Source organism: Neofelis nebulosa, chromosome 2 (assembly GCF_028018385.1).
Source record: "Neofelis nebulosa isolate mNeoNeb1 chromosome 2, mNeoNeb1.pri, whole genome shotgun sequence".
NCBI lineage: Eukaryota > Metazoa > Chordata > Mammalia > Carnivora > Felidae > Neofelis > Neofelis nebulosa.
Window position 1 is genome coordinate 121,363,692 of NC_080783.1, and position 71,211 is coordinate 121,434,902.

General features: G+C 50.4%; 1 protein-coding gene across 4 annotated transcripts; it reads right to left on the reverse strand.

The window, feature by feature from the left end:
- Window positions 1–14,185: 14,185 nt before the first annotated feature.
- On the reverse strand, window positions 14,186–35,820 carry TENT5C (terminal nucleotidyltransferase 5C). 4 transcript variants are annotated; one of them, XM_058716064.1, is made up of 4 exons: window positions 35,667–35,820; window positions 33,910–34,033; window positions 24,935–24,999; window positions 14,186–19,816 (listed from the first exon to the last, which is right to left on the reverse strand). In XM_058716064.1, the coding sequence occupies exon 4, from the start codon at window positions 19,789–19,791 to the stop codon at window positions 18,616–18,618; it is 1,176 nt and encodes a 391-aa protein (XP_058572047.1). In that variant the 5' UTR covers window positions 19,792–19,816; window positions 24,935–24,999; window positions 33,910–34,033; window positions 35,667–35,820; the 3' UTR covers window positions 14,186–18,615. The 4 variants fall into 4 exon arrangements, with proteins under 4 accessions (XP_058572047.1, XP_058572044.1, XP_058572046.1 ...); XM_058716061.1 differs by lacking the exon at window positions 24,935–24,999 and having other exon boundaries at window positions 35,667–35,819; XM_058716063.1 differs by lacking the exons at window positions 24,935–24,999; window positions 35,667–35,820 and adding an exon at window positions 34,985–35,176.
- Window positions 35,821–71,211: the final 35,391 nt, after the last annotated feature.

Consider the following 71,211-nt stretch of genomic DNA (forward strand, 5'->3'; position numbering starts at 1 on the left):
AGCTGAGGCCCGGGGAGCCAGGACAGAAGGGGCTGTGCTCAGAAGGGCAGCCCAGTAGGGTGGGAACATGGGAGCTTATGGGACACACCAGCACCAGCCCAGACGCTCCCCATTCGGAGAATAAACTCCCTCCAGAGAAACTTGCCCGTTGTGGCTCGCACACTAAATTCAAAGTCATAGACAGGATGTATTATATAACCAAAGGCAACTGTTCCTCTTGGCGTCACTCCAGAATTTCATTATTAAAAACAGCTAAGACCATTTACTGAGTTATTACTACATTCCAGACATTCTGCTAAGTACTTTATGTACATATCTGGGTCAATCTAAGTCAATCCTACCTGCCGCTGAAGTATTTTTACCAACCGTTGAGAAAATGAGCACACGGGGAGGTTTGGTAGCTGTCAGTATTACCCGGTTGACACAGGTGAACCCAGGTCTGGATGGCTTCATCCAATCCACGGAAGTAGCCGCAGCAATCACGCTTGCTTCTTGCATGGGGCAAGCCCACCATGACCGCCGCCTGTGCATCTCAGTAGCCTCCTCCGCCATGCCATACTTTCCCCCCAGGACATGGTTTCCAGTGTCCTGCTCTCCCCATAAACATCCGTCTCCCCAGCCTTCATTTTCTAGGGGCTACCTCCATAGCTTGGTGTGAACAAGCATAGCTCGTTTCTGTGCAGCCTCCCACGAATACAAATGCTGCCAATGCGGGGTCCTCAGTGAGCCCCAAAGGAACCCAACTTTGGGGGACCCCAGGTCAGTTCTCAGACTTGTAGCACTTTCCATAGGTGTGTCTACACTGATGGCTACAGTCCAACGCTTGATGATCTTAGTAATACCGCCAAGTTACCAAGAACTGATAAAATTACACCCGGTAATCTGTGTGTCTTAGACAAATATTTAATCTCCCTCTGTGTGTTTTCTTACCCACAAAATGGTGATAATGCTTGTATATACATCACACCATTGTGAAGATTAAATTAATACATGCAAAGCACTTAAAATTGTGCCAAACTCATTTAGTGTTATTATTATCATTATTAGTGTTGTCAGTGTATCACTCTTACTGAGGCAGGAAAGTATGCAATGACTATTTAAAAAATGTTTATTCTGAGAAGAGAGAGAGAGAGAGAGAGAGAGAGAGAGAGAGAGCAGGTGAGGGGCAGAGAGAGAGAGTGAGAATCCCAAGCAGGCTCAGTGCTGTCAGCACAGAGCCTGAACGGGACTCGATACCACAACCTAAGCCTAAATCAAGAGTCAGGTGTTTAACTTACTGAGGCACCCAGTCACCCCTGCAATGACTTTTAGAGATAATTCTGTCAACAAGGTAAAAGTTTTGAAGACTAGAGTTAGTCTTTGGATATGTAAGAGAGAAATTGGCCCAGTGACTCCCATTGCCTGAGATGAGGGACAGCCTAGAGACAGCACCATAAGGCCACGAGAGATAAGAGATAAAGGACTGGGGAGTCATTCAGTTAGCTTGATTGCTCTCAAACTGACAAAATAGATTCCCTAATTAGTAATACACCTTCTTCCAGTGTCTGAAAGAGATTGAATGACAGTTAGATGAAGCTTTTTAATCAGAAAAACTGCACTGATATTGTGACCTCTTTTTCCAATAATTTCATTGTGCCCTGCCTCCTCCCCTTTGCTACACTTTCCAAAGACAGATCTGGCCTTCCGACCTTTGGGAGAAATCAGGCATGGCCTCCCCTGCCGATTCACTGACTCTATCGTTCGAGGTCCCATTCTAGGGGCAGGGGTGGGGAGATGACATGGCCTGCTGGCTGGCTCCATCAAAGCTGGACCCAACCACAGACAGAAGAGTTGTGCATGATAGTATTTGTATCCGACCACACTGCTGTGGAATCTACTTATTCTGAACACGGCAGGAATAAAGGTTTTTTTTTAAATTAATAATTGGTTTGATTCAAAAGACATCTTTGGACTTCCACTTCCAGACAAGAGGAAATAAAAAGGACCATCTTTGCCCCCTTGGCTGAAAAATGTAAAACCGGACAACATATGTGAAAGACACTGGACATCAGGCAATGAAAGGTAGTATGATTCCTAAGAGATGGGAAACAAAGGAATCGAGCCCTCTGGCTGTCTCAGCCCACTGGCAGGAGAGTTTCCATGCTGCCAGTCAGGAAGGAGGAGGCCAAAGGGAGCTGAGTTTTGGAGATGGGGCCAGGAATCTGGGGGAATGCTAGGCAGAGCACCAGAAAGGAGAGAGCTGCGTAGGGAGGGAGCTCCAGAGACCTGCAGAGGGTCCCCCTCAGTCTTCAGCTGAGTACTGAGCAGTGCATACATGTGGGGAAACTACTCTGGGCTGGGGAAGAACCACCCAAAAGGATTGGAGGGACGAGCTCCCTTGCTCCACAGAGCCAGGAATTGTTCCTAGTCCATCAGCCAGCATGTAAAACCTTGTCATTCAGGGGGCATTGGATGGAGAACTGACGTCAATGATAGAATTGGTAGACAAGAACATTTGAAAAGTTATGATACTCTCAGAATTGCTAAAGCCCAAAGCACTGACAACACCAAATGCTATTGAAGACGTGAAGCAACGGGAACTCTCACTCATTGCTGGTGACAATGCCCTGTGGCACAGCCACTCTGGGAGACAGCCTGGCTGTTGACTACAAAACGAAGCCTACTTGCACAATGTGATCCAATAACACGTTTGTTAAAACCCACAGAATGTATACTGCAAAGAGTGAGCCTTAATGAGAACAATGGACTTCAGTTAATAATAACAATGCATCAATACTGGCTCATCAACTGTTAACAAGTGTTCCACACTAATGGAAGATGGCAATTCATAATTGGGAAATGGTGTGGGGTGGGCAAAGAAGGGAGAGGGGGTGAACAGGAACTCGGTACCTTCTGCATAATTTTTCTATAAACCTAAAACCTAAAACTGCTGTAAAAAAAAAAAAAGTCTTGTAATAAAAAAAAAAAACAGATAAAGAACAAAACTCTAGGGGTGTATGGATGGCTCAGTCAGTTAAGCGTCCGACTTCGGCTCAGGTCATGATCTCACGGTTTGTGAGTTTGGGCACTGCACTGCTCAGAGCCTGGAGCCTGCTTCAGATTGTGTCTCCCTCTCTCTCTGCCCCCCCCCCCTCAAAAATGAATAAACATTTTTTAAAAAGAACAAAACTCTATTATAACTCTATTCCAATTCTCAAAAAGACAGAGGAAAGATTGACTACATTAAGTAAAGAAGCAGAAGATACAATAAGAACTGAACTTCTAGAAATGACAACTACAATGTGAGAAATAAAAAATAACCTGGATGGGGATGGGTAGGAGAGGGGAGGTTTACGCTCTGCAGAAGGTGGGTTGGAAAGGCTCCGGATTTGGGGATATCAGCAATAGCTAAGGGGATTCTGGGACGCGATTCTGAAAGTGCAGATTAAGTGAAAGTCCACGCATCTTGCTGTGAGCCAAGCTCGTGCCTCCAGATCTCAGCATGGCTGAAAGATTCATCTTGGGAAAACTGGCCCACCCTGGAGAACATACCTCCAGATATCCACAGCGGGCATGACAGACTGAGCATCTATCTATTCCCCTTCCAGAGACAGCTAGGAGACCATAAGGAAGCCTTGTGCATCGGGTAGAGCTTCTCCTTCCGGTCTAAGTGACTCACTCATTCCAAAATGAGAATGGACAGTCGAAGGTCATCTGCCTTCTGAAAACAGCTGCAAAAGCGAAAGATGGGATAAGACACATAAACACAGAAAAGGAACTTGGAGAAAGGAGGGTACAAGGACCATGAGAAAATATCAGCAAAACTTCCTAGTGCTATTCTTAGAGTGACAGAAGACATCACATCTGTGACATAGCAGTAGGAAGCTCTTTAACTTTCTGAGGTTGGTTACACTTGAGGTGGGGCTGAGGGGGTACCAAGAGTTTGGGGTTGGCTTGGGCGAGGCAGAGAAGAAAGCTGAATTGGAAGGATGGAGTGAGAATATTCTAGGAGATAAAATGCAGTGACTGATGAAAATAAACAAATGTGCCACATGCCCATGAGTCTACGGAATGAACTCTAGAACATTCTTTGTGATGACACTCACGTTTGTAAAGGGCTCTGTAACCGTTTTGTGCCCTCATGTTCAGGCCCACACCCTCTTGCCGTGTGTTGTCTGGACCACTGCTGCAGCCTCCCTGTGGGTTTCCCCCCATTTCCCATCTCAGCTCTGTGCCTCCATCCACCACACAGTGGCCACAGAAATCTTTCTCACACTCAAACCTGGTTGTGTCACCTGCTCAGCAGCTTTCAATGGCTTTCCATTGCCTCCCCATTCCCCGAGTGTGTGAAGCTGAATGGACCCATCCTGCAAGGCCCAGCTTCAGGGCACCTCTGTCGAGGGGCTTTTCTCAGTCATTCCCTTCTGTTGAGACCCTAGTATTGTCTCCTCTGGAAATTGCCCCTTCATTTCAGGATGTGACACTTGTGTGTTTTTACACGGTGTTTCCAAGAGTCCATGAGCCCCTCACAGGCAGGGACTGCTTCTCACCCATCTGAATCCTCAATGCCCAGCACAGTACCTGGCATGTGGTAAGCACTCCTCACTCAGTCACTGGATAGAATTGACCTCTTTCTCCCTCATGAGAAGGTTGGGCTCAGAGAAAAGCCCCAGGTATACTCATTACCAGCATGAGTAAGGGTCCTACATCATGTCAGCCCTTCTCGGACTCCTTCACAGCTTTTCACAAAGGTCCTTGTGGCTTTAGGCTCAGTGAGGAACTGTGGGCTAAGGCCCCTAAAGATGGGCTAGTCCAATGTCTGCATTTTGCAGATGAGGAAACTGAGGCCTAGTGAGGGCCGGTGTCTTGCCCGAAGCTCCGTGAGCTCACACACCAGAACAGGACGTGGTCTCCTGGCCTCTAGGCCAATGTCCCGCCAGCTCTCACCCCATGTGTAAGGTGACTGGTGAGAAACTGGTGGCTGTTTTCCAGCTAAAGTGAGTGCCTCACCCCATCTTCCCTTCTCACCACTGTGGACGTGTTGGTGGAGGCCCCCAGGGACAGGGCAAATAGGAGGCAGACTTGGAAGGGGATTTGAGAATAGGCGAACTTGACCAGAGCAGGGCGTCCATCTGAGGAGAGGGGGATGTGCAGACCACCGGGAACCTGCTACCACTGTGATCTGTCCTGGGCTCGTGAATGCCACAGCCAGTAGCGTCCAGCAACGATGCAGGTGTGTGTCACCTCAACAGACGGGTCCTCGCTGGGAACTCTCTCAGCAGATATGAAAACTGAAAGAGGAGATCCTGGAAAAAGCGAAGCAGGGCATCTGTCCCTGGATTCTGTGACCCCAACCTGGGAAGGGTCAAGAGGTCAAGGAGGTGGCCTTGAGGGAGTAGTGACAGCAACTGTGGGCCCCGCCAGTGAAGGCTGAGATGCGAGGCAGCTTCTAGAAGCCAGAGCAGGGCGCTGGCCAACTGTCTAGGGGACCATCGGGAGCCAGTCCTCTGTCCACTGTTGTAGTTTAGAATTCTTTCTATATGTATTTTCCTTTTGTTCTCCCTTAACATTTAGTAAAACGTCCTTTTGAAGCATCCAGTTTGTCTCGACTGGCTTCGGGGCACCAGGGACATTTGGTGGTGTCTCTGCAGGAAAGAGTGGCTTCCTGAGCGGAAGTAGCAGTGTCCTGAGGACAGAGGCTCCCAAGGGCCCGGAAGAGCTGCTAGACCACCTACCCTTCCCACCAGAGGATTCTCCTTCCACAGTTAAACCTCCAAGACTGGGGATTTCATCACGGGAAGTGAAAATCTCTTACCACCACCCTCGGAGTGGAGTTCTTGGGCTCAGTTGTGTTCTAGAAACCACAAATCCTCTTAATTCTATTCCTATTCGGCACACGGTTCCTCTCCAGGCACATGAGTTTTCAAGATCTGAAGTAAAAATGTTATGTGTTAACAATAGTCAGCTAAAACCCCAAAAACAAAACTGTCTTTCCACACCCTGGCCTAATAGTCTAAGGAAATGACAGGTAGATTGGTCTCTCATATTGAATCTGTGTGGGCAGGCCTTTAAAAAACTCCAAACTAATTCTAAGTGTGGGCATCTAGCTTGTTGGTCTGATGTTTCTGGTTGCCTTGTTTTCTTGCTGAGAACTGTGACAGGGGACCCCATCTTCAAGGATTTTCTGTCCCTGGGGAGGTCATCTTCTGAGCCTAGGATCCTGCCGTCCCTGGTCCTGTGGTATATCTCCTCCTTAACCCTTATGCAGTGGTATCCAAACTCCAGAGCACACGGGAAAAATCTGAGAACAGTTCCCTGGCCCTTTCGCAGACCTACTGAATCAGAATCTTGGGATGGCATCCTGGGAGTCTGAATGTTTGACTAGCACCCCAGGTGACCTTAACCAGGCAAGCCGAGTACCCAAATGATGACCACTACTTTACTGAAGAATTGTCCTGGTTAAACACACACACACACACACACACACACACACACACACACAGGCTATCATTTATTAACCATCTCCTTAGTGCTAGGGTCTTTTCACTAACTTTATCTGCTGCAGTCCTTATACTAACTGTAGCAGGTTACCATCCCCATTTTTATAGTCGAGGAAACAGAGAGGTTAAGCAAGTTACCAAAGGTCACAGAGTTGGGAAATGACCATGCAAAGTCCATCTGGCTCCTCAGCCCTCACTCGGGTCTCATTCTCACTGCCAGCTCCCTCCTGAATGGAAAAGTCAGACACCCAGGAGGAACCAAGCACACAGGGAGTGCACCCAGGTTCCCAGCCTTTTCTGGGAACACAGGAGAAATTGTGACCCTGAGAGGGAGAGGCGCTTCCCCAGCTGGCTGAGAGGTACAGTGGAAGGTGGGCCGAGAGGACCATCTGGGGCCCCACTGCCGTGACGCCCACGTGGCTAGAACCTCCAGGCCCAACTTCACAGTTGGGGTGACAGCAGGTCATGCTAGCAGGTGCAATAGGCGACCACAACCAGAGACCGGGATGGGAAGGGGTGGAGGGAGCTGGCATGAGGCTGATAATCCACAGGTAACAAGACTGGCAGTCTGCAGCCCCACCTGTCTGAAAGACATGGTTGGGGGAGGGGCAGAAAAAGAGGACGAGGGTTACGCTGCAAAGCAGCCTTCGTCTACAACAAGGGCCAGCAAACTATAGCCAGTGGGTCAAATCTCTCCTGTTGCCTGTTTTCACAAAGCCAACACACGAGTGGATTGTGCACTTAAAATGGCTGGGGAAAAATTGGGGTGCCTGGGTGGCTCAGTCAGTTGAGCGTCCGACTTCGGCTCAGGTCATGATCTCGTGGTCTGTGAGTTTGAGCCCCATGTCGGGCTCTGTGCTGACAGCTCAGAGCCTGCTTCGGATTCTGTGTCTCCCTCTCTCTCTGCTCCTCCCCTGCTCGTGCTCTGTGTCTCTCTCAGAAATAAATAAACATTAAAAAAATTTTTTTAAACGGGGAAAAAATCAACCTAATAATATTGCATGCTACATCGAAAGTATATGAAATGCAAGTTTCAGTGTTTATAAAGTTACATTGGAACACGGTATTAAGTCTTGCTGTTTTTGTGATAACAGCAGAGTTAAATAGTTGTGACCGAGACTGTATAACCTGCAAAGGCTGAATTATGACCTATTTGACCCTTTACAGAAAGATTGCTGACAGTTGAGCTAGACAAACCCTCATAATGCCCTCAATAAGTAATTTCTCTAGTTGGTTTCCACGACAGTGAGATCAGAAACCTGCCCAAGCTGATCTCAAATGGCTGTGCAGCATCCCTCCACCTCTTTCCCCACAGGTCCTGGCTGCTGACTTTGCCAGAAGTCACTGAATGCTCTTCGGGTGAGGGAGGCCCATGTCTAGCAGAGAAAACTCAGCTGTGCTAGAGAATGTGAGCATGCGAAATCCCAGCTTCTGCCAGCCCTGTTTCTGCCAGTTCCCCAGAGCTGCTTGGTCCTGGGTCTGGGGGAGCAGGCCCCTGGTGCGGGACGGGGGTGGGCTAGCCCTCAGGGCTCAGGCAGTGGAGGAACATCTGAAACAGCAGCTTTGGAGAGAGAGGAAACGCCCCCTCCATGCAAAGTCCTCTTTGTTTATCATCACCATTATTAGAAATGTGCACATCCCAGCAAAACCGGCGGGTCACACATTTACAAAAGAGCCTGCCACACGGGAGCAAGAGGGTTCTGGGCCTTTTCAGCATATGTAGGTTCTAATTCCTAGTACAGGGAAGTTTTTCAGTGAAAGAACAAAATGACTTCATTGTATAGTGAGTTCACTGCAGTTCTCCAGAACAGCGTCTTTCGAAAACTCCCTGTCCAACCCCAGCCCAGCGGTGAGGGAAGTGCTTCTGGAGTTCTGGGGAACTCCGTGAGCCGGAAACACCTCGGGAGAGAGGCTAGATGGTTGTCTAGTGGGAATTATGATGATATTGCAACCCATGGGCCAATGGGCAATGGGGCGGCCTGCCAGCACAGAGCACTGTCCGGTGCCCCAGGCTCCCAGCCCAGTAGCTGGGCATGGTCCACACCGTCTTGGCTGCAGGTGTAAAAATGGTTCAGCCCGGGCTGATAGACCACTCTGTGGCTGTGTGGGCTGCGGAATGTCACTGGACCTTTCTGAGACATGGGGGTGTATGTGTCCCTTCGAAACAGCAGACCTGTATCCCGTGGATAAATGCCTAGTCGTGCAATTGCTGGGTCGTAGGGTAGTTCTATTTTTAGTTTTTTGAGGAACCTCCATACTGTTTTCCGGAGTGGCTGCACCAGCCTGCATTCCCAAGTGCTGTATTTTTTTTAATGTTTATTTATTTTGAGAGAAAGAGATAGAGATAGAGAGAGAGAGAGAGAGAGAACAAGTGGGGGAGGGGCAGAGAGAAAGGGAGAGAGGATTCCAAGTGGGCTCTGAGCTGTCAGTGCAGAGCCCCACACGAGGCTCAGGCTCATGAACCGAGAGATCATGACCTGAGCCCAAATTAAGAGTCAGACGCTTAACTGACTGAACCAACTAGGTGCCCTTTTTATGTTGGTGCTTTAAACACCACTTAGTTTCTCTTAGTTCCCCAGGCAAACTGTAAACTCCTGGAGGGCAGAGGATGTCTCGAGGAATTGATATGGTCTCTGAGCACTGCTGCTGGGCTTGGGGCTTTATGACAAGGGCCTCGTTTCAATAATTCTCAGCAATGCAAAGTCAGCATCGCCATCACCTGTGTCTCTCTATGAGGACAGCCGGACTTGTGGCGGTTTATGGGAGCACTGGGCAGCACGAGGCATGCGCTGGGTCCAGACCTCTGGGTGCAAAGCCCCTGGTCTTCTGTCCCCCAGCCCTTCTGCCTCTCTGGGGTTCCTCACCTCACTTCCCTGGCGCCCTTCTGGGTACAGAACTGGCTTCAGGCAAGAGGCTGGAAGCAAAACCCATGGGCTGTGGGGCTGACAGTGACAGTGAGCCCCTGGTTTGACATTCCCCCAAATAGGGGCTGTGTCTGGTTCAGTGGCGGCCAAAATCCGAAAGACAAAGAAAGAATCATTTTCCTTTCAGTAGTATCTGCAGTAGGATGGAAAATAAGGCTGCCGAAAAGCCGCTTCTGCTCCTGGTGCCAGAGAGAGAGGGGGGCTCTGCTCCCCTCCCGTCCCTGTGCTGATCACGTGACAGCCAAGGAAACTGATCCTTCACCAGCGGAGGGACAGGAGGCACGAGGACAATCAGATACACGGGGCCGACCTAATGGGAGGGAAGGACCACAGAGGGCCATTTTACAAGGGAGCCTGGAAGGGCAGGGGGAGAGCGAGGCAGAGCAACAAGGGGCTAGCCTGGCCCTTCTTAGCCGTCCAATGCTGCTTCGTCCAGCCTCCGGCTAACCTGAGCCAATGTCAAGATTCTTTTTTTTTTTTTTTTTTTTTTTGAAAACGTCTTTGCCCAGCTGTAGTGTTTACTTAAGGATAAGATGACCCAACTTCCACTATATTTAGCACATGAAAATCTACAGGTGTTTGACTCCAGGAACTGCTTCAGGTTTTGCTATTAGTTTTCGGAGTCCCTTCCCTGCTCGGTTTTCATTGTCCCAGAGCTCTGGGTGAGCTGGTTTCCTGATGTCTGCGCAATCCTCCCATACTCCCCGACCCTCCTGCCTCCAGTTTGCAGGTAGTTAAATACCCCTCTACTAGGTAACTTCTTGTTTAAGAGGAAAAGAGATGTTTCCATTTCAATTCTAACTTAAAAATCTTCTGCCAAGCCACAATCCAATATAGGCACCCTATTTTAGCTTAGTCAGTTGGCTTAATTTTTCTTTTCCACTAATCCATCTTTTTTGGCCCCCATTTAATATGCTGCTTGCCAAACACGGACCCTGCAGGGGAGTCATGCCCCTCAAAGGCTCCTGTTGAAAGGCACACTTGCCCCTGTCTCTTCCATGTGCTGTCCTGAAAAATACAGGTTGAAAGCAGAATAGCATGTCGTAGAAGGACTAAAAGCTTGCGCCCCGAAGTCAGACACCCCGTGGCCCGGCCCTGGCTCTGCCAGCCGTGTGACGTGTTGGTTTCCCCTGTAAACATAACTGTCGCATCTCGGGGCACAGGACTCAGCGCTCTGTGATATTCCCTAAACGTGTTAGCGAGCCTGCAGCACGTCACTTGCCAACCCGAGTCACAAAGCGAGGACTGCGGGTGACTCAACGTGTCTTCGGCCCTTGAGAGGGGAGTGGTGTCATGGTGCACACCTGCACGGCGACGCATGGCTTATGGAGTGCCAGCAGCGTTTATGGCGGTGGGAAGAATGGGGCCTTGGAGTCAGGTGTTCGTGCACAGGCTGTGCCCATCTCAGGGTAAGTAACCCCGGGCAACTCCGCAGTGTTTGGAGCTTCCACCTTCTTGTCTAAAGCGGAGATCCTGCTACCCACCCCCCAGGGTCCCCAGGTCCACAAGCTGACATTTTTGTAACGTGTACTTGCTAAATCCTAACTAAAGCCAAATGTGAGCGACTGTCACTCAGTTTCCTGTGGCTTTACTTGCCAACACACCCCCCCAGAGCAAAGGCTCCCATGCTACCCAGGTTGAGTGGACTTGGAGGCTTCAGGAGAATCAGAACCAAGTCGCTGCTGAGCTGTCACCATCTATCCCTCACACGCACCCCAGCCTCAGACTCCTCCTTCCCAGCGGGAGCGTCTGAAAGAAGGCAGGTGACTCACTTCTCCTGCCTTCCCCTAGAACCACTTCTATTTTATCTTTATTATTATTTTTAGATGTTTATTTATTTCAAGAGAGCACAAGCAGGGGGAGGGACAGAGAGAGAGAGGGAGAGAGAGAATCCCAAGCAGGCTCCATGCTGTCAGCGCAGAGCCTGACATGGGGCTCGAACTCACGAACTGTGAGATCGTGACCCCGAGCTGGAATCAAGAGTCGGACACTTAACTGACTGAGCTGCGCCCACTAGGACCACTTTTAAGAAACTTCCTACAGTAAAAAGCAGCCCGAGGGTTGACTTGCGTTGATGAAAAAGCCCTGGGGTCCATAGACCTGTGGTGCAGTCACGGCCACAACAGGTGGCAGATAGCTCTGAGCTAGGTGAGGGATTACCTGCCTAGGCATGAAACCAAGCCTCCTGTTGTGCCCGCCTTCCCTGTCTTTTTGGCAGCAATCACAGAAATGTGCTCGAGAGGGATGCCAGTCAAGCAGCCAAGAGAAGTGTGGCCCATCTGCTAGGCCAGCACATTCTTCTGGATAGTATTTACCCCCGGACCAGGGACACAGCCCCTGTGGTGGAGAAGCAAGCATGGGGCCTGGAGGCAAGAAGCCAGCGCTGGGCCCGGCTCTGCTGTATCATCAGGGCAGGAGCGTCCCCACCTCTCCCTCCGCCCTCAGCTTTGGGGCAGGGCTGGGTGATGGACCAGGCCCTCACCATGGGGCCATCTAGCTTCTGACCGGGCCCCAGACCGGGCTCCACCCCTCCCTTGCCTCTCAATTCTCCCTGGCTTCAGGTGCACAGGGAACCGAAGGCCTCGGAAAAGAAGGAAGTCGCAGGCCCGGGTAAGGGAGGAGAGGGCGTGTCGCACCAAAGCTTTGGCCTTTGCTTCTCCCAAAGGTTGTTTGGTTCTCGCAGTGCTTCCTAGCATCTTCCAACAGATAGTAATCCCAAATTACAGCCAGGTGTGTTATTAGCCCACCCAACTCACTACTAGCGGTGGAGAAAAAACTCCCCAGTAGTTGAAAAAATCCTTCCAGAATCCTGGGTGTTCGAGGTAGCAAGGGAAGCAGCACTCCAGCACCGAGCCATTAACGTTCGGAGGCCACACAAGAGAAGTTCCACTAAAGCCCCAGAAGGGAAGATCTGTGGGGGCGCGAGGGGGGTGGGCAGGTAGGAAGGACACGGCAGAGGGGAAGGTTGCGGCCGTAAGTATTGACCTTGCTCAGGAGGTCCAGAGCCTGCGATCAATAGTGTTGCAGTGTCCAGGACATGACGGCTTATTCCAGGGAACTGACCACCACCGCTTCCCACACAAGGTGCTCTGTGTGTAAATATTGATCCGGACAATGCCTTGGACTGCCGTGTTTTCTGGCACTAGAAGGAGGCATTACAACACATCCAGGTTAATATCCAGGACTCAGCCGTGTCGCTGCTAGTGGCCCAAGTCCAAGTCCTCCAGGGATGAAGACACCGGGTTCAACATTTGAGGCACCAGACCTCTGGCCAGCTGTGTGGGCGGCTGTCGGGGGGGGGGGGGGGGGGGGGGGAGAATGAAACACACAGGTGTTGACCACGTCTGCGGAGGCGGGGTGGAGCCTCACGGATGTGCTAACAGAAACAGCAGGTGGGGGAAGCCGGAGGTGTGACCGCCCAGGGGGGCCCTGGAGAGGCCCACTGCATGGCAGGGCTGCATGGGCAGAGCTGTGTGCCCAGAGCCTGGAAGAAGGGCCCCTAGTAGAGGAGGTGAGGGGCTGGGAAGGCAGGCTGGGGCCGTACAGGACTCCTCATGTTTTTAAGCCTGACATTGGCCCTTGCAGGGTAGGGTCTTAAGCGGGTTTGAACGTATGGGAGGGGCACAGGCACACCTGTTTTAGAAAGAGCCCTTGGGTGAGTGAAAAAACACAGAAGGGAGACAAGCGATAAGACATATGAAATGGCCCAGGCAAAGGCTCAAGGCACTTCTGCCACAAAGGCAGAAGTCGAGGGACATTTCAGAAGGAACACATGGCGTGGAGGAGGAGGGAAAGGATCCCGGAGTTGGCTCTTCGGCAAAGCTAAGATGGAAAAGTATTGCTCTCAATGCTTGTGATGATGTGGGGAGAAGAGACAAAGTCCCTCCAACCTTCCTGAGCAGTTCTAGATCCAGAGTGTAGCCTGTGAGAGCAGGTGGAGAGGACACACTGATGGTGTGGGCTGGCAGTGGGGTTTCAGGGGAGAAAGACCACCGAGCATGCACTCCAGACAAGTGACGGGGAAGGACCTCACACCCCTCGGACCCCAGAGAATGCTTATCCTCAGACCGAGAGGTTTGATGAGGAGGGGTGCATGACGAGAGTTGAAGACAAGGTTGGGGAAGGATGTTACACAAAGATGGATGTTTTCTGAGGACAGTTACAGAGAAGACCATGGGAGTTACACTCAGCACAGAAGAGAGGTCATGGCAGGGGCAGGGCTGGGGGTGCACGGGTTGTGAACTGGCTCAGAAGATTCAGGAAGCTGGTTACCAGGCAAGGTCTACAGTACATCCTCCAAACACCTACCACTTGGAACACCACTGTTCACTTCTGTACTTAAAAAAAAAAAACCAAAAAAAAACATGAAGAAACCATGGTGGCCATTGTATATAGTATAGCTGAAGTCATTTTGGTTCCCTTATTTGGTTTGGGGTCAAGGTAAGCTCAAGAGAACCTAGCCTTTAACACTGAATCAAACAAGATGCCAGTAAAGGCAGATTCCAGGACCGAATCACCGGATGTAAGCATTAGCGGAGAAGCTAGGGTAACGAAGCTCAGATTACTCAGGCACCTTGGAGGAGAGCCCCAGGATTAAGGGACTTATGGCCCCAAGGTGAGCACATACCTCTTCCGGAGAGAAAGCCTCATCTTTCAGAGAAGTATCTAAGGCTGAGAATGTTCATAACTGCCCCACCCCCTGCCATCACACAACACGTTTCCTGAAATCTTTAGTAGGTTCACTCACCGTGGAGGAGACACAAAGAAATGAGCACGACAAGGTTTTGGGGTTTTTTAAATATATCTTTATTTCTCAAACTCAAAGCTTTAATTCATTAACTTCTAATATAGCTTGCATTGACAAGTGATTTCACCTTCATCACATAAGAAGGTCAGTGACCATCACACCAAAGAGGAAACCTCACGCATCTTAGGCATCACTGAAGAATGAACATTTCAAAGGCTTTGCAAAAGCAGAATAACAAAAAGCTTCCAATTCAGTCTAATGAGTATCTTACTTTTCATCTATATCAATTTGGAAATTACTAGCTAAAAACTCTTAATTTTCCTGAAGCAGCTATTTTTTTTATCCATAAAAAAAAAAAAAAACAACCAGATGGCTTCAGTTTTAAAATGCCCACCTATCCATCTTATTTAATGACTTCCTCTTTAATGGATGGTCTTCTCACCTCCCTATACAAACACACATGACAGTTTTGTACCAACTCGCACCAGCCCAGGCAAACCTCCAAGCATTTTCTTTAGCTTACGCTTAAACTATTTTTGAAAAAGTGATAGGTAAACAAGATTTAGAACTCACAAAAACAAAACAAAAACAAAAAAACCCCACAAACACACACACACACACACACACACACACACACACACACAAAACATTTTCTTTCCTGGTCCTCACCTTGGGGGGGTCTCCACAGATAACCCGGCAAAGTTGCCAGGTTTAAAATACATCCTCCCTACGTACCTCCCTTGGTCCTCTGAATGGAATTGGCTGAACTGGAATAGGTTCCAAAACCAGCTGTGACATTCTGGTCTCTGCCAGATTAAGGATCCGAATCTAACCCTGGCAAATGGAAGTTCTTGACCTCAGAGAAGCCAACCGAAGGGTTCTCCCTGGTATACAGCCCCAGTCGGACACCCAGGAAATAATGGCCCCGGTGAGCGACAGGCTCTCTCCCCACACAGGGATAGCTATCAACACATTTGAGCCCAGAATCTAGCTGCGTCGTAAAACAAGGCACCAGTACCAGGAAGTGAACTAGAAAGGAGGTGTTCCTACAGTTAGGAAGCTGCTCTTCAGCGGCACCATTTCTCAAAGTCACCAAAGCAGTGCGAGTTAAAACCCTCACCTACCATGCAGGTAAGCAGCTAGTGCTCGCACGGACGTGGAAGGACAAGCAGATTCAGGGCATCAGCGATGGGACTGTTAATGTGTCACCCCAAAAAGCGGGTTCACACACAGCTCACAGTGACTCAAATCCCCAAGGGGAAAAAAAAAAATCAAACCGGGTGGGGTGGGGGCGCTTGGCCGCCAAACCACATCTGTGAGCACACAGCAGGGACCCAGCGTCTTTCCTACCCGACTCTCCCCGCCTCCAACCCCCTGCCCCACACGCTGCCAGGTGCTCCCGAGTGTGGGCCAGGATACAGCCCACATGCAGTTAGCAGGGACCCTGATTTGAAGGTGTTAGTGACGGAGAGTTTAGTTTCAGACTTAAAGTTGAGTGAGGAATCGTGTCTTCTTGCCAAAGTAAAATTTGAGGGTGAGACTGAAGCGCCAGGCCAGGAATTCAGACTGGGCCCCTCTGCCAACACAAGGGGAAACGGTACTGTTTTAATCTCGCTGCTGCTCAAACGGATTCCAAGCAGCAGGCCAGGAAAACAAGCTGCGTACTTGCAGAAAGCATCAGAGAACTGTGGAGGCCTGAAGCAAAAAGGGATTGCTTAGATTTATATTAGAATTTGTACTTGAACTTTAGTGCCCTTAGCCACTGCCAAGTTTCATGTTACTCAACACACAAAAGAGAGGAACCACTGGTCTCAGTACCTGGGTACTCAGGGTACCTGGTGCTTGTGTGAGCAGTGTGAAAGGCAGGTTTCAGCTGGACTTTCCAAACACCTGAAATTCAAGGTTACCTGGTCTATTCTGAGGCTGGCAAAGCTTGTAGAACAGGTAGAGACACCACCGGACCAGGGCGGGGTTTTAAAAGTGCAGCTTTGGTCAGTGAGGCTTTTTACCCCGATGGTTCTAGAACATGTGTCTCCTTTCAAACTTCAAGACAGCTGGGCTGACCAAAAACTTCAGGTAAGCAGACTGTACCAAAGATAGTCATCGTGCAATGGTAGTAAAGAACTGGGGCAGGGGGTGGGGGGGGCGCAAACCTGGAAATTTCTAGCAATTTCTGTGCTTCCCTCCCTCCTCAGAGGAGGACTAGTACCGGATAGCAAAAAAATAGAAGCAGAAAGAACTCCAAGGGCAAACTGGAAATTTAATTACTTGATGTGGTTCTCTGATCCTATCTTCATCTGGAGCCTCATCACCCTGATCGTCAAGCCTCCTAGTACAGCAGCACTGACTTCTGTTAGCAAGTGCTTATGTTCATGGCTCCATCACATCTCAAAGCTCTGGTTAAACATATCTGTCACTTTTGTGCAAAGATGTTGCCATCCAACCACAATGGCAGCCTTTCAATGTCACGGAGGAACATGTAGTTTTCAAAGTTGGGATTCAGTCCTCATTGCCCCCCTTTTAACCCTGAAGCATGCTGGGCCCCCCTCAGTGTAGAACTGGCCTGGACTCAAAGCCAGTGAATTCAAATGTGACTGCGATTCACAGGGAAACAGGAGCTGGTTGCAGGAGCTGGTTGCCCACAGAAGTGGCTTCTATTCACCTAGCGTAGGACAACATGGATACCAGCTAAGCCTCGGGGTTCAGTCACGACCAATCTGCTTTAAGAGGACCAAGATCTCACATTCCCAAAAAAAAAAAAAAAAAAAAACACCCTGAAAATACCATCTTCAGAAAAAGGTAAACCACTCGGTTTCTGCTAAGCCGTAAGGTAACTTCACTGCCTAAAGCAAGGAAAAAAGGAAAGCAATCACTCAGGGCTGGGGAATTCTATGGCCACGGAAGAAAGGAAAAATCAGGAGTGTGGATTTGATGAAGTCACTCTATAAACCAAGCTGGCTGGTGCTACTGAGTTCCTTTGCCCTTAGTGCCCTAGAGTGATGCTTTCTAAGAGATACCACAGAAGTTTCAAAACTCACCATCTACTGGGAGGGCAGCAGCCCAGAACGCCCCCATTCACTGAGCTTGCTTTAGACTGGAGATTAACACTGTTTTCCTTCTAAAGTGCAGACAAGAAACAAGTACGGTCAAATCTACCAGAATAAGGAAGACATTCTTCATGTACTCCATTCTTCCCAGAACACACCAGAATTAATCACGCCGCGCACACAAGGCCCGAGTGAGCGCGAAGCCTCTACCTCACGCACGCCACAGGGGCGGCAGGTTCAATTCCAAAGCAGTTTTCAGCCAAAGAACTCTGCCCACCACAGCAGGTCGTCCCACAGATCATTCAGCCCCGTTGAAATTCCTGAATTCATTTGCTGTCCAAAAAAGTCCGGGGAGGGGAATCGCTATTTTTTGAGTAAAGAACAAAAACAAACAAAAAGTAATCAGCCAAGGTACTCGAGAAAAACAGCTGGTCATACTCGGAATGTGACCAAAATGGGTTTCCAATTAAAACATGGGAAGACCCTCGCGTCAGTTACTGCAAGGACTCTGGACAATCCTTCGTCTTAGGAAGAGCAAAACTAAAGTGATAAGCTGCTGGGGGCGGGTGGGGGGCGGAGGGGGGGGAGGTGTCATTCAATAAGAATTCCTTAAAGAAAAAAAAAGAAAGAACATTCATGTTTCCTATTTACAATCAGCCCCTCCCCACCCCCACCACAATTCTGCTTTTAACATTATGTTCCACATTTTATTTTGTTTTCAAGTTACATTTCAAGCAAAGGTCTTTTTTTTTTTTTCCCCCCTCAGCAATATCTCACAAATCCTCGTGAGAGCACAACATCTAAACCATGAACCACTTTCAACCAGATCTCAATTCTCCAGCTACCGGCTTTGGTTTATCAATGAGAAGAAATCCTCAGCTCTGCTAACAGGGAATAAACATACGCAATTCAGTCCCCCGAACAGAAAAATGCAGTCACGAGACCACTCTCATGTCCACCATTATCTGCCTGGCTAAAATTGGTACAAGAAAATAGACTATCACCACAACTTTCACCTAACAGCTGAGAACCCCAAGTGAGGGCCAACAGAGCCAACTGTAGGCCTGAGTGAGAAACACCGCCCAGGAACTTTCCCAGATTCCATTAGTGCACAGAGCTCCAAATGTCCCCGCGCGGATGTTTGGGACGTGACATGTTAGTGTCTCTCTCGGAAAGATGTGGATGGGTCCTACTTCCTCTAGCGTTTTCCAAAGTGGCACTGGAATGATGGGGTCCCTTCAGGGTTGGCTCATGATATACTGTAGACCCATTCCAATGGGTGCACAAGAACAAAATAAGCAGAATCAGAGCTGAGTTCCCCTTTAAAAGCCAAACACCTACATCTAGAAGGAGGCTCCCCTACCTGAGAGCCCTTGCCCTATTGGGGTCCCCGCTGTGGAAACCCTCAGGTCTCAGGGTTAGTTACAGGGTAGCCAGGTAGGGTACGGCTGGCTGTAGGTAACTGGGGGGTGGGCAACGTAGTAGTTGTTGAAGTTGCCGTCGCTGACATACGGAGCTGGCTGGTAGTAGCAGGTGACGTTGGTGGCGTTGGGGATGATGTTTTGTTCTGCCAGCACGCGCAAGGCCAGGAGGGAGATGAGGTTCAGGGTCTGCCTCCGCTCGTGCCCCATGAGGCACACGGTGCTCTCGTTCACCACCCTGCGAAGGATCATGAGGTAGTCGTACTTGCTCCTCTCTTCCTCGGCAAAGTGGTTTTGAAGGTAGGTCTCCAGCTTCCTTTGCTGTTCGAGGATGTCCGGGAAGTCGATGAAAAACCTGGAGCACATGTAACGCTCTAGAGTTTTGATCTCCTCCTGGTCCGTGGGCCTGAAGTCCCGCACCAGGAGGTTGCTGTACTTGAGCAGCCCCCCGCCCCGGATCTCTTCGGGGTTCTTGGTGGCGATCAGTCTGTTCTGCAGGTGGTCGAAGGCTTCCTCAAAGTCCCCGTACACACTCTCCCCGATCACCGTGGGGTGGAGGTGCTCAGAGATGGGGCTAGTGGAGCAGTCGTAGAAAAAGAGCAACGAATCCAAGATGATCTGAAAAGAGTCCACGCTAAACTCGAACTGGCGCCGGATGGAGTCGACGAATTTCAGCTCCACGTTCCTCCCGTTCTTGTTGGAGAGGGAAATCAGGCTCCAGCGGTCCGTGTCCGTGCAGACCTTCACCAGTTTCTGGACGTAGGCCTCCTTCAGGGTGACCGGGCTGATCTTGAGCTTGTTCACACCCTCCGGCAGGAAGTTCAGGAGGGAGCACAGCACCACATCTCTGACCAGCTGAAACTCCGCCTCTGTGGGAAGAGCCACATGAAAGATGAGGTCCAGGTCTTTGCAACCCAGGCCGTTGTCTTTGACCAAGACGTGGCCAGCCGCAGAGCCGTTCAGCCGGACGTCCTGCACTTTGATGCCCGCCTCCTCCAGCCGGCTGCGCACGGTCTGCACGATGTCCTTCAGAGTTATCTCCAAGGTCGGAAAGTTGCCTCGTCCGTGGATGGGTACGACCTCAGTCAGGACCTCATGCAGACGGCTGACCTGATCCCAGCTGAGCACGCTGGAGGACAGGCAGTCCCTGGTATTGCTGTTCTCCTCTGCCATCTCGGGGGGTGTTCTTGCAGGGAAACTGCAAAATGAGGGGGTGAGAAGCAGAGTTAGGAGTCACTCTTACGCGGCCCAGCACCTCGAGGGACTCAGAGAAGGGGCTGGTTGATCTCTGAACGCCGTCCCGCGTGACAGCGACAACGAGCACCCACTGCTGGGTGTTGCTGATATTCTGGAGAAGTATGTGGGAGTGGTGCCTGTGCGGAGGGAGGACAGAACACACCTAAGCCTACCCTCTCCCAAATCTGAGGACCTCAGAACTCTGTCTGATGTGGGGCTGGCTGGTGTGTCTGCGAGAGGGTGGCATGTGCGAAGGCAAGTGGACAAACTCGTTAAACAAAGCAACCTAAACACAGCATGACTCAGTAGAGGGCCTACAGGATTTGCTACTCTTCCTTTTTTTTTTTTTTTAAATAGAATTACCTCTCCTGCTTTTGCATGACTGACTACATCTTGAACTGGCTGATAAATAAGCTACAACCCCCACACCTTGAACACAAGACCCCGCAGAGAAAGACCTCCTGCACTTCGTGAGGAGGTGAAGATTCCCCTCTGGGCTGCCTGCACACCAAGGAAAGGAAGTCAGATCAGTCCTGCTGGAACCATGGACACAGACACCTCGTGAGCAAGAATCCCATGTCCTTTTCACTCCCAGGAGTGGCCTGTCCTAGAGTTAAGCACCTCGGTTATCCAGAATAGGACACCAAGGAGCTGCCTGAATGACAAAATTCTTGGCGACAAAGGCTGGGGTCAACGTGGTGAAGGAACAGCTCTGCCAGCTAAGAGGCCCTCTGCGCGAGGTGGGAAAACTTCCTCGGGTCAGTGTTGATCTGACTGGATGTTGAAATCGAGTACCTCAAAGCTACCCAAAGAGAATGAAGTTAGCTCTCAGTCCTAGGAGAAAAACATCCTGCGTCACACGTCACTTGTTAGAACCACAGTTACCAAAGTAATCTCCGACTAAGTGATACGTTTCAGAAAATGAGACACAACAGATCTCTGGAAATCCTGATATGTAAAAACAAATACTGCCATATTAGAAAGTCAAGGTGCTTGGGGATCCACATGGGTCAAATGTTAGCTAGACAGACGTAAGAGCAGAAACAAAATGTCAAGGTGCTATCCTTGGACTTCAGTGACAGCACAGAGTCTTCCTGCCCCCTTCACCTTCCTGACTTGCGAAGCACATGTAAAACCCATCCCAACAACTGCTGCAGTTTTATGGTTTGGAAACCGCTGTCTTTGCGTGCACACCCACCATGCACGGTCCTGAGGTTCCAACGTGGATTTTTAGCCTCGCGCTGGTGCCAGGAATCCTCGCCTTAATCGCTCAGGTCAGTGGGATGGTTGTCACTCACCGTTGCGGGGGGGCACCACTGGATACACCGAGACCGGCTTTCCAGGAGCTGGCCACAAAGAAAGTGGGTGCAAACACAACATAGCAATATAGGGCCATATGCACTAGAAAGAAAATGGAACGTACAGGTAGAAGAAAGGAGTGTCCCTTGATTGGGGAGGACAAGAAGGCCACAGAAGAGTTCCCTGATGGGGAGGGGACCTAAGTTGACAGAAAGGCAACATGGGCTCTGGGCTGGGGATTTAGGGGCGGAAGGTGGCATGCAGCCAAGACCTAGCAAATTGTCCAGTCTAGCCATCATGCACCACTCAAGCCACAGCACAGGCTCCCTTCACTATGTAGGTTAAGGGGCCGAATCTGCTTGGCTCGCAACAGGAGGGGTGGTCACATGATCCAAGCAGGCTCTACTCTAGGAAGCCCAATCTAGGGATGAGCACTCTTGTGCTTGCCACAGGAGAATACTTGCCAGTGGGCAGGCAAAAGTTTCCCTTCAAACCTGTTTGGACAGCGTTAAAAAGCCCTCGGCTACCTAGATCATTCTACCAAAGCACTCCTAGGTTAAGGATAACAAAAATTTGTGATGAAATACTGAATGTTTATTGTGGCTAGCACTTGGCTTCAAGTCAGATTTGGGCGTCTTTTTAATGTGCTCTCTGTACGTTTGGTTCTTTGTGGCCCCTCAGTGATCAGCATCGGTGACCAGTACGCTGCGCCTAACAACATAGGGTGCTGCCCAGTTCAGTCCAAATGGCCATGGAAAGGTCTGGCGCTAGCTTTGTTTTGAGACACCGCTAAGCCACCTGTTATTCAGTGACACAGATTTCCATCGGCTGTGCTGACCTACCTATGAAAACACACTTTGCTCTACCTTGTGCATTACCTGTTATTGTGCTTCTGAATCTCGTGTTTACAATACAAGGTAGGAGAAGCCACAGTGACAGAGGAGTCACAGTACTCCTCTGAATCAGTACTTGGAAGAGAAGGAACAATTTATTGTGATACCTCTAGGAAGAACCTCAATGTTGCAGAGGAAAATAACTATAGGAATGACTTTGGACTCATACGTTTGTTTGTTTGTTTGTTTTTTCTTTCTTTAAAGGAGTTGTGGGGGAAAAAAAATTTCTAAATTAAAGGCAGGACTATTGCCACCTTTAGAACAGTGGTTCCTACACAGGAGGAACATCTAAATCCAGTGAGAATCTGATGGGAGCCACCATTCCTCCTCCAGGAAGGGACTGGAGAGGGAAGGGGATGACATATACAGGAGACTTTTCATGTATTTTTAAATCTCTAAACTTGGTTCAAAGTTAGAATCTGTTTTAGATTGAAAATTTGTAAGGTTCATATGGGAGGAGGGGCATGAATGGGCAGAAAAGTTATGAGAAACAAGAATGATGTACATATTAGCCCCATAAGATATATTATGAAGCCACAATAATTGAAACAATGTGGTATTGGTACAAAAAGACAAACTGATGGAACAGAATTTTTAAAATCTAGAAATAAAATCCAACACATAAAGGAATTTGGCATATGATACAGGAGAGAGAAAACGTAGAGAGAAATAGTAGAGAGCAAAAGTCTAGACATGTGATAGTTATCTAAATTAAAAAAATAATAAAGTGGTTCCTCGTCTTGTGCCAAACTAAGATCTGGATGGATGAATTAGACTTAAGCACAAGAGGACGAAACTTTACGGGTTCTAGGGAAACATGGAATTTGCATACACGTACATAGAGTAGGCAATCCTTTCTAAGTCACATAAAATCTCAAAGTCACAAAAGTCTGATACACACAAAAAAACACCTACATGGTAAAAGCACCACAAAGACGTCACACGAGCAGGCTAGGAAAATATTTGCATGATAAGGCAAAGTGCTCGTTTCATCAATGAAGGATGAGCTCCTACAAATCAGGAAGACTGGCACCCCAATGGAAGAAGGGGCGAAGGGCACGAACTCAGATGCCTGACACAGTCACCCTCACGTTAAGGGATGGCGTGCTAAAACTTCAGTGTATCATCCTTCCCCATCAGGTTAGCAGGGATCAAGCAGCAGATACCTTTGGGCACCCTGCCCATGAGTTTTCTCTGAAGAACAGTGTGGATGTCCTGTTTTAAGTGGACGTATTCTCCATGCCAATTCTACTTCTAGGTCCTTTTGATCTTATCCTGTGGGTATACTTGCGAGGGTGAACAAGGATGCTGGAGAATTATTTATGAAGGTACAGAGTCCTCAGCAGAAGGTTAAATGACTTAGTGCACGTATACGATAGCATACACTTAGATGGCAGTTGTCCAAAGAACGGCTCAATCTGTATGAATGTGAAATTCTAGTTGAGACTTATTCAGAGAAAACCAACGCTGTTTGTGTAAAAGCAGAAGCCCATGTGTGTACAATCATACAGACCTCTGGAAGGAAACACAAGTAGTTCAACCTGCCTCTGGACTGGGAGACGGGACAAAGAAAACTTACTTTATCCTTTTTGAATTTAGAAACCTTCCCATGTATTAATTGAGAACTGTTAAAATCTCATGAGCCATTTCCTAAAATCTTTCCCCCATGAGCCTGCTCACTCTCCTGCTGCCTGATTCCTTCCATCCCTTTCCTATCACTTCCCGCCGTCTCTATGTCCACGTGCCCCAATCAAATACACATAGAAACTTCCCCTCTGAGCCTTAAATGTTGATCTCTAGGTGTGAGCTGGGGAGGAGGGACTGGTTTTCTCCTAGAATGGCTTTTAGTCAAGTTTCTCTTTCCCTACTGTTCAAAAGAAGATGTCCATTGTTTGTCAAAAATCCTCCAGACTTCCAAAATAATGGATAAGCCATCTCACCTAGTGCCATTCCAGGTTTGAGATCCAAAGTGTTCTTCATAGTTTTGTAAGAATTGCTATTTCACATTTCAGACATAGTATAGCGACCCTGATGATGCTGTTACGTTGACTGCTGGCTACCACGGGAAGACCCCCACTACATGCAATCAACACTTCTCCAGGCCTCTAAGAGGTCGTGGTTGGCATCTTCTATGCCAGCTTCTTCTGACACACATGTGAACAGTGGAGTTAACTTTCAGGAAAAAGTAGCCCCTATAGAAGCATGTTGTGGAACTGGCGAGTGACAAATCTATGGTGTAGCTCTTAATTCTTCCAGTGTTCATGACTCAGAAACAGAGGAGCTCAAGCGAGCGAAGGCTCAAATTTGGGCTGGATTCATATTTGGTACTTAGCTCATTAGAAGAGCCCCAAATTATAAGTTATTGGTGATTATTACAAAGGAACTCTTTGTTTTCTCTCAACCATCCAAGCAATTTCAAATATCGAAAGTATATTTTTTAGTTACTCCAATGAACACTGGTATTACTAGAATAAATCCTCCAACTTTCAGGCCCTGAGGGCTTAGATAACGCACCAGAGCTTAGTGCGACAGTTTGAGTTTTAATTAACCACTTGAAATCAACCCTGATATTGTGAAACACACATTCCCAATTCATGAAAGGCCCAGGTTCAAGGTCAATTCTGTTCAGCAGAATTAGCAGAATAATGACTAGGAAAAAAAAAATCAGTTTGAAGGCTGATAAATTCAAACTAAAGTGTATGATTTTCCTTTCATTGCCTGAGAAGCAGATTTATTGTATTTTTGCACAGTAGAAACTGGGCAAGGTGGGAACCAGGATTTCTCACTGATTTGGAAATTCAGGCATCTTTTTACAAGTGAGGATGGCCAATTGCCTCCTCAGTTCAAAGTACTTAATCTGGAAAGTGGGACTCGTGATGACCACCTACCTCAGGTGCCCTGAATTCCCTTCTCTTCTCTCATCTGGCTGCAGTGGACAGGTGGAACATGAACACTGAAAGAAAGCACGTTTGCAGAAATGACAGCAAAAGGCAAGAGGAAAAGACCGACTAAGCCCAAAGAAGATTACACCAAGTTCCCTAAGGACAAGTTCATGTCTAATTTACCCATGTTTCCCATGGCCTGGGACAGAGGCCCTCAAAGGGAGGTTGATCTGAAAACTTATGATTAGGCCTTAACTGAAAAGAAAACAGGAGAGAGAGAGAGAGAGAGAGGGAGAGAGAGAGAGAGAGAGAGAGAGAGAGAGAGAGAGAGAGCTAGCTAGCTAGCTATTTCTAGTCCTGCTTTATAGCTTATCTGGATCCCAGAAACAAGAGTGATGGAGACTATGAAAGCATGGGGAGGACTCAAGAGCACAAGCAGGACAGATGGGCAGACAGGTTGGAGAAGAGCATGTGTAACACTTCTGGGTCTTATGGTCAAGGGCTTACAAATCATCACTGAGTCCTATTTATGCCTGGTGTTAGGCACAGACATCGTCCGGAGAGTTCTTGGTACATGTGGAGATGTACATCTACAAAGTTAAGGACAGTGTGTAGTTAAGTCTTGGTCTATGATACTTAACACGAAAGTTCTAGAAGGTATGGTCCCAAAGGTTTCATGGAAATGCTGAGGTGTGAACGGAGGCTCTCAGCTATGGCAGACTTCCCATCCACTTCAGAGAGAGCTGAGCAACGCCCTCTTCCTCTGACCCTGCTGGGGTGTAAGGATACGAAGGGACCTCAAACACATTTCAACATTCCTTTGATGACAACATTTCCTTTCACTGTTACTGGATGTTACCTCCAAAGCCTGGACCTTCCTAGTAATGCTTTCCAGCTCCAGGTCAGAGACCCAACCATGGGCAATGGACCAAGCCTGGTGACAGACTACCGGAGGTGTGTGTGCAGAACAAAGACACCTGCTGTCCCCAGCTCCTGGCTGAGAGGGGACCCGTGCACCCGCGGCAGGCCTCTTCCCCCTCCAATGTCCAACAGAGGACACGAAGGAAAAAGAAACTATGTCACTGCATATAAAAACCTGGAGTTTAAGCGGAAGTGAAAAAGGATGCAAGACACAACATCATATTCTGTCTCACCAATTCTTTCAGCAACCTGAGTGAATGAGAACCACAACTCTGGTCCTCTTTTCCCTTATAAGACAAAGGTGCAGATGTGCATGCAAAACCAAGGGTGCTCAGTATAACCACTTCACACCCACTCCCAGTTAACCCTCACAAGCACTCTGAGGAAGCCACCAATGTCCCTTGTGTGCAAATTAAGGAACAAGGATTAGAAAAGATTCAGTGAATGGACTCCAGATCCTCAACTCCAGAGCTAAGGTTCGAACTCCTGGAACCGGCAACGGCTCCTACCAAGCTCGCCCGGCTGCTGGCAGGGTGGGAGGTGGGGACAGGGCAGCAGGCTCATGCTACAAGCCCACGGATGCACTGGGATGACCAGTTCTTGCTCCCCTACAGCGATCGCTTCTAGAAGAGAGACCATATTTGTCCTATCCAAAAAAGGACCGTGACACCTTATGTCCACCACATACGCTGAAAAGAGCAAAGCTTGCATCAATCACCCTTTATTGCCTGCTTTAGAGCAGACTGCAGTTGAGCAAAGGACAGGAGTCGGTGTTCATCTTCAAGGACGCCAAGGTGGTTTAGAAGTGCCCTTCAGAGAGGCACCAGAGAAGGTGATTCATTGGCCACAGTGTGGGGAATCGGATTTCTCAACAAGGACACGCATCAGCTGTTTCATAATAGAAACATCTTACCAGTCCTACACACTCAGAAACCACTTACCACTTCCTCAGGAGCTCCTAGCCGGGACTAGCAGGTGCACAGCCCTCCAGGGCCTCTTCATGTAGAGAGGGCCACAGCCTGGAGACACCAAATGTGACCAGATGGCGAGCCAGGTGCCCTAACATGAACCACCAAACCCTATCTGATCCAGCTTTATCTGGATCAAATCATCTGACACGTACACCAAGGCTACAAGGGAGATACTATTATCCCTACTTTGCAGGTGAGGGGACTGGGGAACAAAGAGGTTACACAAACTGTGAACTGTCCATGGGTGCCCTGCCGGGAAGTGGCACAAAAGCCACTGAGAGGCTTCCTAGGAGGTGGATGGTTTGGGCGCACGTCTTGGGACTGGGGTAGGGCCCTGAAGATAAGCTAGTTGCTCAGGTAGTTGTAGAAAGTAGATGGCAGCAAGAAGAGGCAAGAGGGGAAAGGTACAAAGGTCTTTTTATAGGATGGTGGGAAGGAAGCTGGCTAGATGTGCTGAGGCCCCTGAGTGAGGCAGGCCAGATGGCAGGTACCGGAAGCAAAGGCAGAAACACTCAGAGCGTGAGTTACCTAACAGCTGTCAGTACAGAGACCCTCTCCCTCAAGATCACCCTGGATTCGGGGAGGCATGCAGCCTGGCTGGAGCCACCAGAATTGAAGGTAATTATGGATAGAAACGGTAATCATGGCGCTCAGGTTTGTTTCAAAGGAGCAATGGCTGTGAGGTGAAGGCCTCGTTCTGCACGTTGAGGGGGCTCCCCGATGCCAGCCAGGCCACGAGGCTGTGGCTCACAGAGGGCTCAGGGACAGCTGCAGGATGCGCTCTGCTGGCTAGAAGGTCAGCAGTGTCGATCTACTGATAAAGCCACAGAACAGGACACTCTGAAGACAAGAGGGCCATTTTCTCAGATCCCAGGAACTGACAACCCAACTGGAGCTGCAGGGAGAAGGTAGGTAAGTTCGCAAGAAGTGACGGGAACCCCTTGGGCTACCTGGGGAAGGAGAGCTGGAACAGAACTGAACACAAAACAGCCTGGAACAGACTAACGAACACACACGTGCTGAAACTGAGCCTGCACACCTGTTACTTTTCCCAACCGCACAGAGTTTGGCCCTTGAGGTTCCTATGCCCTCGAGAAAAAAGCTGGGCACTCTGCATGACCGTGGACTTGATAAACACAGCAGATCAGCGGGCAGAAAGGGAAAAAACCAGGGCCAAAGTAGATCCTTTTTTCTGAAGAGAAATCCTCCCTTAATCCTTGAATGTCTCGTGAAGGCCAGGAGTTACCAAGGCCCAGGGTGCAGCCCGAGGAAGCCCCTGTCTGCCAGCCGCCAGCCCCTCACCACCAGGGAGGGGGCCATGTTCTGACCCCTCTGCCCCAAACACAATGTTACAGACAACCAAGAGGCACACCGGTGCTTAATGTAAACATACACGAAGTAAGACTTCACATTAGTAGGCAGCCCAAAGCAGGAGAACCATATAATGCCTTGTTTATTAAAAGGACAATAAAATATATTGTGTTAGCTTTTTCTAAGAAGTTATTTTTACAGTTGCCCACTCAAAACACCCACAAACAACCGCCCTGGGCCACAGAACTGTGCCCAGAGAACACGTTTCTAAGTCGGTGACACAGCCCATCGTGCAGATGGTCTGTTCTCACTCTTAGCTTGGTCACATTCAGCCGGGAGTCTCAATCTATTTTCTCAGGGTTATCAGCACCCTCTCAGCCATTCAACACCGACGTGTACTACAGCCAAAAAATTTGGCGTGATTCCCATGGAAACAGGGGTGCTGCCTGAGCTGAAGGAAATGGGGTGTCCCGGACGGGAGCAGAAGCGGGCCACAGACCCCAGTGACCCCAGCTTTGCTCCGAGCTTTGAGTTTGGGGGTTGGGGGAGGCCCTCACAAGTTCCTCCCATCTCTGCCAGCATACGGTCCTAGTGGGTATCAGAGATCGGGCTCTGTCCACAGACACCCGCCCTCAGAAGACTCCACGCAGAAGGCACTAGCCCGTCTTTCAAAATAGGACGCGTAAGCAAGTGTGGCTGGAGAGATAACGCTGGGAGAACTCACGCTGTGGCTGCAAAACAGAGCAAGATGGAATCAAAACATGGGCCCAGACAGTTGGGACACCACAGTTGGGAGTGCTTGAAGGAATACCCCGAAGGCATCACAGATGTAAACATTCACAAGGACAGAACACAGACATCTTTACGTGGAAGCTGAGCATAGAAGTCATGATTTTTCCAAGGTGTCAGCAAATTACGCACTACGCACACCACTCGAACTGGAAATAATCCCTGTTCAGCTTGGCGCCCCACTTCCTCCTACCAATTGCCTCTTTCTAAATCAGAGAGGCTACTGGTCTGACTCATTTAAAGAGATCTCCAGAGCTGGCCCCACCATTTTAGAGATTGACTATACTGAGAAAATAGAAGGACTCCTAGGAGGCTGTTTACCATGAGAATGAGCAAGTTTACATACAGTCCACAGGGTCCAAGGGCTGCTGGCCTCTGGGGTCTATCAAGGGTTGCATCCCACCTGACTCTCCAGCTTAGAACTTTGAACAGTTATCAGGTTTTCAGAAGGAGGGCCTCAGTTTGCTGTCCCGTCACTAGCAGCATCCCTGAGCCTTATCAGGAAAGGGACAAGCTCGCGTGTAGCACTTATCATACTTTAGACACATACACACACCCCATTCACATATGTCTAAGTGTGAGCTGGCTTCCATGCCTGTGAGGATACTAATTATGCACAATCCATCCAGGTTTCGGTCTTGCACAGACCTGTCCCTGTAGCAGACACCTGACCTCCAGGTCTGAGCACAGCAGCAGCCTGAGTGTAACATCACCAGGCTCAAGGGTCCCTCTGGCCTTAAAAATGTGTGAAGAATGGAAATTTAGGTGGATGGGCAGCGTGGGGGGGTGGAGGGATGCATTAAAGTGAAGGAGAAGACCATGGGGTGTTACCTATCCCTGTACCAACTGCACCTGAGGCAGCCAAGCCACCTTGAATTTGGCATCCCTACATGTGTGGAGCTTTGCACGCCATCAATACGGCCCACTAGGATGATTAAGCTAGCATTTACCGAGTCATGTGTTGGTGTCATTTGGCAACTCATAGACACCCCTTGCTTGAAAGTTACTTCCTCTTGCATTTTCAAATTTTGGTCATTGATAAATCTTAATTGTTGATAAACGGGTGGAGTCCTGGTCCCCTGCCAGTGTCAGATTTCCTCTGAAGTTCTTTGAAATTCTATTACCTTGTAACTATTCTCTAAGAAACCACCAAAAAATGGAAGAATGAGCACTGGACTAGAAATCAAATATCCTGTGTTTTAGTCTCAGGACTGACTCCCAGGGTAAATGAGTAGCAGCAAGTTGGCCACGATGACTTCATTTCCCTTCGTTCTTCCCAGTATCTGAGGGCTTACTATGTTCCAATCGCCGTTCCAGGAGTTTACGATCAGTTCACTGGTAAGCAAGAGACAAAGACTCCTGCCCTTGTGGTGCTCACAGCCTAGCTCACACTCTTCTTCCATAACTTGCTGTTGCTACCTCTTGGCTCCCACTCATGCAGAATCTAAATTTGAGAGGGAGACACTGGACAGCTGGTGTGGACCCATGCTGCTCAATACCGTATCCATAAGCCTCATGCGGCCCTTGAACACTTGAAATGGGACAAGTCCACTTTGAGACATGCTGGGAATCTAAAATACACCCTGGATTTCAAGGACTCAGTATGAGGAAAAAGAAAAAAAAGAGTAAAATCTCATTTATATTCTTTATGTTGATTACATATAGAGATGTCACCATTTGCCATGACATCTCCATGGCATTACAAGATCACAAATAACATCGTGGCTTGGACCCATCTTAAGGACATGGGGGGGCCTCTTTAACCCATGATGGGTAAAATTATTAAAACTCTTTTCACCTATTTTAGCTTTTTGAGGACTTCTAAAAACTTAACCGTGACTGTCCTATTTCTACTGGACGGCACTAGTCTACCACCCTCATACAATGAAGAAACGGAGGCCTGAAGCAGGAAAGGCGCAGCCGGGACCCAAACTTGAGCACTGTCACATGTCAATGCAGCCTCAGAGGCCGGGGGGGGAGGGAAGACTAAAGAGCACGAGAGGCCTGGGCACCGGAGACCGCAGCAGCACTCGCTCCCAGCCTGGGGACAAGTGGCCACCAGTGCCTGGACACGTGGCAGGTGCTCACTTAGTGTCCACTTCGTGTCTCCCCCTGCATCTGCACTCTTCCCACCACAGCCACCTTACAGTTACTCCACGTGAAGGCCACAACTGGCCGAGACCACGCACGGTCAGCCGGCTGCGATGCCCACCTCCCCAACCACCACGAGCACCGGTCAGGGATGTGTTTGGGGGTGGGGTGTAGACAGCCAGGCAAGGTGGAGGATTACCCTTTCTCCCACTCTCGCAAGGGCTAAGCCAGGGGAGAGAGACATATGGCAACATGAGGGGGTGGGAGCGGTTCAAGATTCATGGAGAGTTTTCTTCTCAAAATGGGTCCTCTGAGAGTGAATAGGGAGACAGTTATGGACTTTGTGTGTTCATCCGGTAAAGCACAGAAGAGGCGAGTAATGAGATATGAGGACCCTCAGGCGGGGTAACATCAGAGCCTCTCAGAAGGGTCTAAAGCTAGCTAAAAATGTAGTTTGGTGAGACTGAGTTGTTCAAGCAGCTGAGTATGAATTCTGTGAGGCAAGGTAGGGCAGTTAGGAAGACTCATCCAAGGGAAGTGGAGAATAGACGGAAGGTCAGAAGGGTACAGGTCCTGAAAAGGAACTAAGCATCCAGAGGGATGGGCAGTTCCTGGGAGCCCTTCAGGTGGTGTTTGAGGGGCATGGGATGTGCGACTGGCCAGAGAGGATCACTACTGCTCTCACGGAGTCGCTGTCTACAGGGCCCCGAACCAGGTCAGTGACGGCAGTGGGAAACAAAAAGTTAAAAAGATAAAAGGTCAGCAGAACTAGCAGCCTAGTGAACTGGAGAGAGAAAGGCTGAGCGAGCCATGTGAGGCTGGGGTTGGGGTGGATGGGTAGGAGGGGAAGTGCCGGCAGAGAGCAGGTCCGGAGCTCAGCTTAAGGGATTTCAGCTGCTGGCCAATTGGTAGTCCCTGCCCTTCAGCTCCAAGCCCGGCCAACTGAGGCCACCATTCAGAAAAAGGCCCAGACGCCACCCGGCACTTTAGGCTGGAAGCATCCAACCCAAAAAGCTTCTGGCACCTTAACCCACCAAAAGGATATCTACCTAAAGTGCACTTCCCTCTCTGAGAGCAATGGCAGCTGAATGCTAGCAGAGCACTGTATCCAATTAACAGGAGCACTGTCTGTGCACCAGGCCCGGCTCTAGATGCTGGGGATTCAGCAGTGAGCACAGACCCCCGCCTTCCTGGGGCTCACAAGCCAGCGGCGAAGACAATCGGGCAAAAACCAAGTGCCCAGACCTTCTGAAGCCAACTCAGCTCCTCCTGCATTCTCCAGAGCACCTCCCCAGGCCTTTTCACCTATCGCTGTCTTGGCCCCTGCAGCACCTGGCATACACTGCGGCCTGGGGAGCGTTTAACTACTTACTGGCTCAATCACTGTTATCCAAGAAATAAACACTTGATGCAGTTCGGGGACCGAGACTCCGCAAGGCTCTACGACTAAAACATAGGCTACACGGAGTTACTTAAAATCAGCAAGTGTATTTTCATATTAGCTTTTTCCTGTTATTCCAAAAAGTTCTGCAAACAGTTCTAGGATAGGCTACAGGGGCCAGCTGTACAAAATCCACTGATTCTAAACAATTCCTGAGGCTTTTTCTTACATAGCTGGGTTATACAAAGATGCTTCCTCTAAACCATTTAGATTCCAAATAAGAGCTTCCTTATCATACATGCAGTAAAAGGATAAAAAGGCTTGAGACCAGAAGTCTTAGAAGCATCACAGGAGATCAGCACTACCGCTGTATCTGTTTTCTTCAAACACATGAACATTTCTTTAGACACAGAGGTGGCTGCTTCATCATAATATAGCTTATGCCAACTTGGTAGGCTACAGTCAAAACACCAAGATGGCAGAACACATTTTTCTACACTGTCTTGTGTATTTCAGTGACATTACAAAAAAGCAACGAACCTTATCTAACCAAAGTAATGTTTTATCACAAGTAACACCTTGGACTCCATATTACTTCCCTTGAACCCCTAAACACACACACACACACACCTGTTGTGAGACCAAGAAACCCAACATGACAAGTTTAACTTAACTCATCAAACTAGTCTTGGCCTTCCACAACATCTCCTGGTAACACATTAAAGGTTTACCACATCCATTCGGAGCCCTTGGCTGGTCATTCTTTGGTGACTGGCCCCCTACGCCAACATCTCCAAGATGAAGGCAAGGTACCACTTACTTGAGCAGTTTTAAAAAATCATGTCGTTTTCTAACTTTGTATCAAATGTGTCTGATTGCAGGCACTGGAAGAACAAGGGCACCCCAGTCCAAGCTAAGTTATCTTCATTGCTAGGCAGTTCTCTGGGCTTTCAGAAGTACGAGGACTTCTCTGTTCTTTGATGGGTAGTGCAAGATGTGCACAATTTGCCCTGGCCTTGAACCCTGCGGGATGGAGGCCAAGTGGGGCCTATTGGGAAAAGCAGGGGTGAGGGGTGCTGTAACTCAGGAGGGGATTTCGTGAGCTACTTGTACTCACAGTACAGCTGAGGAAACCAAGGAGGGAGAACCACGGGTGCTCAACTAAATCACACTCATTCTGACAAACAGGCAAGATCCAAGTCGTTCCCCTCAGAGGTACCCCAACTTAATCTCTGGATACAAGGTAGGTATTGTGGAAGAAACTCAACATAGAGTGCTGCTGTCGGCTCTGTGTATACCCTGTTCTGAAACTAGGGACCTTTGTTTTGGGTAACGATTGAGAGGCCTCCTGGCGGAGAAAAAAAACTTTGTTTTTTTGTTTGTTTGTTTTTAATGTTCATGCTATGTTATGGGGCTCTCCCTACAGCCTGAACGATTGTATACAATCTACCAAAACCTTCTTTCTAAAAACTCCTTATTGAGATGAGAATAAATGAACTCTAAAGATATGCGTATACCTTAAGACACAAGGTTTCAGTTATCTCAAGTAAAAGCTTGACTCCAGAGATATTAAGGTTTCCATCTTCACAAACAAGAATGTCAAAGGACAGAACCCCTGCTGGTACAGCTCAGACCGCCTCCCTGAAAGCGAAGAGAAAAGTCAGCATTCTCCAGTCCACACTGCACCCCCTTCAATGGCAGGGTCTCACGTGTGGGTCTCACTCCCTCAAAAATACCTTTGGGGATTTAAGACACAGCACAATTCTTGGTAAGCGCTCCTACCTCACCCCGCCCCCACCCGCAGCGCCCCAGGCTGCCTGGCTTGCTTCCTTGCCGGCTTCTTTGCCAAGTTACTCCCGTGGAAAGGTTAGTGTAGCCAACAATGGCCACTCTCATCACCCCACCCCCTTGGAGGGCAGCTGGGCCAAGCCAGGAGTCTACTTTAGAAGGATTTAATAATCTTTTTTTTTTTTTCCTGAGGAGGTTCAGGTTCCTAACCCACCTACCAAATAGCCCGAATATCAACCGTCACAATACAAATGATTACAACAGTCTGCATAAACGCTGACTGCAGTAAGTGCACTTTAAAGCACTCCATTGCTTGCATGCTGTAACTCCATAAAAAAAAAAAATTTTTTTAAGTTTAAAAAGGCAGCAGGTCGCCACCTAAGACAAGGGCTTTGCCAGCCGTGCGGAAACTTCCTCCAGACAAAAAAAAACCTTCCTCCAGACACAGCTGATCCCTCCTCCGGGGTCCAGCTTTATCGGTTGGTTCTAGCGAGGATGGGTGAGCCGGCGAGTCCTCCAGGGAAACTTCCCAGGCTCTTCTCCGGGAAGTTCTCCCTTCCTGCGAGGTAGCGCAGTTTTGTTTTCTCTCCCACCTGCGTTCTGTGTTTAGGCGTACAGCCTCCCAACCCACAGCGGTCGAGTTCACAACCCTCCTCTGACTCTCCTCCCACCTCTGCGATCTGGGGCAGCCTCCCGCGGCGGCCGCACCGCTGGCCAGCCGAGTCAACTCACTGTCAGGCTTTCAGTCTACACGGGTAAGCAAGTTTCATTCCTAAAAGGGGAGGGACCAGGCAGCGCACAGACCCCGTATTCCCGAGAAGTTTCCAGGAGAAGCGCAGCGCAGAAGTCACTCGCTTGGACCACTTTGCGGCTCACGGTGTCCGCAGCCTAGTGTGAGTCCACGGAAAGTTAGGGATCTCTGCCCTGGTCTCAAACCCCGGGGCTTGGCGCCGAGCCGGGGCAGCGCCCCTCCCCTCGCCGGCCGGAGACGAGCCCCTGACCGCTGCGTCTCCAACTGCGCCTCCCCAAACCGCCGCGTTCGAATTCGCGCTCGGCCGGCCGGCGGCGGCGTGCGTGCCCGCGGGAGCGCAGGCGGGGCGGGGGCGGCGGGGGCGCCGTCGGGCCGGGACTGAGCTGCAGGGCCCCATCGCCCGCTCTTCGGCCGCCCCACCCGCAGGACGCGCGGAGAAGGAACTCGCCGAAGTTTGCCAAGCCCCGGCCGAAGTCTCTGGAAAGTTGTAGCTCCCTCTCGGGGCGTCTCGACTGGTCCTCACGGGGCGGGTGGGCGGGGGAGGTGTGTTGTCGCAGGAGCCGGAGGGGCCCGGCACCTGTCTGCACCTCCCCTCCGGCTCCCGCGCCCGCACCAGGCTCTGGGAAGACTTGAGAGCTCCGCTCGGCGGGGACAGAACCCCCCCGAAGGCGGAGCGCGCGGTTCTCTGGGGCCGCCCCTTCCTCGCACCTTCAGGGGAGGGGGCCAGGGACTCACCTGGGCGGCGGAAGAGGAGACGACAGAGGGAGGTCCTTGGCGAGGGCAGCCCCCAGCAGGAGCGGCGCGGTCACTACAGCCCCCAAGCAGCGGCACCGAGTGAGCGTTCTTGCCGCCGCCCCCTCCGTTCTTATACGGCCTTGCCACGCCCCCGCGGGCTACCCCCGCCCCCACCCCCGCCCCTAAGCCTGCCCTCCCGGGGGAGCGAGGGGCGGGGAGGGGCGGAGCCGAGCCCACGGGGTCCTTCCGCCTAGGTGCTGACGGCGAGGGCAGGGCGAAAGCTGCCCTCTGATTGGCTCCTCGGGTGAATGGTTGCCGGGAGACCAGTAAATCTTCGGCGGCGGGAAGGGGAGGGGTGCTGAAGGAGGTAGCACTGCGCAGGCGCAACACAGGGCACCCGGGTTGACGCCCCCTTAACTTCGGAGTTACCGAGACTCTCTTTCTACTTTCCACCATTCTCTTTGCTGCTGCTGCTACCATAGAACTCTTCCTCCCAGGCTTTTCCCATCTCCGTCCTGCTCCCACTCCCTCTCAGGCCTCTTTCAGCCCTCTTTTTCTCTTGCTTTTCTGAGGATTTTCGCGTTGGTTCTCTCTCTCTCCAGGAGTGGGGAGTGAAACTCCTACGCCTACCTCTGGCGTGTGTTTTGAAGTGAAAAAAAAAACATAGCGTTTCTGGGCCGGGGGAGCAGCTTCCCTTTGCCCCGAGCAAATTGCCTGGAGGCCATCGGGGAAAGGGCCGGCGCCATTGGTTCTCTGGCTTAGTTACCACCTGTGCGCGGTTAGTGGGCCTGCGGGCCTCGAGGAATTCGTCGCCAAGCCTGGCAACCGCGACAGCTTGGGCCCTGCTCGAAATGCCTTGTATGTTATATAACATTGCAAGCGGGGCTTGGACACCATCCACTCGTTCCATAGCCAGCGGTGTAGAGTCCAGCTTCTAAATTCAGAGCAGTCTGGGTTGGGATCTGCACTCACCACCTATATCTGTAAGACTTTTGGCAACAAAGTTAACCAACCCTCCATTAATCTGTTTCTTCACCTGTATGACGGGACTAACAGCTTTCTGAGTTACTTAAGTATTAAAGAAGAACATAGAAACCTGTTAGTGGCAGCCTCTGTTGTAAAGCATGTGGTAGATGTTGTTTATATCAAACAGCAGCTCATGTTGTTTGTCAATAAACATTTATTGAGCTTGTGCTCGTCTTCTACTGAGGGGTGGAGAAAAAGATTACTTCCCAGATGCAGTATTTCCCTATCCCTCCCCTTCCATCCCTACCTGAAATATCAACGTCTCCCAGTATCTCAAGAGCGCTCGAATGGAGAGAGGGAAGGTCTCCTGCAATGTTAATACAATAGAGTATCAGTATGCATGCTTTTAGGGACAGTCACAGTGACTCCATTGTTGGACATGAAATCCGGATATATGGTCTGATTTTTTTTCTTCACTTTTTGAGGTAGAAAAATTCAGTATAGTGCACAAAGCTGGTGTGTACACAATGATGAATTTCTACATATGTGTTCTCTCATGGGGCTACCAACCAGATCAAGATGTAGAATATCTCCAGCTTTCTAGTGACCCTTCCCATTCAGTGTCCCACGAGAGGTAACACTATTGTAACCTCTATCACCATAGCTTAGTTTTCCAGTGTTTGAACTTGATGTGGATGAATTACATGTATGCACATTTTTGTGTCTGGCTTCTTTCACTCGGCAGTGTGTCTGTAATATTCGTCCATTTAAAAACTTTTTTTAATGTTTATTTACTTTTGAGAAAAAGAGAGACAGAGTACGAGTGGGGGAAGGGCAGAGAGAGAGAGAGGGAGACACAGAATCCGAAGCAGGCTCCAGGCTCTGAGCTGTCAACACAGAGCCTGACGTGAGGCTTGAATGCATGAACTGCAAGATCATGACCTGAGCTGAAGTCAGATGCTTAACCGGCTGAGCCCCCCAGGCGCCCCATGTAATAGTCATCCATTTTGTTGCATGTGACTATGATTCGTTCTTTTCCATTGCTGTATATTACTTAGTTATATAAATATTCAGTAATTTATATACTCATTCTCCTCGTGGATGTTTGGGTTGCATCACGTTTTTGTCTATCATAAATGAAGTTGCTACAAACTATCACGTTTTTCTAGTTTCCTTGAGATATAGTTGACAAAGAAGAATTGTATATATTTAAAGTGAATTACATGATGTTTTGATATACATATACATTGTGATATGGTTACCATAACCAACCTAATTAACACAGCCATCACTTCACCTAGTTACTTTGTGTATGTGTGTGTGTGTGTGTGTGTGTAGTGAGAGTGCTTAAAATCAACTCTTTTTGCAAATTTCAAGCACATAATATAGTATTATTAATTATAGTCACCATGCTGTACCTTGGGTCCTCGGAACTTATCCATCCAGCATAACTGAAACTTTGTACCGTCGGGCCTACATATACATGCCTTTTATGTTGGATTTATATTCAGGATTGGAATTGCAAGATCACAGAATATATACATGTTAAGCTTTAAAGATACTGCCAAATAGTTTCCTGAAGTGATATAATAATTTGCATTCCAACCAGTGATAAGACACTGCCAGTTGCCCTCCACATCTTTGCCAGTGTTGGTATTGTCAGTCTCTTCAATTAAAAAAAGCGGGTGTGTATTTCATTGTGATTTAAATTTACATTTATCTGATGATTAGTGATGTTGAGCAACTTTTTATGTGCTTACTGGCCATGTGATACCCTTTCGGTGAAGTGTCTGTCCAAGTCTTTGCCTGTTTGTAAAGAGTTGTCTATCTTAGTGATCTGTAAGAGTTCTTTACATATTCTGGGTGAGTCCTTTACCCAATATATGCATTACACATATCTTCTCTCAGTCTGTGACTTTCTTTTCATTCTCTGAATGTTACCTTTTGACAAACAGAAATTCTTCAGATTAAAGAAGTCTACTTCACTCATCTTATTTTTTTTATGACTAGAGCTTTCTATGTCCTGTTTAACAAACCTTTATCTGGTATAAGGCCATAAGTATCATCGCCTTTATTTTCTTCTAGGAACTGGATTGCTTTAACCTTCACATTTAGGTCTATGATTCATCTCAAATTAATTTTTTGTGCAGTTTGAGATCAAGATTTATTGTCCTTTTTGGCTACCCAATTAGATCAGCACCAATGGCAAGTAGTTTTGTTAAATGAATGAATGAATGAATGGATGAATGAATGAATGAATGAATATTGGTTGAATGAAAAATTCAGAGAACAAAGCAGCCAGTTGCTTAAAAATCCAAAATGTCCAGAAAAACCCAAGCACATGATCACAATAAACTCAATGCAAAATTTTATATTACATTGACTCTTGAACTGTTTCTATTTTTTCAGTACCTTGTGGATACCATTAACACAAGTAGCCTCAAGGTAAAACACAGTTCAGAAATTCTTACTTAGAATTTGATCTGGCATGGTTTGGTTTTGCCTTTGTTTAAGTAAAATCTTGTTCAGCTTCCTGATCGTTAGGTAACTTTGACCATTAGGGAGGAGGGGAGAACCAAGAGCCAGAAAAGAAATTAATTATTCATGTAGATGTATATATGTTTCCTTGGGCCCCTTTTTATTCTTGGGGCATTACTTGACTTTCCTAGAATTTTTTTTCTGATTGTGTTTGTTTGTTTGTCTATGTTGTTTTATAAAATACACATTGTTCTTTCTACTCATAAAACTGTGGCATCCTAGAGCCGGAAGGACTCTCGGGACGTCATTGTCCGTTGGACACAGAACCAGATATTGAAACTGTCTTTTCAAGATTATTGGAGCCTCCTTGCCAAATTCTAGCTCCTGCTGGAACACATCCAATCAAAATAGTTTAACGACCTTTGCATTTTGAGCAGTTCACTTATCTGTACCTGGGAAAACTGAGGAAAGAAAAACCAGAGAGAGGAAGTAGTCTTTAAAATGCAGGTGTTTCTCACTTACGGCCATGACCCTGAAAATGTTTTATGTCTCAATAGAATCTCATTTTTTAAATATTTAGGGAAGCAAAGAAACTCCATTATCAATTATTTTTGTAGGGCAAAAACCTCACTTCTGTTTAGTGCCCAGATATCCTCATTTATTAGTTTCTTGAGTCTTAAGTTTTTGTATTACCTTATCTCAAGGTGGACCACATGATAAACACTTACCAAAATACCCTCCTCTAAATATCTTATCTTTCTTATGATGACTTTTAAGTGAGGTTTCAATTGTGTACACTGACGTATAGAGAAGCACACAAATTGCAAAAGCACGACTCAATAAATTTGTACAAACTGACCAACCCTGTGTCACCAGCATGGAGATCAAGAAGCGGAGGAGCCCCACAGCACTGTGGCCCTGTTTCAAAACCACCATGGTGGCACTGTTTGCATCCTAGTGAGTGTCTGGTGGGGCCAAGGCGTGACTTGGCTTCCCACCTCCCACCTAGAACTCTTGCCAGTAAATCTCTCTCTCTTCTCAGGCTCCTTCAGGCCAATAATTTTTCTTGGGTGTTGCAGAAAGAGAACTTGGCTTGGAGTAAGAAGGTGTACATTTTATTTAGAGCAAAGCACAGGAGGAATGGACCTACGACTAGTCAGATGTGTTGGGGCAGGAGGGAGGGAACCGGCTGCATCTTTGGGCAGTGTTCTAATGGCAGGCCCAAGTATATCATGGCCTTGGAGGTCCTGGGGAGCCAAGGCAGCACGAAAAGAGTAAGATAGGGACCCAGAAAGGGGGAGAGGGTGATGGCAGCACTTCCAGAGAAAGGAAGACGCCAAATATGAGTAGTACCAGCTCATCTCTCTGAGCTAGTGTCTCTAGATACCCTTCCTGCCCACCTTCCTGACGGTGTTCACTGAGCAAAGGATATAGGAGTTAGTCAGATGGCTCATATCCCTGACAGATGGCTCAACCTCTCTGAGTCTTAGCTTCTAAATCCAAAAATGGGAAGGGTAATTAACCTCTCTGCTTTGTGGAGGTATGCCCCAATCAGATGAGGGAGTGAATGCATGTGAAAGCAGCTGTCCCCTCTTTTTTAAATCTTTTTTTTTTTTTTTTGAGAGAGAGAGAAAACGCACATGTGAGGGAGAGGGACAGAGGAGGAGAGAGATAGAGTACACACACGTGAGGGAGAGGGACAGGGGAGAGAGAGAGAGAGAGAAAAAAAGAGAGAGAGAATCCCAAGCAGGCTCCATGTTCAGAGCCCAACACGGGGCTTGATCCCACAACCCTGAGATCATGACCTGAACCAAAATCAAGAGTCAGACGCTCAACTGACTGAGCCACCCAAGAGCCCCAAAAGCAGTTGCCCCTTTACAATATTTCTCTCTTTGTCAACCATGGGCCCTTTCTCTTTTTTTTACTGTCAGGATGGCTTGGCAAGCAAGTCTGATGAGGGGGGTAAATTCTCAACACCTTGTTGTGGCTACCTTCACTTCTGGAGCCACAGATTTCTTATCCCCCCTCGAGGGCAAAGGGATTCCATGAAAGTGTAAATTGTTAGCTGATCATTTCATATCTCCTGACCAACCGTGTCCACTCTGAACCTGACTTGCATTTAGATCCTGAATGTCTCTCTCGCCACCTGTTGTAATGCCTGAAACTCCTGGCACTGAAGTCCATGCCTATTGGGGAAGAGACTCCGATCATTCCCACATAGTTTGCCAGAAGAAGACGCTGCCCACCTGCTAGGAATGGCCAACTCACCTGCCAGCTGTGGTTCTCAGTGTTCAAACATTGGTTTCCCAGTGCTCACGGCAGCCTGGATTTGGAGTTAATATCATTCAAAAATGACTCTGGAAGACATAAGCGAAATGAAATTTACTGAGAAGATACTGGGGAGCCCATAGCATCCGTAGGCTGGCTGGAGAGTTTGGCCAATGAGCTCTGCTAGGAGGAACAAGGCTCAAAGATCATACTGCAGAACTGGTCCAGGGAAGATGCCATGATGTCCTGACAGACATGTCTCATGCGGCCACTACTGCCTTTGCAAACTGGACCACCACTGTGGCCGCCACCCAATGGCAACTGGAATCCTTGTGTCTCTGTTTCTTCCTACCACTAGCTTCTGATTCAAAATCTGGGTGGGAGCATCTGATAGGCAGAGCCCAGATGGTGTGCCCAAGCCCTGGTTGCAAAGATGGCTCAGAAACAGATTATGTGATATTTTCAGCTTTAACTCTAGACAGTCGGCTCTACCTCTTAACCCAGGGGATTCTCCAAACAGAGGCAGGCTGTTCAGACGCTAGATGGCCAGAACACGTACCTTTTCCTTTCAGCCTTTACAGCCATCTCTTGTGAGCGTTGCTTGAGTGAATCAGCACCCTTTGATCCATCTAGCTCGGGGACACAGACAAGTCTACAAATTGGAGGACCAGGAAATGGATTCTTGAGAAGCTTCAAGGATGGAGGCCATCCAGTTCACGCTACCCTGCCAATATTCTCTGGTCTTGGCCAAGTGACGCTTTTCCTCTTCAAAATTCTTAGAATAGGCCCTGAGTGGATGTTTGGTGTGAGAGTGAAAAGAAAAGAAAAAAAAAGAAAGAGGTCTTGGGTAACACCCGCCCCCACCCCCCACCCCACTCCCCACCAAGTCTCGGTTTCCATTCCTGGCTCTGCGTTGTATTAGCCACCACTCTAAGTCTGAGTTTACCTGTCTGTAAAAATAAATAAATAAATAAATAAATAAATAAATAAATAAATAAATAAATAAATAAAAGGACTTACCTGCAACGCCTACGGCTCCAGCAGTGACATGAAGGAGGTAACGAGCGTGTAGTGGGCCTGCCCAGCACATCATGGGGTTGGCTGCATATAATGACAGTGTCCCAGAGCTGGCGCTTGTGTAACAGGCGGATTTACCGAGAGGGGACGACTGTTTGCTCAGCAGCCTAGAAGTCTATAATTAGACTGTCACAACATCAGCAAAAGTACAGGATCAATGTAATCAGAGAAGAAATGGAAAAGAACACAGCATCAGTCAAAGCCTCCAGTGGGTCCCCGTGGTTTCCGGAGCACTAATCGCCCAGGCAGATTCAATGTCCCGCTTGTGGGTTTCCTCCTGGTGATGACCAGGTTGGTTTGGGCCTCCGCTGACTCCCCCTGTGAGCCACCCGCCCTCCCCCTCCTCCCTTCCTCTGCTCACTGAGTCTTCGGGATGAGAGTCCAAAGGACTTGTACCCAAAACTTAGTGGCCAAGGCTCTTCCATTCCTCACAATGTGTATGCGTGCTGGAGTAGAGGAGAGCCAGCTTCTTTAAGATGAGATTCCTGGGACCCATCTTGGCCCTATTGGGGCCCTATTCCCATGCCTTGGAATCTGCATTTAGCGTGTGAGGAGATGATGCTGTGCACGCTGAAGCTTGAAGGCCACCGGGCTGAGCTATCCTCCTGCGCCCTTGCTTCTACTACACACCTGGCATGGTCATAGCAGTCAGGACGGCAGCAAGATCCAGGCAGCCAAGGTCAAAGGGCCACCTCAAAGCCAAGGAATGAGAATGGGCCTCTTATTTTCTTTTTAATCACATTAAGAATTCCAAGCTGCAGACATGTTTATCTCATTAATCCCCATGACACCTGATCTAGGGGTAATGGCCAGTGTCTTTAGTTTCCCTCAACCAAAGTGGATCGGGGCCCAGATCTACCCCCAAAGGACGTGGATCCGATGGCTTGAATCCTCTTAGAAACAACTGGATTTCAAAAACCTGTGATCCTTTATTTCTTACATGGGTTTTTAACATAAATAATTCATATTGCATTGTATAAAAATCGGAAAATGTAAAGAAGCAGAAGGAAGAGATACATCACTGCTAAGCACACAACAACATTCCCGTTAACACTTCCTTCCATCCAAGTGTGTGTGCACGTGTGTGCGCTAACACATACATAGGCAGCTAGGAAGGGGCTGCCTGATGGGAGCCGTAGCCTCTAGGTGAACGGTGACCTGGAGCCGGAGGAAAAACACGTGGCTTCTCATTCCCCGTGCTCTCTGATCTCCTTGCCTGTGTCCCCCTGTGGCCAAGCTCAAGCAGAAGGCAGATAGGTGCAGTCCCCAGAGGTCAGCCTCCCTGAGACACAGAGTAGGGAGTTGGAAGGGAGCAGAGAGGGTCTAGATGGGTGAATGGAGGCTGCCCAATGTACTTTCCTATGTGCATTGATGAGTGCAATGGATGGTTTTCAATTTCTAGAGTTCCAGATCTAGAAAACGCAGTGTTCTGTGTTAATTCTCTCCTTGACCACAGCGAAGGGGTGAGCTGTTATTTTGTGGTGTTGCCCTCAACACACTGAGTTGGGAGCCCTGGCTACGAGCTCTAACTTCTCTGCTCCTTTGAGGCAGAGCCAGACCTTCAGTTATTCGGTCAATGTGGCCTCCTTCCTGATGTAAGACACAGTGCCGGGCACCAGGGAGGAATGCAGAGGACTGGCCTCCGGGAGCTCACAGCCTCACGGGGGCTGAGGGGCACACACCAGTATCCACAGACCAGGCAGAGAGGCAAGCCCCATGTGGAAGACACAAAGATCTACATTTATAATAGTGACTTAGAAGCTCAAATCTTAGGCCAATAGTGATTGCTATTTATTAATAATAGATAGTATTTACTATATACTGGTGCTGTTCTAAGTTCCTTATGGCATTTATATTATTTAATCTTCCAGCAGCCCCATGAGGTAAATTGTATTATGATCCTCCTTTTGTAGCTGAAGAAACTGAGGCATGAGAGTAAGCTTGAATGTGAACCCAGACAGTCTGATTCGAAGGCACGTTTTCTCAAAATCTACGTTCGACTACAATGAGTCTGGGATCAAAACTACTTAACTAATAGGGAGCACCTGGCTGGCTCAGTTGGTTGGGTGTCTGACTCTTGATTTTGGCTCAGGTCATGATTGCAGGTTTCATGGGATCAAGCCCCGTGTCAGGATCTGTGCTGTCAGCATGGAGCCTGCTTGAGATTCTCTGTCTCTCTCTCCTGTCTCTCTGTCCCTCCCCCATTTGCAGTCTCTCCCAAAATAAATAAACTTAAAAAAAAAACTTAAAATAAAACTGCTTTAATAATAATTCTAAGTCATTTGTTTGCCTTTTGAATTCTCATTCTCTTAGCAATGCACACTGGAGTCTCCAGAGGCTGTATGACACTTCATGACATCGGTCTGAGGCTAATGGAAAGTGTGCTGTGTGTTCTTGTGTTTTAAAACTTCCTTAGCTTGGGGGCACCTGGGTGGCTCAGTCAGTGAAGCATCCAACTCTTGATTTAGGCTCAGGTCATGGTCAAAGCGTTCATGAACTTGAGCCCAGCTGTTGGCTCTGTGCTGACAGTGCAAAGCCTGCTTGGGATTCTCTATCTCCCTCTCTCTCTGCCCCTCCCCTGCTTGCATGCTCGCGTGCTCTCTCTCTCTCATAAAAGAAATAAATAAACATTAAAACTTCCTCAGTTTGAGTGTCTCATATAGTAAATACCCATAGAAATAATTCACATAAACAAAAGTTCTTTGGTGTTCTCAAGGGGGTCCTACAGGGCCCTGTGAAGGGGTCTTGAGACAAAAAGTTTGAGAACGACTGCATTACTTTTATCCTGCGGGGGTTCAGAGAAAGGGATCCCATTGGATTACTGGATAAAATTTATCACCACTAGTTTTCTTGCCTAAATCATAAGACGGTGTAAGGCAGATTCTAAGAAGAGTAGAGCCCAAAGGAACCCAGAGAAGTCATCTGGTCCGTTTTCTTGGCTTTGGGGAGGACTGTGGGCTTTCCTGCCTCTGGCCACCTTATGGACCTGCTTATGGCCAGAGTGGCCCTGCTCATCTTATCCAGAAGCCCTGGGCCAAGTCTATACTAGGTCAGGGTTCAAATTCTCCAGGGATTTGAGAGTACCCAGTTTAAAGATGGCCCTCGTAATATGTGTCATCTCATTTGTGAGAAAGAGTAGAAGTGATTTTCGGTAGAATAGTACAGTTTTAATTATCTGACAAGATTTATAAAACATGATTGCAGTATGCCCTTTTTTGGTCTATGAAATGGGAGGTAATAGTAATTGCTTTTTAATTAATGGACATTGGGAATTGTAGCAAATGAATTTTAGCCAGTCATGGGGAAAGACTAAAACCTAACACTAGGGAATAGTATAAAATCCTTGATGTTCCTTACTTAAAAGTGAAAAAAAAAATCATTCAGCCATTAAAAAGGATGAGATCTTGCACTTGTGACAACATGGATGGACCTAGACGCTATTATGCCAAGTGAAATAAGTCAGACTGAGATAAATATCGTATTTCTCTTATATACGAAATCTAAAAAGAATAAAATAAAACAAATGAATAAACAAACAAATGGGAGAAACAGAGCCATAAATACAGAGAACAAACTGATGGCTACCAGAGGATAGGGTACTGGGATTGGGCAAAATGGGTGAAGTGTAGCGGAAAATACAGGTTTCCAGTGATGGAATAGATAAATCACAAGACTAAAAAGTACAGCATAGAGAATAGAGCCAATGGCATTGTAATTGCATTGTGTGGTGACAGACGGTAGCTACATTTGTGAACACACCAGACTTGTGGAATCCCTATATTGTACACCTGAAATGTAACACTGTGTGTCAACTATAATTAAAAAAATAATTGTTTTAAAAAGTGAAAAGAAAATAGGAAATGTATGTAGTGAGAATTCTAGGCTGGTGCTCACTATCCATTTCTCCTTCCCTGACTGGGGAACTGCCATGATGCTTGAGTAGAATTGATGTGGGCACCCCCAGTATCCTAACGGTGGTCCCAAGCCATCAGTTTACTTCCATCCCCTTGCCTTGGGATCATTCAGGGATGAGAAGTTATCTCACGCCTGTGTTCAGTGGTTGGAGGGAGGGAAGTGGTGAACATTCACCTCTTGTCTGGGCAGGATGATGTGTAGATGTGAGTTGCGGAATGGGTGCCATTGTTTGCTGTCTTGAGAGAAGGCAACATGTAATGAGACCTACTCACCGGCAAGAGTGGGACCAACAACTCCAGGACAGCTATGTCAGAAAGCCACACTGCCACCAAACATTTCTCTTCAGTGGACCACAATTCCCTGTGCATTAGCTAATTGAACTGTATTTTCTGATACTTAGCAACCAAGAGCGTCTGATATGGTAAATAACTGTTCTTTCCACCTCAGACATTGTCACACAGAGAAAAGGACCGTCATGTCGACCAAACAAAAATTGTCAAGTCTGGCAATTTAAGGACGACCCTGATGGCACATCACCCTCTGTCAAGCTGAACTTCCAAATGACATCTCCCTTCATTGTCCCAAAGTCCCTTTGTTCTTCCTTCCACATAGGCAGTTCTCATACTACCGTTGTTTTTCTTTACAAATAAAACTGTCCTTCCCTGATTTACTGTGTAGTGACCAAGCATCAGAAGTTGTAGCCTTAGCGATGCCTGGGGGGCTCAGTCAGTTAAGCGTCTGACTCTTGGTTTCAGCTCAGGTCATGGTTTCACAGTTCGTGAGTTCGAGCCCTGCATTGGGCTCTGTGTTGATAGTGCAGAGCCTGCTTGGGATTCTCTCTCCCTCTCTCTCTGCCCCTTCCTGGCTCTCTTTCTCTCTCTCTCTCTCAAAAAATAAATAAACATTAAAAAAAGTAATTTTAGCCTTAGCAACCAACCAAAGTTTCTCAAGTGTCAGGGAAAACAGAGGCCTAGGAGGGGAGCACAACACACACCATGATGATAGTTAAGCCAGCTCGACTGCCAGTTCTCTGCAGCAGGACAAAAGCAACGGCGTTGAAGGGCATGGTTCACATGGTGGTTGGAAGGATGAGCTTCCAGATCAGACTGGCTGCGTTCAAGTCCCAGCTCTGCCTCTTTCTTTCTTTCTTTCTTTCTTTCTTTCTTTCTTTCTTTCTTTCTTTCTTTCTTTCCTTCTTTTTTAATGTTTCTTTATTTTAGAGAGAGAGAGAGAGAGAGAGAGAGAGAGAGAGAGACAGCATGAGCTGGGGAGGGGCAGAGAGAGGGAGACGCAGAATCTGAAGCAGGCTCCAGGCTCTGAGCTGTCAGTGCAAAGCCCGACACAGGCCTCGAACCCACAAACTGTGAGATCATGACCTGAGCCACAGCTGGACACTCAACCACCTAAGCCACCCAGGCATCCCTGCCTGTTTCTCTGAAAGCATCATTTAACCTTGCTAAATCTCAGTTGCCTTATCTTAATAAGATGGTGATAATAAGAGAACCTCTCTCATCAGGGCGTCATGAGGATTAAATGAGTTAATTCATGTTCACTCATGAGTATGTAAGGCAAACAGGAAGTTTTCAAAAAATGTTATCTAGAGACAGTCCCAAGAGACTTCCCCTCCCTGGGACTCAGTGTCCTCTCCCGACAAGGGATGGGGAATGTTCTAGAAGATTTCCAGGGTCCCTTCTAGCCTGACATGCCCAGAGCCCATTTGTGCAGTGTCCTCAGAAGCGTTGCAGGGGCTGTTTGTCCCCAGGGCCCTCAGGGAGGACACCAACGTCTGTTTTGTTTGTTGTTGTTATTGTTGTTGTTTTCAGAAACTGTAGCAGGGAAACACAGGGCCAGTCCATGCTGGTCATCACATACATAGCACAAGAAGATCAGGGCCATGAACATGGGCTGGAGAGTCTAAATACTGTGTCACTCTGCCCTCAGGCCCTTAGGGTGCTCATCCATAAATAGGGTCACCTTCCCTGTCTCTCTGAGGGACCTTGAGGATTATGTAAAACAAACCACCTGATGTCAGAAAGTGCCTGTCAGGGGCGCTTGGGTGGCTCAGTCAGTTAAGCATCCGATTTCGGCTTGGGTCATGATTTCCCGGTTTGTGGGTTCGAGCCCCGTACCGGATGGTTCTGCTCTCAGCACAGAGACCGTTTTGTGTCCTCTCTCTCTCTCTCTGCCCCACCCCTGATTGTGCTCTCTCTCTCTGTCTCTGTCAAAAATAAATAAACAGGGACACCTGGGTGGCTCAGTCGGTTAAGCGTCCCACTTTGGCTCAGGTCCTGATCTTGCAGCTTGTGAGTTCGAGCCCCACATAGGGCTCTGTGCTGACAGCTCTGAGCCTGGAGCCTGCTTCGGATTCTGTGTCTCCCTCTCTCTCTGCCCTTCCCCTGCTCACTCTCTGTCTCTGTCTCTCCCTGTCTCTCAAAAATAAATAAATAGATAAATAAATAAGTTTTTTTTAAGTGACTGTCATACCACGGTGCCTTGTTGATATTTGTTTCCTTCCTCCTTCTGGAGCCACCGGCCACCACTACAGGGAGTGGTGGGAAAGAGTTCCACCTGAGGTGGTGGCAGATCAGGCTCTCTCCCTAGGCTGCAGACGGCGAAGGCTTGTGTGAGAGCTGCTGGGGTCCCGAGGAGACAGGAGCCTCGCAGAGACCCCAGACAGAGGACAGCTATCCTCACGGTGCCTGGCACCTGGCTGGGGAACGAAAATGTGATGGCAGCTCCAGGGACTCCCTTTTCTCCCTGCCCCCTCAGCGCATATTAATGATCTCTGATAATTAATAAGACATTGCTCTTTTCTTTTCTACAGGCTCCTCCCACCACGAATTCCCAACGCGTGGGCCGTGGAGAATTTAAACTCCCGGAGAGGAAGTCTGAGGGGCAGGTAGGCACCGGCAATTCTACGTGGGCACGATTTTCTCTCTGGTGGCTTCTAGGCTGGCCTCCCCGGGCCAGATGTGCTCAGCGGCGGTCACAGGGATGGGATCACAGGAGTACAGGTGCTCCGGGAACAGCAGGGGGGGCGGGGGCGGTCAAGAGCCTGGGGCCATCAGCTACAGGGACGGCAGGCAGATCTACACGCAGCAGTGTGACACAGCCATATGTGGGCATAGGCTTTTCCCTCCTTCCTTTTTCATTGTCTTGTTTCGGGCCCACCCATCCCAGGCCAAAGATCCTTCCCCATCAAGCTGGTGCCATCCCCAAAGCAAAGGGATTATTGTGCTAGTAGAGCCTGGGAGCTGTGATAGCCTGTCTCCCAAAGGGCTTGTTTTTGTATGAAAGAGCCTCAAAGAATCACAGGCCTGGAGCTTGCACACTGTACAGAGCAAGTTTTGTCACCGCGTGGGTCCCAATCTTTACAAATTAGCTAAAGCAGAGGGTGAGCTGCCTGTCAGGGCCCAGCCCCTGTAGGGGACAGGCATCCTACGACGGCATGGAGAAGCCGATTTTGGAGCCATCTTGCTCACATCCACCTGGGCGAGGTGAGACCGCTCCCTCCATCTTGCCGGTGGGAGCTGTGACAGCATGGATGGCGGAAAGTCACAGCAGGAAGGGAGTGACCCACCATAACTGCGGCCAGAAGAGGCTCTGGCCGTTGGGCTGAGTCAGCACGCTGCACCTACTGGGGGTACAGGATGGGGCTGTCATCACAGGGTCCCATCAGTCCTAGTGTCAGTTACCTGGGGAAGAGGTGCGTCCATCACACTGGAGACAGCCAAGCTCCTGGGACAGAAGCCCTGCCCGCGGGTCTTGACCCGAAGCGCCAAGAGAGGGCTTCCCATCCATGGGCATTGTTGGTTCCTTCATGGAGGACTTTGTTCTTCAAACTTCAAGACCATTGGAATCACCTGGCATACTTGTGGTGTACATTCCCATGTCCCAGCCCCAGAGGCTTCCATTCCAGGGTCTTCGATTTTGATGAGTACCCCCAGTAGTTCTGACCCAAATGACCAAGGACCACACCTCAAGAAACCCGGGCTAAGAAGAAGGGTTTGCTGTCAGGGCGGCCTGGATTCATAGCCTTGCTCTGCCACTTGCCGGCTGCATGGCCGTTGGCAAGGTTTTTCATCTCTCTGGGCCTCCCTTTCCTCTTCTGAGAAATGGGGACAAGTAATACCCACCTCATCGGGGCCTTGAGGAGAATAAAGGCTATGAGGTGCCGCTCTCAAAGGCATGGGAAGGGTAGACGCGGGTGACAGAATCTGTCCGCGACCTCCCTTGCAGAACCGTACTTGTCAGGGGGCGCTGTCTGCAGGAAGGAACGTCACTTCGAATGTCCTGAAGAAATACCAGCTTAGGACCTTCCGTTCAGAATGTTCACTGACGAGCGAGTGTAGCCTAGCTGGCACGCACCCCAGCACCCGCACCCCCGCCTCCTTCCTCTTTCAACGGGACCAGCCCTCTGCCTGGAAGCCTTCCGGACCCTGTTGTTTGGCCCCAAACACGACACCTGTCAGCGGGGAGTGTGTTTCCGCACTGACACCACAACTGTGCAGACACCTCACACAGATTCCGCAAGGACTCTTGGGTCCTACACTTTGGTTTTTCAAGTAGTATTCCAAGGGCTAGTATCCAGCCATCGGGCAAATAGCTGAGAGATGGTAACAATCAGTTGTTTGGCTGGTCTTACACACATTCGTGTTTGACGATGGCTGCTTTATACAGAGCATCTGGCAATCCCCGAACTCCACTAGGCATACTTAAATCTTTGATGATTAGAAAGTTACTTTACAATCTTCCTGTTTAATAATTCCAGTTCAGGACAAACCAGCTTCTACCCAATTAAGCCTACGACCCTGGTGAACATCCGAGGATTCTGTCTGTCCCGCACAAAACAAGCTGGGGATCTTGGTGGGATTGCTTCTGAGCCTTGGGGTCCCCAACCACATGGCGAGGGGCTCCCGTGCCCTCTAGCTTGTGGTCTGTGTGAGGGAATTGGCATTCATGTTTCTGTAGAGTGACGCCTGGTCTTGGTGTTGCCTCGCTGCCCGTGACCCAACACGAAATCCTCGCTGCCAATGACCCAATACAAAATACATTTCTATTTGTTTCGCACTGAACAAATTCCCCAGGTCAGCCACCTAAGCAGAACAGAGTTGGTGGTGATGGAGAAAGCCCGAGATGAAGGCACAGTTATCGGCACTAGGAACATTAGCCGTGTCTCCCTAACACCAGGAGCGTGGGAGGAAGAGTGCACACCTCCTTGTGGCTCCTGGGTGGCTCAGTCGGTTGAGCGTCCGACTTGGGCTCAGGTCATGATCTCGCGGTTTGTGAATTCGAGCCCCGCGTCGGGCTCTGTGCTGACAGCTCAGAGCCTGGAGCCTGCTTCAGATTCTGTGTCTCCTCCTCTCTGCCCCTCCCCTGCTCGTGCTCTGTCTCTCTGTCTCTCAATAATAAATAAACGTTAAAGAAAAAAAAATTTTTTTTTTTAAAAGCGTGCACAGCTCCTCTGGGCACCCACTTGTCTGTCCTGACCGGTGCCTCTTGCCACCACACTGATGAGAGTCCCCACTTGTCTTGCAATGTGTAGGGGAGACACAGCTGAGAAACCACGTGTCTCTGCCACCCACCGTGCCCCTCCTCTGCGGTGCGTGTCGAGAAAAGAGCAAGGCTAGCTTTGTAGTGGCCATCATGTCCAGGGCAGCATTGGGCAGTGTCGGCGGAGGGTGGGGTCACGGCCTGGCTTGTCGCTTCACCTGGCCAGCGCTCCATGGGCCCCAGTCACACAAGGGAAGGCTCTGAGAGAGGATTCCAGAGCTTTGGAGCAACGCTGACCCAGTTCTTCTGTTGGGTTTGCCTCATCGCCACACTAGTCCCTGTGCCTATTTCTTCCCAGCTGGGTCTGGCCATAAGCTGTGGGGAAGGAGCAGCTAAAAGGAGAGGCTGCCGGAGTCAATGACAACAATAGTCATACTAGTAGCTCACAGTGATTAAGTGCTGTACCAAAGGCTGTTTCCTTGGAGGATTTTATTTGGAAAAACTGAGGCAAGAGAGGTTAAATGACTTGTCAAAGCCACAAGGCCAGAAAGCTGAGGAGAGAGCGTCTGAGTGCACATCATCCAGCTCCAGGGCTGGCCGCTGTTGAAGAGCAATGCCTTTCTAGAATTTTTGAGGGCAGGGGGCATCTTCCAGAGTCCTGGGCAGCTCTGATACAGCCCCTTTCCAGCTCCTTTCTCGGAGCTTGATGCCACCGCCTGGGGAGAGGCAGATTTCTCTTTTGGGAATGTTCCACTATTTGCACAGGGCAACTTGTTAGGTTCCTTTTCTCCTGAGGGGCTTGAGTACAACAGCCTCAGCTTGGAGCTTTATAAATGCTCCTCACGCTGCCATCTGGGGGGGCAGGGATTGTTAAAGATCGTTTCTCAAACCCACCTCCTGCCTTCTAAATCAGAATCTTAAGCATCCAGAGGGGTTCTTTGGAAAACCCCTAGCATAGGGAGCAGAGCACCAGCTTCTAGGCGGAAAGACTTGGGCTTATGTGAAAATCAGCCAGCTACGTAACCTCTCTGGACGTCCTCTGTAAAACAGGGCTAACACTACCTGCCTCATCCGGACCACAGCTTTATTGTCAGGGTGACGTGTGATCATGTACGTGACAGCGTCTTGATGAATTTTAACACTTAGCTAGCATTTACGAAACTTGCAAACGGAGGACTCAGCAAGCATTCTCTGTGTGTTTTTCGATGTGCAAAAGGCAGCGCAGAGCAGTTCAGGAACAGCCCGAGAACCCACTGTGTAGAAGCCCAGGCTCGCTCTCGGCTCTAAGTCAGAGCTGTCGACTCCCTTTCCAAGTGCTGGTGTCAGACAAATGCAACGCGGTGGTGAGCCGGTGCCCAGGCGAGGCAAGCCCACGTTCCAGAAAGCAGGGTGGAGCGAAGATGCTCCACAGAAGCGTGAGAGCTGCCCCACTTATAGGGGAGCCTGAGAAACCTCTCCGGCCGATGGAGCAGCCACTTCGGTCACTAGGCGTGGCCGTGCCTCTCCTCTGCCTGCAGACAGGGAGCGCCGGGTGACTAGAATCCTCAGCCAGGCCTGAAGGCAGTCATGTCCCCTGCTGCCTCAGTCACATGTTTTGTGGGAAGCATTCCCAAGGAGCAGGGAGACACCGAACTGGAACATGGGCCCTGGCAGCATCATTCCCCCCCCCCCCCCCACCTCTGTTCCCTCTGCCCCCCAGCTCCTCACAGCTGAGACCAGTTCACAACGTTCAGGCTTATCCACCCCAGGCCTTCAGTCCCCATGGAGGGACTTAACGAGCTTCCTGAGAACACAGACACAGACCAAGGCCTTGCTCATAGACTCCCGGGAACCTCATTCTGCAAATGAGCTCTTGTGCCTAAGTCTTCAAGCGTGAGTCCTTCTAGGGCCCCCAGTCTGTGGGATTAACATTATTATTATTTTATTAATAGTACAGCAAAACCTTGGATCTCGAGTAACTTGTTCTGCGAGTGTTCCGCAAGACGGGCAAACGTTTCTAATAAATTTTAACTTGATAAACGACCGATGTCTTGCAATGTGAACAGTACGTGAGGCCGAATGTCACATGATCACAACGGAGCCAATGGTTCTTCTCTCTCTCTCTCTCTCTGCCTCTTGCTGCCGGATTGTGGGTGATTGCCTCCCATGCTCAGATGCTCGGTCTCAGGCTTGGTGTTTGGCAGAAGTCAGTGATTTTTCAGAACATTGGAAGGTGCCCACAACTGGCACTTGTGTATTTTCTTGTCACTACAAAGCACCTTTGGACAGTCCTTTATTTTTGCATACCAGAGTAAGCTTAGGAAGGTTTTGCTTCATTCTAGGTCAGGCTGCCTGCAGATACAGACCCTTTCCTCTACTGTGTTATTTATTGCCAGTTACATAAAATACAGCATATGACAAGAGTTTATTAATCTGTGCTATAGTAGACATCCGTGGGAGTATATACAATGGCCCCCGTGCAGAAAAAGGTTGAAAAGAAAGGCAGTATGGAGATATTTACGGTGAAAGTTGAGAAGGAAATCATCAAGAAGTACGAATGAGGTATGGGAGTGGCTGAGATTGCAAGATTTTATAAGAAGTTTATGTCCTTATCTCGTCTGCAGAGGAGGAGAAAAAGGCAGAGGAATCCCTCACTTCAAATGAGATTAGGGAGATGTGCAGAATGTGGGAAACAGTGCAGAATTTTGTAGAAAGGCATCACCTGAAGGCTGTAGCAGTACGAGCGATGAGTCTGTTTAACGACGAGGTAGTGTCACATTTCCATGAAACCCTCAAAAGGAAGCAAAAGCAAGTGTCATTGGACAGGTTCCTTGCTAAAGTTGCACGAAAAGAAAAAGATTCCATTGTGCCAATAGACAGCAGTGATTCCATTAGTGATAGTGAAAGTCGCCCTACACAATAACCCTCCTCTCTCTGGTCTCCTTCACACCAGCCACGAAGGTTTTCAGAGGTAAGTGCAGGTTAATGTGTTTATTTTTCTTCATATTTTGCATTTCCTTTATTATTTCATATTATATTACAGTATTCTAATCATTTTCATGTGAATATTTTTTGTGCTGTGGAACGAATCATCTGAGTTTCCATTAGTTTTTATGGGGAAATTCGCTTTGATGTACAAGTGCTTTGGATGACAAGCTGGTTTCCGGAATGAATTATGCTCGCAAACCAAGGTTTGACTGTATTCGTTACAAAAGAGTGTCACTATTTAAGCTGGGGCCGACTGCATATTGGGCATTGTGCTGTGCTCTCTGCCTGCCTTACTTTAGGGACATTATTGTTCCCATGGGACAGATAAGGAAACTAAGGTGCAGAGATATTAAGTGCTTAGCCAAGTTAAGCCAGCTAGTAAGTGACAGAGCTGGGGCTGTTGAACTTCAGGCAAAGCCCATGCCCCACCGACATGGCCACTGTCCTGTACTCTTGGTCTGATGATAACCTGCCCCCTGCTCCAGGCTCTGCCATTCCTTTGCCCCCCTGGAAATCAGGGTGTGGCACCTGTGGAGAGACCCGAGTCCCCACCTTCCTGGACTTGGTTCCTTCTCCACTCTACCAGCAAGCCCAGCTGACCCCCCACCGGGCCTCCATAGCCGGCTGTTCTCGAGCCACCTGTCCCCCAAGTCTGCGTGCCTCCTTAGCCAGCCCTGGGGTGTTTCCAAAGACTCCCAACCTGTCTCGTGGCTCCCAGGCTTCTCATACTTCTATCCATCCTGCCCGTGGCTGCCAAAGTCGTCTTCTTGAATCGCTCGCACCCCTTCCTCGGTGAGACACCCCAGACCTGGCTGCAGGTTATGGGGTCAGACCAGACTTCCAGCCTGGCCACGAGAGCCTCCCAGTCTGACCCGAACCCCTGTCGATCTGCCTCCCACGCTGCCTTTCTCTGGTCTGGCCTTGCCGGCCTCCACCTTCCTCCTCATATGTGCCTAATGCTTTTCCCCTGCGTTCCCATCAATGCACAGACTGCTCACTTCGTCACTCAAAAATATTTATTGAACGCCTATGTGTGCTGCGCATCTTCTCAGGCACCGTGAGGGCCAAAAAGCTTCGCACTATGGAGCTTAGAGATTGGCTGAGGAGGCACCCTGGTGTCTTTAAGGAACTGAAAAGCCAGAGTGGTAGTTCAGGGCGGGCTGGGAAGTGAGGCTTGAAAGAAAGTTGAGGACGTCAGCGGGGACTGGGTCATGCAGACGCTTACAGGCTACACACAGGGCTCCCTGTGACTTCTGGTGCAAACAGAAAGCACTGGAGGGTTTTAAGCAAGGAAGTGGCATGATCTGACCCCACAAATCCTGCTGTTGCTGTTGAACCATTCCCGGCTTCCGGTCTGATCTCTCCACCAGAAGGAGAGCTCCTGTCCTGCAGGCGCTGGACCGTGGGAGGAAAGCAGGAATGATAGTGGGGTGCTGCGGTAGTGATGGCTGCCAGTCCGCGGTGGCCCTTGCCAAGTGTCAACCCCACCGAGGAGCAGTGTGGTGATGCCACACGGAGAACAGTGCAGGACAAACCATGGGCAAGGGCCAGTCCCCATGGCAGGACCAAGGGGCACCCTGGAAAAGAAGGGTGAGTGAAGCTTCAAAGGAGGAGCTTTGAGTAGCGGGTAGATGGCAGGGGGACTCGGGGCAGGGGGAGCTGGGGACAAACAGGAGGAACTGCCCTGCTGGAGGGGTGGCATGTGTCAAGCAGGAGGAGGAAAAAACTGGGCTAGTCTGATGGGGGACAGATAGTAGAGCTCTTGACTGGTGGACCAGGCCTGATGCAGTGGGGGGGTGCTGGTCGGTGGGGGCAGGGTCCACGAGCGCCCCCAACACCCACGCTGCATGCTGAACAGAGCAGCCTCAGACAGTCCCTTATCCACCGGCTGCTATGCTGTGGGTCGTGTGACCGTGAGACTGTGGCCACAGATAACCGGTTGACCTGAGGCTCAGCACCTAACTCCAGAAGAGCCACGTATGGTCATCAGGACACCAGAGACCCGTGAGGTGGCCTGGCACGGCACTCTGTCCAGCTAGGACCAGATGCCAGAAAGAAAGAACTGCCCCAGTCAGATCGTCTTGGGGGTTTCGGTAGCAGCTGCGTGGAGATGGCCCCGGTCGGGAGAATGCAGCAGCGGTGACGAGAGACACCCCCCAACCCCTCGCCCCGAGGGATGGCGAAACAGAAGCCATAACGTCCCAGACACCCTGTGCAAGCAAGAGCAAATGAGACGGAGAGGAGAGGAGAGAGGCTGGGGTGGCGGGCCCAGAGCAGCGGCCGAGAAAAGCTGAGTTGCAAGGAAGATGAACACCCAGGGCCAGGGAGGAGATGGTGTGGCTCGGAGGGACCACAACTGCTGTGCTGGGTGGTGAGGATCCAAGAGGCCGCTCTCCACAAGTCCTGCCCCACGCATCCTGCCAGCAGCGCCCGAGGCTGCCTGAGCGGGCCTCTGGTCCGCAAGCACCCCCAGAACACCAAACACCAGGACAGAGCTGCTGTGAGCTCCCATGAGCTGGGTGGGGGCTGGGGCACTGCTGGGCCACAGAGGCGGCTTCTCCGAGGACTTTTGTGACAGGCACCCCGAGCCACTACACTGGACCAAGATCTGCTTGGAAAGTCTTTGGTGCAGGGAGAGCCTGCAGGCTCTGGGTGGTAAATTATAGGGTCAGAGACCACAGAAAGCCACAGGAAAATTCCCGTCAGGGCCAGGAGCAGACACAAGGAGGGGAGAGGCTGTGAATGGCTGCCTGGATGGGAGAAAAGATAGAAACAGCCAAAGTTCAGCTAGATGGTATGGAAAGAAAATGAAGAAATGATGGAACAAATGTCTAGAATCCCTGAGTGGGGTGGCTGGCAGGGGAGAAGGCAACTGTGTGACCAGATGTTTGCTTTGCCTCCTGGAATGGAAAGCACTCCAAATGGAAAACTTGCCCAGACCAGTGAGGTCAGAATCTGTGAGCAGCCCCTCTTCCAAAAGCAAGATGGCGGCATCCGCCAGACCCTCTGCGCCCAACTGGGAGCCCTGCTGGGATCAGAGGGCAGGCAACCTCTCAGCCCCTGCCCTCTCCAGTCCCCTCTGAGTAAAACCTCTTGTGGGCTGGACAGAGTGCGGCAACAAAACATTTGATCCCCAAGTTTACAGACCTGGCTCTGGAAGGAAGACCCACGGGAAGGGAACCACATCCAACCGGAGGCTGGGAAATGTTTCCCTTGGTCTGTGGCAGGGGCTGATGTTGGCGTGCTTCCTTCTTGTCCACAACAGGATGGCACAAGTGAAAGCAAACAAAATAGAAGCCAAGGCAAAGGGCTTCTTGGTCTCTCTCAATGAGAACAACCCAGAAATCAAGGCCAGGAGCAAAGGAGGAGCTCCTGGGGTGGGGTGGGATGGGGTGGGGTGGGGTGGGGTGAAGAGACCTTGTGGGAAAGCTGGCTAGCTCCAGGGACCTGCTAAGTACTACAATGTCTCGTGGAAGTGAAGGGCAGACAATATTAAGGGTTTCCTTGTGTTTTGTGTGTACATGTGCATGCCTGAATGTGCATGCGTGTGTTTGGCCCCCTTCAATCCCTTCCTTGACTTCAGTTTCCAAGACTTGGCTCTTGTCCTCTCCAGTAGGGCACGAGACACCTTGGAGACCCTTCTTCTTCTTAACACTGTTTGTACGAATCCATTTGGCTGTGGTAACAAGCAACCCCCAAATCCCAGGGGTTCGTGACGACAACAAGCATTTCTTTTTCACTCCCATCACGTGTGGGTGACTGTCAGCTGTGGCTCCCATCCATTCACACTCCACTGGCCAAATCACGTCACGTGGGTAAGTCCAAAGTCAGTAAGGTAAGCATATATGCTACTCTCAAAGGGATGATAGGCATGGATAGGGCATACAGTAATATAACCTGCTCCTTTGGTCCGCTCCGCAGTCTCCTCTGTGCAAGCCGGTTTTGTTCTAACACCTATATGAAATGATAGCAGTTGCAACAGTGATAAATAAAGGCGCTAAAGGCTGTACTCTTAACCTCAGCGTGATACCGCTTCTTCCTCTGAGGCCGGGGTCGTAGTAGCAGCAGCTGAACCGACTGAGAAAGGTGATTTGACTTGCCCAAAGATAACGTATCATAAGCTGAACTAAACTACAAGTAGCCTGTGATGGGCATTAAGGAGGGCATTGTTGTGATGGGCACTGGGTGTTTTATGCAAGTGCTGAATCACTGAGTTCTACTCCTGAAACCGATACTGCCCCATATGTTGGCTAACTAAGATTTAAATTAAAAAATTTAAAAATAGGGGGGAAAAACCCCCAAAAGATCAAATATAAAAAAATAAAATAAAATACAAATACAAATACCCTTGTGTCTGAAATTCAAATACCCTGGCCCTTTTTGACCCACCTCACTGCCCCAGGGAGCCCACTGGCTGCCCCGGTTTCTGGGGGCTCCTCCAGAGCACTCTTCTCCTCAGCAGTGCCCCCCCCCCACCAGACCTGGGGGCACGGTCGTCCAACACTTTGGAGCCTCGACCACTCCTTGTGCTAGAGCCGGACAGAGTGAGGCCCCAGGCACTGTCCCTGTCCCGTCTGTCTGCCTTTCCCGAGGGGCAGCCCAGGGTGGTGAGGAAGCCAGGTCCTGGGGATCAGATGGACCCGCTCTCGAGCCCTGGCTTGACCACTGATGGCTTCAGGCAGGTTCCTCGACCTCTCTGAGCTTTATGTGCCTCTCTATGACATACGAGCTTATTTAGTGGGTAGGGTCCACTACTGAGTACCGGCCTTGCTGTTCCTCTTCAGCTCCTCCATTCTGCGTCCTGGTACATCTCCGTGGTTAGAACACTTGCGTCTGTCTCCGTCACCTTCCACCCCCACTTTTCCACCCCTCCTTCTTGGGCTTGGGTCACTCCCACTGCCCCCTCAGACAGGTTGGTGCCAAGGCACAAGGTGAGGTGGGCGCACATTCCCATCTGCACTTGAACAAAGAAGCGAAATGGATGGGTTCTCTGTACTCTACCTGGACACACATACACCATACACAAGTCCATACACGCACGCACACATGCACCCACCCATGCACGCACCTATACATGCACACGTGTGCGTGTGTGTACATGTGTGTATATATTTATACACACAGCACAAACACATATATACATACATAGACAAACACGCTCATCCACACACGCACACATGCATATATACACATATGCAAGTGTGGACACAAAAACACATGCATACGCACATATGTACACAGAGAGACATAAGACACATAGATGCACATAGGGACACACATGTGCACACACACATACAAGAACACACGTATATGCACAAACACACATATACACACCTACACACATATGCCCACGCGTGTACATACACACATACCCACAGAGATACCCACATGTATACACATGCACATATATACAAATAAACACATACACAAATACAGACGCACATGCGCGTCCCATGCATGCACAGCCCCTGAACAGGGTGTGGCTGGTGGAGTATGTGATGCTGTCTGTCCACCCACTCCCTCCCACGCAGGGTAGGAAGTCAGGGCCTTCTTCTCAGGCAGAGGACACCGGCATGAAGAGGGCCCTTGGCGGTCCGAGTCCTTCCCCTGGCCCCATCTTGTAGGTGAGGAAACTGAGGCCCCAAGAGTAATAATAGCTAACACACAGTACTTACAACATGCCGGGCCCCGATTTAAGCGCCTCGTGTGTATTAACCCACTTAATATTCACAATCAGCCAGAGAGGTATCTCTTCTCTTGTTGTTCCAAATGAGGAAGCCAAGACCCAGAGGGTCATTGGCCAGTGGTCACACAGGGGGGAATGGTGTCAGGGTTAGGCCCCGTGGCTCCAGTACCCATGCTCCCAGTCACTCAGCTGGGCTGCCTCCCTGCCACCAACTATAATCTCATGTCCCTGGGCAAAGGCCTTGTGATAGCAGAATCTGGGTTAGACCCCAGAACTCTGGCCCCTCACTGCCTTGCCCTGGCTACTTGGCTGAGAGGCCTGTGACTTGACTGCTGGGCAGTTTACAAGGTGGGGCCGAGGGTGGGGAGGGTATTTGGGAGTGCGGTGGGGTCCTCGGTGCTCCTCTCCTCCTGCTTCCCAGGCACAGGGCACAAATGGCCCCCAGTTCCTGAGAATTGAGACCAGCATCTGAACAGGCCAGATGCCTGGCTTCTTTGGCAACTTTGCTCACATTCTCCTGGCTGTGCTTTTTGGGGGTTTGATTCAAGTTTAATTCCAGCCGGAATGACTGGAAATACCAAGTATTTCGCTAGGATTAATGCCTGGCTGGAAGAGCCAACAGCCTCCACCACGACCAGGTACCCTGGACCTCAGAGGATCGTTAATCCCAAGGAAATCTCTGTGACTCAGCTCCGGGAGGCTTCTCGGCCCCAGGAGGGCCAACCCAATTTTCAGACGCCCAAGCCCTGGGCTCTGCTTAGCTGGGGGAGGGGAGAGGGCGGAGCAGGATGGCTGAGCTCCAAGCAGCCCTCTTCTCCCAGCCACTACCTTGAGCCGGTCCAGCCCATCCCCCATCAGCAAACAGTGCAGGAAAGGGGGGAGCGGAGGGGTGGGCAGGCAGTGTGCCCTGGGGGCGGGGTGGCACTGTGCAGTGGTTGGGGGGCACAGCTCCTAGCCACGCCACCTCTTACGGTTTCTCGGCCTTGGCCCCGTGCCGTGGTTTCTCATCTCAAAGACAGGATGGTACCAGCACCTCCCACACAGAGCCGGTACGAAGACTGGGTGAGGCGATGTTTTCAAAACACATAGCGGAGTGCCTGGCACGTGGGAAGCCCCAAATAAGACTAGGGACGGGTATGAAACCTGTCACGATGGCCGAGGCTTTGAAGTGTGAAACATCCCCATCCCAAGGTGATTAAGCCGGTTTTCCTTCCTACCGGTCCACTCTGAACCCCCATGCTGCCGCCCCAGGCTCGTATCCCTAACTGGTGGTGTTGCCCTACCTCCACCCCCCCCACCCCCCCCAGTCATAGCTGCATCTTCTCTGCCCGGGGCTCTTATTCCTGGTTCTGACCAGCCACCCTGCTGGTACCCCAGGTGCCCTCCAAAGTGGGGTCCTGCTCTGAGCCCCACGTGGTGATTAGGAAGCAGTGGGGGAGACTGTCTTTCCTTTCCTAGGCCTAGCTTCCCAGCTGGGTCCTGCCACCACAGAGAGGTCCCCTCTCATCCCTTGGGCATCAACTGTCTCCTGAGGTCCCTGCCCTGCACCTTGCCTCTCTGTGAGCTGCTGACGCAGCTGGAGAGCCCGCTCCATGGCTGGGGAAGTCCCGCAGTGCCTTGCGCCCGGTGCTAGACCATCTTAGAAGGGGCAAACACAGTGCCAGGTGAGGGAGTTAGAAAGAGAAGAGGTCATGGGGAAAGGATGGCAGGATGCAGAATGCCCTCGAATGCCAATCAGACTAGTACGTACTGCAAGGCAATCAGTGAAGACTTGCCCACACTATTGTCCAAGATGAATGCCTTGCTCCCAGGAGTGACCCTTGGTCGCCCAAGCAACCCAGCAAGACCTCATCAATGATCATAGCTCTGTACCCATCAGGTACCTTCAGACCTTCCGGGCCCTGCAGATAGAGCTATTCCCTCTGCTAGAATGCCTGCCTACCTTCCCTACTATATACCGTGAGTGAACCCATATTTATCCTTCAAAACCTCCACTTGAACATCACCTCCTCCATGAGGCTTTCCCTGAACACTCCCTCCCATAGTCAATCATGCCTCCTTGTGGTGTCCCACACTTTGCACTTTGCACCTTTGTGTCTCTCTGGGTTGGGGTTTGTTGGCTATGCCATCTTCCCTCGCTCTGCCCAGGGCAGGGAGAATGTCTGGTCCATCTCTACGTCCCCAGCTCCTGTCACAGAGTCTGGCACTCCATGAAAGCTCAGCTACAACAATGACGTCTTTTGGCTAATCCTTCATGCCCGCCCTCAACCCTGTCGAAGCAAATCTAAACCCCAGCCCGAGCCCTCTATGGGGCCAGACGTCCAAGATGGACATCAAGACAAAGCTCCAAACATCACACAGCCTCAGGATGGGCCACCTTCAGGCATGGGGAGTCAGAAAGAAGTTTCCAGAGGGGCTCATGAGTCACCTCCTGGTGTCCTGCCATGAGAAAGGCATCCCAGCAGGTGGAGGGCATCTGACGTGCCAGAAGCGCGAAGAATGAAAAAGCAGAGTGTGGCCGGCACTGAGAGGCTGGCACTTGTGGGCTGAAGCAGCCAGAAGAGAAGCTCTGGCCCTCCCTTGAGTCTCTCCTCCCTGACTCACCGCCCCAGGTTCAATCTCAGCCTCGGTCCCCTCCCACCTAGAGTCCAATATCCAGCCTCTAGGGGCTGGCGCTCTTCCAGCGCTGCCCCCAGGGCAGACCCTGTTTAAGACTCTCCCCGTGTCACCCCTCCCCTGGAAGAGGCAGCTTGGGGGAATGAGGCAGGGGTCGAAGGCACGAGAACTCCCAGCCCGGCAGACTTGATGCCCTCTGCTTGTCTCTCCAGCCGCTTCTCATCACTCGCATTGAATGTCCTGGCCTCCCTTCTCCACCTGCTGCCATCCCTGTCTGTCCCCACTGAGTGCGGGAGGAGCCCCCAGTGTTCACAGCCCCGGGCCCCACACCTCTTTTACTTTCCTCTCAGGCTCAGAGTTCTGAGTTTCAATAACAGAGCCCCGGGGATACAACCATGAGCGAAACGGTCTGTTTTGTTCACAGACTGGATGGAAAGCATACCTTGTACGCATACGCATATGCATATGATGTTCGGTTTCAGGGGGGTGCGCTGGGGATTAAGCGGGGAGTAAGTGCCAGTGGTGCCTGACATAAGACCCCAGGGGAAGAGGAGCCAGCCATGTGGATAACTGAGGGAACTTCCTGGGGTCGTGGAAATGTTCTATGTTTTGACCACGGTGGGGGTTATGCAGTCGCAATGCATTTGTCCAAACCCGCTGAGCTGGACACTTATAAACGGTGAGTCTTACTCTTACTTGAATTGGACTGTAAACCTAACATCATAAAAGAGTGTCCCAGACAACAGACACCGGGAGGCAAGAGCGTGGCCGGCAGGATTGTGCAGGGTTCAAGGAGCCGCAAACCGGCCACGGTGGAGAGGGCAGAGCAGGTGCACGGAAGCAGAGCTGCGTGTGTGCGTGTGCCTGTCGTCTTCCCTCAAACGTCTGCAGCTACGCCAGCAGCATAGTTCCTGCTTGTCGGCATCTGGAAGCCGGGGGAAGGCAGGGATGGGGATACGCTCGCCTCTGCACCCCCAGGTCCCCCCTCACTGCCTGGCACCCAGGAGGTGCTCTACATGCAGTGGGTGGGGATTAAATGGCATTGATTACCACTGAATCACGTCCGAGGGATGTGTAGCTGTCTGCGGTGGTGGCTGTCCCCCAGGCTGCAGGAGGGGGGCCCAGCCAAGCTCCCTGTGGATTTGGCTGGGACAAGCCTGTCTCCGGGGCTCACATGCTCCAGGGTAGGGTGTAAGGAGGGGATGTGTAAGTCAAAGCCCGCTGTCGGAGACTCGCTAGGTGTGTGCAGTCCCACACGCTGGCCGATGCCGGGTTCTCTCCGCTCCCACCTGACACCACAGGCTCCAGGCTGGGCACGAGCTAGCAGCCCGTCCGCCTCCTCTGTCCTCAGGAGCAAGGGAGGAGAGTAGAAAAAGCCTAGTGAGCAACTCAGAGGAGATTAAGTGAGGTTGACAGGCGGAGGCCTTACATGCCTTATCTGTGTGCGTCACTGGGGGTTAGGTGACACAGCTTTGGACGCTTGAGAACAGAGTTGTGAGGAGAAGGGAGACGGTCCGAGGGGAGTGAACCCCACATTTCCAGGCCTGGAGCCAGCGTTTCACACACGTCCTCATTGTCTCTTTGCTACAGCCTGCAGGGGGACTGGGTCGTGTTTCACAGACAGGGAGCAGAGTCCCAGAGCGTGAGTCACTGCCTGCAGCTGGACTCAAATTGTGTCTTCCTGCTCCCAGGTCAGCACCACCTCGGAAACCAAGGAAGGAGGGGGACGCTGTGAGGAAAGTCCTCACTGAAGGGATGGGGTGCGTGGGGCTGTGGTGGCCAGGAGCCATTGGACAGGTCTGGGGTTCAGGGCAGGGGAGCCATGTCTCCCAGGCTAAGGCCAGTAAGCCTGGCAGGGCCTGGGGTGGGAGAAGGGTCAGCCCAAGGAAAGGACAGTGGTGCCTCAGAGGGTCTGAGCCAAGGGCAGATGGGAGCACAAAACAGAGAGGATTCTGGGGGACTTTATGTTGAGCCTGAGTACCAGAGAGCCCTGTGACTGTGGTTCACCAGCTGCAGGGCCTCTGATGTCTATGCGGCAGGTGGTACTTCCAACAGGTCCCTCAAGTGTCTGCACGTGACTATGGTCTCCATCTCACCAGCGGGCTTGCGGGGTGTCAGAGCAGACGAGGGGATGAGGTGGGAGAGTTAAGTGAGTGCACAAGGTTCCACGGCAAATCAAGGCTCAAGCAGGCCCAACGAAGGGCAGGGTGCATCCCGCGTCTGCTCCTGTGACTCGTCCATGTGCCCCTGCAAGGGCCGGATTCCCAGGCGGGGTTGCCCTGGATGGCAGGTGAAAGAGTGCTGCAGACTGGATGTTTGTGTCCCCCAAGAGTTCCTATGTTCAATCCTAATCCCCAGTGTGATAGTATTTAGACGTGGGGCTCTGGGAGGAGATTAGGTGGTGAGGGTGGAGCCCTCCAGGAGGGTGTTAGTGCACTTATAAAAGAGAGCTCTCTGGCCCCTTCCACCATGGGAGGACATCCCGAGAAGACAGCCACCTATGAACCAGGAAGGGGATCTCAGGAAGCATGGAATCTTCCGGCACCTGGATCTTGGACTTCCCAGCCTCTAGGACTGTGAGAGAGCATGTGTTGATGTTCAAGTCACCAGTCTGTAATGTTTTTGTTAGAGCAGCTTGCAGGGTCTAAGAGAGAGGGTCCGACCAGGCCAAGGGTGCCAGAGTTCAGCTTTTGGAGGAATAATATCGCCCTCCCACCTGTGGTCCCCAGGGCTCATGGCTGAGTCGGCCAAAGCAAGTAGTCCCAAGTTCAGTCAACTGTCGTTTGGTTGGGGAGCCACCAAGGGACATCCCTTTCAGCACCAGGGCTGGCAAACAAGCAGAGAGTGAAAACCATCCATCCATCCGTCCATCCATCCATCCAACAAATGTCTACAGAATCTTGCTCACTGCTTGGCACTGGGGATACTGGGGTCGGGGCCTACAGCCGAGTTGTCATGAAGCTTTGCAGCCTAGTCAGGGAAGCAGACATTAACTGGACAGCACAACCCAAGCAAAATTCAGCAATGGCAAATGCTTCCAAGAACAAGGACGTGGTGCTCATAAAAAGAAGGTTTGACCTGGTTGGAAGATCTGAGAGAACAGTGGGTGGTAATAAGCAGAGAGGAACTGGAGGACCATTCTGGAAGGAGGGAGCAACCCCTACAAAGTCCCCTGAGCTGTGAAGCAGCAGGCCTGCTGAGAGGAACGGTGGACGGTGAGGGTGGCCCGGGGCTGACAGTCTGGTCAGGGAGGCCACAAAGATGAAGCCACCAAGAATGGAAAGGTGATAAGTCAGGTCTCCCTGGGGTGACAGCCAGGGCAACAGGAAGTGTGGTTACTGTTAGACAAATGCGGTCCTCATGGCCAGCACTGCTGAGAAGGAAAGCTAAGGTGCTTGCCCGTGTCTGGGTAATGGGATGTCTGTGTCTCCCCAGCAAAGACCTGGGAACTCCAACCCAAGGGATGTGGGGGGACCATTCCCTTCACCCCAGCAGCATCCATCTCTACTCAGTGCCCCTTTCATTCTGGATGTTTGAAGGCTGCAAGGGACAAGGGCAGGGTTCCCCAGTGGTCGAGGGGTGGGGGCCACTGTAATGGGCAGGCCTAACCTGTGGGCCCATGTGGGCAAGGAGGATGTCAGAGGAGGATGTCAGAGGAGGCCTCACCACTGCACACCCACTTACTGGGGTGCGGGGGTGGGAAGGGCCAGCTTAGGTGCTGTTTGATGACTATTAACATAGGCTTTTGGTTTTCTGGGCCCACATGGGCCATCGTCAGGGTCTCCAGGGGACCCCAGCTTTGCTTTCCTCTCTACCCTTCTCCCTCTGAACCCCTTCCCTTACTAGCTTCTCTCCAGAACAACTAGGACAGTCAGCAGCACCCCCAGACTCCCCACCTTACAACCTCCCTTCTCCACCCCTCACTCTATACCTCCTGAGCCTTCCCACCTTCCCCTCCCTTGACCAAGCCCCTGGGGGGGACGTAAGTCCTCAAACAGAACAAAGGGATCTGGCTGCGAGCCACCTAAACAGTGTTTTGTCCAAGAGGGGAAGGATCCGGGTCACTGCAGACCCCAAGGTCTCTGGCTGCCAGCTCTCCTTCTGACTCCCGCTCTGTGCTGCTCCACTCCCCCCCTCCCCCGGGGGCCTGATGACAGAGCAGGAGAAGAGCATGAGCTGAGGCTGCCGGGGACGCCTCTCCGAACTCCCGTCCACCCGTCTGCCCATATTCCTGCCAGAGTCTTCTTCTGGCTCATGAGTCCCAGGCAGGATGGCTGAGAGCTGCGGGGCTCGCCACACGCACAGCCCCAGCACGTGTGTGTATTTGCACAAGTGCACATGCACGTGTGTTCACAAGGAGACCTCTGATCCCCAGCTCGTCAGGCTAGTCGTGGTCCTCAGAGGTTACCCCCAAGGCCCAGCATCCCTTTGGGAGTCCGGGAAACAGGATCCTCTCTCTGGCCTGGCTGATAGAAGCTTGGATGGCAACTCTCTGCTTCCTGGGCACAAATGGCTGGTACCTCCGGGCTGGGGGAGGCTCTGGGAGAAAATAAAAACGACCTTCATTCCTGTCCCCGCTTTTGTTGATTTACTTTTTCCCACTCTCACCTTTAAGCTTCCCCAAGTTCCCACACAGATGTCCAGCAGACACAGGCCCCAGGGCTGATGGGCTCGGGGCATCATCCTGGAGGCCTGACACAACCCCCTCCTCAGTGCAGGCTCGGGGACAGTCCCCGAAAACAAGGACCGCACAGAGTTACTCACTTTGGTGCTTGCCAAGCATATTGTCCCCGGGTCCCCCCTGGGACGTGTGGCACTCACTAGCTTGGGACACTAGCTGCCATGGAACTCATTGGAAACCCCTATGCCCAAGAAATGCCCTTCCAGGGGGCTCCCATTCCCACTCTGCACGCACACCTGCAAGGCTCTAGGAATCAAAGTGCTTTCTCATAAGAGGCGGTTTTGAGTGTGCATCATGGAAAGTAGCCTTTGTGTTCCCTTCTTCAACAAATATTTATTGAGCTCCTTTATTACCTTTCCCTTTGTTAAATAATCGCTTCGTATGTACTTTGTAGGAGGCAAGACTTTCCCACCCGGGACCCACACGTTCCGGAGCCTCCAGCCCTTCCCTTAACTGCCCCCTTTGTGGAGCTGGAGGAAAGCTCGGGATAAGGGATCCTGGCCAAAACAGAGCCCAAGAGATAAAGCCCAAGGCCAGGGAGGCAGAGATGGGTGTGCTCAGGGGCAGGCCTTCAGAGACACAGAGGGTGGCCCTTGTCAAACAGAGGCCCTGGGAGGAGGGAAGCAATCCTGGGGTGAGTGTGGCAGACGGGCTCTGCAGAGGCCCAAAAGGCTGATGGAGCTGTGCCCTGCGAAAAAAGCAAAGGAGAAAAGAATGAGCGTGTCCTTTCTCTCCATGGGACAAGGGACCCCAGAAGTTCGGGCCAGGCTTGGGCACCCCTCCAGAGTTGAGGGCTAAGGATGCAGAGGTGGTTCTGGGAGGAGCAGCAGAAGGGAAGGTCCATGTGACAGAACCGTGACAGAAGCCAGCCATTGCAGTGACAGCAGGTGTTGAGGGCCTGCACACGGAGCCACATGAGAATCACCAGCCAGCAGAGGCTCCCAGAGCCCTGTGCTGTTGACATGAGGTCCGAATGGTGCCAGGCCCTAGCACCGTTTGGGGTGGACTTGAGAGAACCTAATACAGTGGTTCTCAAAGTGCAGGAACCGATTAGAGATGCAGACTCATAGGCCCCACCCCAAACCTACTGAATCGGAGACTCTGGGTGTGGGCCCAGCAGCCTGTTTTAACAAGCCGTCCAGGTGATTCTGATATGCACTTAAGTTTGAGCACCTGTGGCCTAATGGGATCCCTGGTCCCCACCCCCACCCCCAAATCCCAGAGGAGGGCTGGATCGAGGGAGGCTGGGCCTGTGGGGTTGGGCCCTTGAGGAACAAGAACCCCAGGACCCTTGCACAGGAGCACAAGCTGCAGAGGCAGAACTTGAAACCATGCTACAGGGGTGCTGCTTCTCCTGGTCTCTGCCCTAATTCCCTAGGTCTCCAGTGTGAGGATACCTGTTCCCCGTCACCACAGCCAGGGCGAGTGCAAGCTGGTGTCACAGTGGCCTCGGGGGTTCCCTTCCAGGGATCAGCGTTTGACTTGGTTCTCTCATCCCAGAGCATGTGAATGTGGATTTGAATGTGTCCAACATCTCTCAGGAGTTTGCTTATGGGAGGAGTCTCCAATTCTAAAGCCTCCCCTCCTGGCACTCCCCGAACCCTGACCCACTGCTGGCATCCGCAGTGGTGTGCGGGCTGGTGGAGACAGGGGACGAAGGTGAACCTTATTTCCAGTGAGTCAGTCACGGGGCCGCGCTTCCCTGGGGCCCGGTTTTGTGCTACACTTGGGGTCTCATTTGCACTGTGTGTGCTCAAAGACCGCACCTCTGGAGGAGGACAGGTGTGGCGGGAGCGTGGGCAGGAAACCGCAGAGGAGCCTCATGCCCTGTCTGCCCCCATCGCTTGCGGCAGCCTCCTATGCTGGCAGGGAAACCCCACCGCCACCGCGCGGTGATGCTCCGGAGCCCTGGGCTCCACCTGGGGTGAAGGGTCAGCCTGTCCCAAGGCATCCAGGAGGGCCAAGCCCAACGCTTTGCAGGAATGGTTAGCAGTGCAGATTCTCGGGCCTCTTCCCAGACCTGCAGAATCAGAAACCCTGGGGGTGGGCCCAGCGCTCCACTGGAACAAGCCCTCAGGTGTTCCTGGACCCCAGGAGGGGTCCCTGGACGGGTAGGTACCCCCATGCACCTGCCAACCTCTTCTCTCTGCATCAGCCCCTACCCTCACCTGTACCCCCTGCTCCGCTCACGTGTCTCCTTCACCTGGCATGGCCTCTAACCACCTTGTCACTCTGTCCCCACACGCAGAGGCTCCCTTGACTTCCTTCTGCCGCTGTCTCCTCACTTTCCCTTCCTCAGGATGGATGTCTTTTTTCCTAACTCCAAAATAACTGAATCCTCGGTTCTTATGTTTGACGATCTCACTGCCCCATCTCCACGTGTCACATAGCGTTGGGCCCTGGGGACACGACAGTGGACGTACACAGCTGACAGTCCTGTGGGGGCTTGGGATAGAGAGAGGACTTTAACTGAGCATCTGTTCACTTACCATTCCAGGCCATTGGCCACTTCTCTGAGCCTGTGCCTGATTGGGTTCCAGGCCAGCGCAGGGCTTCCTCCCCGCCCAGAGCGCCACCAGCGCCCCAGGTGCACGCACGCGTGCCCACAACGCCTCACTCCTGCAGCCGGCCGAGGGCCGAGGGAGGGGGCAAGAACCCGCAAAGCTGGGCAGCACCGGGGGCATCCTGGTGGCCGCATCGGTTCTTCGTACCGCTCACTGTTGGTAGCGCAGGGAAGAGCCCCAAAGAACGTGCCCCTTTACTGAACGCAGAGGAAAATAGATGAAAACCATTTTCCATCTCGGTTACATCTTGCGTCCTCTGATGAACACCAGCATCTCAGTAGATTGCCTCAATTTTTCCCGAAGCTTCTGTCGTGTGCTGTTCTGAAAAGAATTCACCAGAAGCCACCCCACTCATGGGGTCTCAGGCCTCTGCACCCTTCAGCTAATTGCAGACTGGCAGACCAACAGTGCCCACTGCCTCGGGCAGGCAGCATGGCAATAGGTGTGGTGGGTGACGGTGTGGCCCATAAAGTCAGACTGTCTGGAATCAAATCAGCTCCCCCCTCCATCACCTGCTTACTGTGTGACCTTAGAAAAGCTACTCAACCTTTCTGTGCCTTCATTTCCTCATCCCACTGTTAAAATGGGCATAATAATAAAGTCTACCTCATAGGATTATTATCAGGTTTAAATTAACTAACACACAATTTATTGAGTAGGTAATAAATGTTAGGAATTATTTTTTTTTTTAATTTTTTTTTCAACGTTTTTTATTTATTTTTGGGACAGAGAGAGACAGAGCATGAACGGGGGAGGGGCAGAGAGAGAGGGAGACACAGAATGGGAAACAGGCTCCAGGCTCCGAGCCATCAGCCCAGAGCCTGACTCGGGGCT

Excerpts from the sequence above, each read along its gene's own strand:
- TENT5C (XM_058716064.1), bottom strand. The coding sequence starts at position 19,791 with ATGGCAGAGGAGAACAGCAATACCAGGGACTGCCTGTCCTCCAGCGTG.